The 72,089-nt window shown below is 35.7% G+C and overlaps 3 protein-coding genes and 1 long non-coding RNA gene across 7 annotated transcripts; 2 read left to right on the plus strand and 2 right to left on the minus strand.

The window, feature by feature from the left end:
- Positions 1-16,080: 16,080 nt before the first annotated feature.
- Positions 16,081-17,149, plus strand: LOC121751112 (auxin-responsive protein IAA33-like). Its single transcript, XM_042145827.1, has 2 exons — positions 16,081-16,640; positions 16,884-17,149. Exons 1-2 carry the CDS (start codon positions 16,255-16,257, stop codon positions 16,945-16,947), a joined length of 450 nt encoding a protein of 149 aa, XP_042001761.1. The 5' UTR covers positions 16,081-16,254; the 3' UTR covers positions 16,948-17,149.
- A 13,356-nt stretch (positions 17,150-30,505) lies between these two features.
- LOC121750343 ((DL)-glycerol-3-phosphatase 1, mitochondrial-like) lies at positions 30,506-33,644 on the minus strand. Of its 2 annotated transcripts, XM_042144865.1 has the most exons (7): positions 33,407-33,644; positions 32,528-32,752; positions 32,295-32,355; positions 32,053-32,200; positions 31,537-31,616; positions 31,378-31,410; positions 30,686-30,906 (listed from the first exon to the last, which is right to left on the minus strand). In XM_042144865.1, exons 1-6 carry the CDS (start codon positions 33,465-33,467, stop codon positions 31,398-31,400), a joined length of 588 nt encoding a protein of 195 aa, XP_042000799.1. In that variant the 5' UTR covers positions 33,468-33,644; the 3' UTR covers positions 30,686-30,906; positions 31,378-31,397. The 2 variants fall into 2 exon arrangements, with proteins under 2 accessions (XP_042000798.1, XP_042000799.1); XM_042144864.1 differs by lacking the exon at positions 31,378-31,410 and having other exon boundaries at positions 30,506-30,906; positions 33,407-33,636.
- Positions 33,645-34,454: 810 nt separating this feature from the next.
- LOC121753063 lies at positions 34,455-36,068 on the minus strand. Its single transcript, XR_006040339.1, has 3 exons — positions 35,083-36,068; positions 34,831-34,984; positions 34,455-34,759 (listed from the first exon to the last, which is right to left on the minus strand). It is a non-coding gene; the product is annotated as an uncharacterized LOC121753063 (long non-coding RNA).
- Positions 36,069-36,605: 537 nt separating this feature from the next.
- Positions 36,606-39,722, plus strand: LOC121751313 (serine/threonine-protein phosphatase 7 long form homolog). Of its 3 annotated transcripts, XM_042146034.1 has the most exons (5): positions 38,083-38,335; positions 38,408-38,495; positions 38,568-39,002; positions 39,083-39,194; positions 39,425-39,722. In XM_042146034.1, exons 1-5 carry the CDS (start codon positions 38,268-38,270, stop codon positions 39,514-39,516), a joined length of 795 nt encoding a protein of 264 aa, XP_042001968.1. In that variant the 5' UTR covers positions 38,083-38,267; the 3' UTR covers positions 39,517-39,722. The 3 variants fall into 3 exon arrangements, with proteins under 3 accessions (XP_042001967.1, XP_042001968.1, XP_042001966.1); XM_042146033.1 differs by lacking the exon at positions 38,083-38,335 and adding an exon at positions 36,606-36,720 and having other exon boundaries at positions 39,083-39,722; XM_042146032.1 differs by having other exon boundaries at positions 39,083-39,722.
- Positions 39,723-72,089: the final 32,367 nt, after the last annotated feature.

Below are 72,089 nucleotides of genomic sequence, written 5' to 3' on the forward strand. Positions count from 1 at the left end.
TCTTACAAGTGGAACTTCTTGAGGTTGGAGACGTGCCATGTTCGGGGTACTTGTTCTCCTGACATGTGAGTCAATTTATAAGACCCTTTGCCGAGGACTTCTGACACCCGATACGGACCCTCCCATGTGGGCTCGAGTTTGCCCAGCTTTTCTGCTCGGCTTACTTCGTTGTTTCTCAAGACGAGATCTCCCACTTGAAATTGAAGCTTTTTCACCCTTTGGTTATAATACCGGGCTACTTGCTCCTTATACTTGGCTGCTTTTATGCACGCCAATTCTCTTCTTTCTTCGGCGAGATCTAGTTCTGCTCTCAGTCCGTCGTCATTCATTTCTGAGGAGAAATTTAGAGTTCGGGGACTGGGTACACCGATCTCCCCCGGAATTACGGCTTCAGTGCCGTACACCAGACTATACGGAGTTTCACCGTTGGAGGTTTTGGGTGTAGTTCGATAGGACCATAGGACTTGAGGGAGATTTTCTACCCATTGTCCTTTGGCTTGTTCTAACCGAGCTTTTAACCCTTTCACCAGAATCCGGTTCGTTACTTCCGTTTGTCCGTTTGCTTGGGGATGGGAGACCGAAGTGAACCGCTGTTGAATGTTCAGCTCTTGGCACCAATTCTTGAACGTCTTGTCGGTGAACTGAGTCCCATTATCCGAGATGAGGATGTGGGGTATGCCAAATCGGCACACTATGTTCTTCCAGACGAAGTCCAATGCCTTTGAGCTCGTTATCGTAGCTAATGGTTCAGCCTCCACCCACTTCGTGAAGTAGTCCACGGCAACGATAAGGAATTTCATTTGCCGAGGAGCTTGAGGAAGTGGTCCCACTATGTCTATGCCCCATTGCATGAAAGGCCAAGGGCTTTGCATAGTGTATAGATCGGTCTGCGGCATCCTTGGGACATTTGCATGAATTTGGCACTTCGTACACTTCTTGACGAGCTGCACTGCCTCTTGTACCATGGTTGGCCAATAATATCCCCATCTCAGAACTTTTTTAGCTAAAGCTCTGGCTCCGATGTGGCTACCGCACGATCCTTCATGAACTTCTCTGAGGATGTAGTCCGTCTCTTCTGGTCCTACGCACCGCAATAACGGCTGGAGGTAAGACTTTCTAAAGAGGACTCCTTCATGAAGTTCGTACCGAAGTGCTCGGCACGTGATCTTCCGAGCTTCTCTCTTATCCTCGGGCAATTGTCCTTGATCCAGATACTGCAAGATCGGCGTCATCCAGTTCGGCGAGCTGGATACTGAATGTACCTCGGCTTCATCAATGCTTCGATGCATTAATTCTTCCGCCTTTGAGCTCGGATCTGAGGCCAACTTACTTAAGGTATCTGCTCGGCTATTTTCCGCTCTGGGAATACGGATTATCCGAAAATAGGAGAAACTTCGGCTGATGCTTTGCGCTTTGTCCAAATACTTCTTCATTCTCTCGTCACGGGCTTCACTTGTACCCAACATGTGATTTACTATGACTTGTGAATCACAATGGACTTTGAGAGATTTGACGAGCAGACTTTGCGCTAACTGGAGTCCGGCCAGGAGGGCTTCGTACTCGGCTTCATTATTAGTAGTGGGGAATAGGAACCGAAGTGAGTAGGTTACCTCGTGCCCGTCGGGAGCGACAAGTAGAATACCAGCTCCACTTCCCATCTTGTTTGAAGCTCCATCTACGAATCCGCTCCAGCAGTCCGGCGGCTCTACTTCGGATTCCAAGGGCTGTGCTAGTTCGGCATTGGCAGAATTCTTCTGTTCGGCAATAACAGGAATTGCTTGATCGAACTTTGCTTCCGCAAGAAAATCTGCCAAGGCTTGTCCCTTGATGGCTTTCCGAGGTAGATATTCAATTGTGTGCTCTCCCAACTCTATAGCCCACTTGGCGATTCTGCCTGATGCTTCTGGTTTGGTCAACACTTGCCGAAGTGGCAGATCAGTTAAGACGCATACCTTGTGAGCATAGAAGTATGGCCGCAGTCTCCTTGCTGCATTTACTAATGCCAGAGCAATCTTTTCCAGAGGTTGATACCTGGTTTCTGGACCCCTTAATGCTCGGCTTGTAAAATAGATGGGAAGCTGCTTTAGGCCTTCTTCTCGTACAAGCACCGCGCTGATGGTTTGATCCGATGCCGCTAAGTATAAGAATATTACTTCGGCTTCGGTTGGAGCAGAGAGAATAGGAAGCTCGGCTAGATAACTTTTGAGTTCGTCAAAGGCCTTTTCCTGCTCGGCTCCCCACTCGAACTTTGGTGCCTTTTTCAACACCTTGAAGAACGGCAGTTGCTTTTCGGCTGCTTGGGAAAGGAATCGATTCAGTGCGGCTAGACATCCGGTTAGCCTTTGCACGTCATGTATGGACTTCGGCATTGCCATGTTCTGAACGACTTGAACTTTTGAGGGGTTTGCCTTGAGTCCGTCCTTTGAAACCCAACAACCCAGAAACTTTCCCGAATCTACCAAAAAGGTACACTTTTGGGGATTAAGTTTGAGGTTGGCTTTCTTGAGCACGTCGAGAGTGGACTTGAGGTTGTGCTCGTACTCCGAAGTGCTTTTGCTTTTGACGACTATATCGTCAACATACACTTCGACCTCCTTTCCAATCAGGTGCCGAAAAAGCTTGTCTACCATCCTTTGATAAGTGGCTCCGGCATTCTTTAAACCGAATGGCATCTTTTTATAAGCGAAAATGCCGAAATCAGTAATGAAGGCCGTTTTTGAAGCGTCAATCTCATCCATTAAAACTTGATGGTATCCTTTGTACAGATCAAGAAAACAAAAAATTTCAAAGCCTATCAAAGCTTCTACTTTTTTATCTATGTTCGGAAGGGGATAGCAATCTTTGGGACAGTGCTTATTTAGATCGGTGAAATCTATGCACATCCGCCATCCTCCTTCCTTTTTCTTGATCATGACAGGATTGGCCACCCACGAAGGATACTTCACTTCGAATAACACATCCGCCTTCAATAATTGACGGACTTCGTCATGGATGACTTGACTTCGTTCTGCCGCAAAGAGTCTTTGCTTCTGTTTTATCGGCCGGACTGAAGGATCAATATTTAACCGATGAGTGATTACCTCGGGGGGCACTCCGGTCATGTCCAACGGAGACCATGCAAAGACGTCTTTATACTCCTTGAGGAGCTGGATGGTTTTTTCCCGAAGTAGGGGCGTTCCCGCGAAGCCGATCTTAACCGTTCTGGATGGATCGTCTTCGTACAGCTGAACTGTCATCGAGTTCGGCTCCGGTATGACTTCGGTCATCGCCTCTGACTCCGGCTGCTGTGATTGCTATGCTTGGTGGTGCCGATCTGACTGCTCGGCACTTCTAAGCGCAATTTGCAGACATTCCTTTGCTCTCTTTTGGTCACCTCGGATGACCGCTATCCCTCCTTTAGTAGGGATCTTGATGGTGAGGTGATAGGTGGAGCAAACGGCCCGAACTGTGTTGAGCCAGTCTCTTCCCAGGATGACGTTGTACGGGGACCGAGCTTTCACCACGAAAAACTCAATCATCGTACTGGAGCTAGTAGGCGCTTTCCCCACCGTGATCGGAAGGCTGATAATACCTTCAGGGCGGGTGTCCTCCTGGGTGAAGCTCTTCAGGGGAAGCGGAGCCGGACTGAGCCGAGCTGGGTCCACTTCTAGTTTGTCGAAGCACTCTTTAAAAAGAATGCTAACCGACGCTCCTGTATCCACAAACACCCTGTGGATCAGTTTGTTTGCCACTCCGGCTTGGATGACAATGGCGTCTTGGTGAGGAGAGATGGCCGGGACGGGATCAGCAGCCGAGAACGTAATCACTTCGTCCTGCTTCAGCCTTTTATGCGTTGGCTCCTCTCGATTGGAGCCTCTGCGTTCTGACTTTAGGGACGACTTGGTCTTCCCGGCAGGGAGCGCGTCAATAGTCTGGATTACTCCATCATATTGCGGCTCGTCATCGTCTTCGGGATCCGGCTGCCTTTTCGGATCCTGAGGAGCGCAGTTCGCACCACTCTGCTTTTTATTCTTCTTTGGCTGCTTGCTTCGGTATTTTTTCAATGTCCCTGCCTTCACAAGAACATCGATACCTGCAGCCAAGTTTCTGCACTCCTCAGTATCGTGGCCGTGGTCTTGATGGTAGGAGCAGTAGCTATCCTGTGGTCGGCGCGCGGCTGATTTCGTCATCCGCTTTGGCTTTTCGAACAGGTCAGAGTGCAGTTCGAAAATTTCCGCTCTCGGCTTGTTCAGCGGTACGAACTGAGCGGGCGGCTTCTCGGGATTGAGACGAGGTCGCAATCTGTCTTGCACCGGAGCCCTTTGAATTCTTTCAAATGGAGTCCGGCGAGGATGCCCCTGATCGCTATGATCGGGCTTCCTTCTGTCTCCTCGGGTCGATGAGCTGTCTAACGACCGTTTGCGACGGTCTGCCTCATCGGCCCGGGAGTACTGGTCCGCAATGTCCCACATTTCCTGAGCTGTCTGCGGACCGCACTCAACGAGCTTCCTGTAGAGAGCTCCGGGCAGGATTCCATTTTGGAATGCCGAGATGACAAGCAGATCGTTGAGATCGTCTACTTGCAGGCATTCCTTGTGGAATCTTGTCATAAAGTCGCTGATTTTTTCGTCGCGACCTTGACGAATGGAAAGCAGCTGAGCCGAAGTGATTCGGGCTTCCGCTTTCTGAAAGAACCTCCTGTGGAAGGCATCCATTAGATCTCGGTAAGATCTGATGCTGCCCTGGGGGAGGCTATCGAACCACCTTCTCGCGTTCCCGATGAGCAGCTCGGGAAACAGCTTGCACATGTGGACCTCGTTGAGACCCTGGTTCGCCATGTTATATTGATAGCGCCCCAAGAAATCGTGAGGGTCCACGAGCCCGTCGTAAGTCATCGACGGAGTTCGGTAGTTCTGTGGTAGGGGAGTTCGGGTGATGTCGTCCGAGAACGGAGTCTTCAGTGCTCCGTACACGGCGAATCCGATATCTCGTCGGTATGGAGGAGATTGAGTTCTCCTGTGATTCCGGTACCGAGGAGGAACTGGAATATGTGGGGGACGGGGATTCTTTCTCCTGGGAGATGCGACACTACTGCGGTAGTGACTTTCTTGTGCGGAGGGAGAAGGAGAATCCGCCGTTTTCGTCTCCGGCTGCTTTTGGCTTTTTCGCAGGAAGGTTAAGAATTCCTCCTGCTTCGCCTCCAAAAACTGCTTGACAGCCTCATTCAAATCGGGCTGCTGGGAAGACTCAGTGGGACGATTTTTGGAGCGGCTTGTTCCTTCGCCATGAGAACTGGTGGTGGATTTATCCCTAGGCTGTTTTCCAGACCTGTGGGATGGATTGGCTTCCTCCTGGTTCTCACGGGCAGGAATACGGGTACTCTGCGATCTGGTATGCATTTTTTGGGTGGAAAAAATGGATCAAAAATTCGCTTTATCACAAATTTTGTTCTCTGTTTCCCACAGACGGCGCCAGTGATGGATCCGCGAATTTCTGATGTTAGTAAGTGCTGGTAGAGAATGAAAACCACAACACACAGAATTTACGTGGTTCGATTTACTGAAGTAAATCTACGTCCACGGGAAGAAGGGAGGGCAAGATTGTATTGCTTGATCTGGGATTACAGCTTACAACACAGACTTGCTATATCATTTTATCTCTAGAGAGCTTAACCCTTTTCTATCTGATCTAAGTTCTATTTATACATTGAACTAAGGTCGTGGTTTGCAGCCCCACTAACAAGATCGTGGGTGAGCAATAACTGCTCAATAACTGCTTCGTACCACTAAATAGATCGTGGGTATAGCGGAGGTCGTGGAGGCCTTTCATGAGTCCACTAACTCCTAGTTCGGTCGAATGCTGAGACCGAACTGCTGGACTTTACCGATCAGCTCTTGCCGATCTGAGAGGAGAGCTTGACTGGTCGGCTTTTACCGAGCTGTAGGCTGAGTCCGAACTCTTTGGTCGTGCCGAACTCTTTGGTGCCGAACAGATACTCTTTCTTGGGCTCTGGGCTGATGGGCCGTCACTGTTATTGGGCTTGCCATTAGGGTTTAGTTCGTACCCCATCACTATGGCATAATATGGCACCAATAAAACAATTTTATCATAACAAGACGAACGGTTTAATCAATAAAATTGTGATAAACTTAGGAGTTCAAAAATCATGCCACGTAGAAAATTAACTCGTCTTTACATTCCTAATGGATAGTGATATAATGAAAACCATATATCCAATACAAACTCAAAACTTTAATCCTAGCCATTAAATATTACTAATCAACGATTATAATGTTTTCATTTGAAAATATCAATAACTTCTATAAATCTGTCAATAGAGGGTATAATAGACATTTTCATGATATGGTGAATTATTTAATTATCGAATAATTATGTAATTCTCATTTCATCGTTCTCTCTCCTTCCACTATTCACGTTTTTAGAATCGGCATAGAATCAATACGATTTCAACACAAAATTCAACAGCAGCAGAACAAAAGAGTCAACACAATTTCATCGCAAAAAAACAACAGCTGAACAAAAGAATCAACAATTCAGCGCGAAATTCAACATCAACAAATCTTCAACGCCATTTCAACATAAAATTTGACATCAACAAAGTGTCAAGGATATTCAGCACGAAATTCAACATCAACAAAGATTTAACGCCATTTCAACACAAAATTCAACATCAACAAGGAATCAACGACGAGTGTCAACGCAAAATTCAAGAAATTTTTTCGACGAATCAGCACATGATTGGAATTAGCTAGGTTTTTTTTACTGGAAAAATTTAATTGTTGAGAATAGGAGACGTCAATTACAATGGTGAAGATCCTCGCGGAAGATGTGAATATTTGCAGTTTGGAAATGGGAGATCAGCAGCGATGTGAATATTTGTAGTTTGGAAAGTGGGAGATTAATTAGGAACGCATAAACTGATGATTAAATTAAGTTACAAAATTACCCTCTGTTGACAAAATATATACTCTTGTTGACATAGGAATCGAACGCCATATTAACCACAAATCTGATATAATTAGTGGCTATGATTAAAGTTTTGAGTTTGTCATTTAATCACGTCCCCCCTAATAATAAGTCTATTTTTTTATTTTCAGAACTTACGATTTAAAATAAGTCTATTTCTGCATTAAAGAAATGAAAGAGGAGGGAATAATTTAATCAGTCGATGCCGGTAAAAGAAATTAGGATGGGCTTATTAACGGGACAGACTTTAATATTTAATGCAATGTAGCCCAATAATCTGGATATTAAAACTCACGAGGCCTGTTTGTGATGAGAATATGTGAATTATTAGATGCAAATTCATAACTACACATTTATTTATTTATTTATTTATTATTATTATTATTATTATTATTATTATTATCCATTTGTGATGTATTGTGTTCGTATACTCTATGATACTGAATAACACGATTCTGATTATAAGAAAAATCTGAATATATTGCTCGATTAATTGTGAAAGAAATAGAATAAAATTTTATCAAGTGAAATAATATAATATCCAGTTACATCCGTAATTAACACAAACAATAAACAGTCCACATGAGACTGGACAACTTTTGGCAGCCACACGTGTTACAACGCACCTCTCAATCTAATTTATGATTTTGTTTCTACTAATTCAATGAACTATGTACTCCCTCCATTATATACAAATAAGAAAATTAGGAATAATACAGATTTTAGTACTCAATTGAGAAAATAGAAGATAGATATAAACAAAAAATTATTGGAATATTATTATTGGTGAATATAATCCACCACATAAAATAGAAAATTTTATCAAAAATAAAAGTGAATTATTACTATAAGAAATACCAAATAGAAAAAAGACATTTTTTATAGAATGGAGGAAGTATTTTAAAAATAAACATGTGCTCAATTCCATGTTTCATCAAAAGACACGTATAAAATTAACGAATTCATAGTAAGAGGAATGAGGTGCTACATACCTTATGTGAGCAGCACTCTCGTTTGACACATGTTTAGTGTTGTTCATCTCAATTTATATATTTAGTTTAATTCTAATACAATAAAAAGTGTTACTGAAATTTTTACTATCACAAAATTCATAAAAAAACAAAGCTCGATTTCCTCGTTTTCGCTATAATTTCAAATAAATTAATAAAATAAAAAATCAAACTTTGATTTTTATGAACTTTTTGAAATTAAAATTTTAATACTATTTTTAATGTATTAGAATCAAATTAAATATATAAATCAAAACGAACCACATTAAACGTGCGTCAAACGAGAGTAGTGGTAACATAATGGGGTAAGAAAATAACATATCATTTCCCTTGATAGTCTCACTCCAACTTTTTGGTGGTTGGGTTTAGTTAATATTATTGTCGATCTAAATTTTAAAGCGTATGAATAGAATATAAAAAAAAAACAACTTTCAAAAGAAACAAATAATTTTATGGGAAAGATCATAAATTAATTAAACCTTGATTAAAATGGATAAATAATGATAGTCGATGAAATTATAAACCAAGCATTGAGTAAAGTGCTGGTGTAAAGTATTGGGCCGACCGCATTGGAGTCAAAGTAGCGAACCCAACGCCTAATGCAGCGCGGTCACATTCCAATTTACAAGAACCCTTCTATTTCTTTATTTATTTATATCTGCTGTTTTTCATGTTTTCTGCAATTATTCCTTTTCCTTTACGCTTAATTTTTAATAATCCCAATGAAATAGCTCGTGGTGTGGTGCGTACGCACCTATTAATATAGGACACAATTAATAGCATAGTTAAATAAAATAAAAAGGGTTAATTTTATACTAACGTGATGAAATGCAAACTCATATATTGTACAAACTTCAAACTATGATCTGGATCGTTAGAAAATATAACAAATGACAAAATATTAGCAACAGAAAATATCAACACAATGTCAACGGTTGATGTTGTGTTGATATTGTGTTGACATTTTCTATTGCTACTATTTTGTCATCTGTTGATATTTTATAACAGTCCAGATCATGGTTTGAAATTGAAATTTATACAATATATGAGTTTGCATTTTATCACTTCCCTTATTTTATACATATAAAAAAATTTAGGGTGGGAAAGGGCCAAGCCGCAATTTATGTTTAACATCCTATTCTTTTATTTTAATTATCGCTCGTACGACTATAGTTTGCTAACCCTGTATCTTGCTAATCACTATACCACATCAAACATTAACTAGCTACTTTGCTTTATAACATTATTGCTAGTATTTGGACCTCAAGCGTGGCATCTCGGTTTTCGTATCAATGGCATTTAATATTTACAAAAACTTGTGGGGGAATACATATTATAATCAACCGATACTCCTACTAGTATTTATTTGTGTAGTTCACATATTTTTTATGGTTGCATTATCATGATAATTAAGTGTAATATAGAGCGAGTGATCAATGCATAACTAGAAAATAGGTCTCAATCACTAGATAAAAAATGGATGAACGAGCTTGAATCGATTTTGAAAATATGGAGTTCACTATAAGAATGTTTTGGCTCACTCCGTATTTTGAAATCCGTGTTATAAATAAATGGCTTTATAGTGAACTTAAATATTCTTATAGTGGAGTATAATGCCTTTATAGTGAAATGAACCTAAAACATTCAATATAATGGCATTTTGGTTCATTGCCCCATAAAAATAGGAATTTTGGGGACGACACGCGTTTTAATGCAAAATTTGAAAAGTAAGAGAGATGTATAAAGAAAAAAAGATTAAAGTATCGTTAGTGGAAAATGAGTGCAACCTCATAAGAGAGTAAAGACTTGACAAAAATAGAAATGGACTATTTTTGTGGGACGAACCAAAATGGAAAAAGAAAACTATTTTTATGGGACAGAGGGATAACAAATTTTTATGCATTACCTAATACTTTGTTCGTTCTTTAAAAATAATTTCATTTTTCTATTTTGATACATCCAAAAAAGTACTCCCACCGTTTTATATTACTCGCACTTTTTGTTTTTAAATTGTCTCAAATTATTTGTACTAACTCTTTTTCAAAAAAAATTAATTTACTCTCTTAGTCCCATTAAATATGAAATATTTGGTTTTTGGGATGGCATTTTATATAGTGTTGTTCTATGAATTAATGAAGAGAGAGAAAAGTAAGAGAGAGGAAAAAATAGAGAGAGTGTTATTTCCATTTTTAGAAATATTTTATTTTTAATGGGACAACCCAAAAAGAACAGACGGAGTATTTAGTAAAAATATTAAAGTTAACTAAGTTTTCTCTTATTACAAAAGAAAAGTGCAAGTAGATAGAAAGTATTTTTTTTCTATTTATAGCTATTAACACAAAACATATCATTTTTAAATAGTATTAACTAATTTACCATTTCTACCACATCATCTATTACATTATCCACCTAATATACTTTTTAATTTTTACTTGCATTATCTCTAACATAATACTACATATTTTTTCCAATCACCATTCGATAATTAACTTTATTAAAATTTACGTCACGTTCTATTAAATCTTTTTTTCCAATCACCATTCGATAATTAACTTTATTAAAATTTACGTCACGTTCTATTAAATCTATTTTTATAATGGAGTATCATTTTATGATAAAAGTTTAATGTCACGTCCAATTAGATAGGGGTCTAAAATCGTGTAGGTTAAATTGTTATTGGAAAAAGAGAATACTCGGATATCTCAAATAATCAACTATGTAAGCAATTCAATTGAAATACTAATTACTAAAGACTTGATGGCTATCATAATAGTAACTGAGTAGATACAACAATGAACGAGAGAGTGCTATGGGATATGTGTTCTATATCGGAGACATTGTTTTCACATGGATTTCCAAGAAGTAGCTCACTATCACATTATCAACTTACGAAGCTAAATAAGTGGCTGCAACCTTCAGTATTTGCCATACAGTTTGGCTTAGAAGCTTATTAACAAAGTTCGAGTGGCCACAAAATGAGCCAACTACTATCTTTATGGATAACAAGGCAGCGATCGTGCTATCTAATAATTTGGTATTTCATAACCAAATCAAGCATATCAACACCCGCTTCCACTATATCAGAGAATGCGTTGCAAATCAGAAGGTTCAATTCAAATATGTGAAATCGCAAGATCAAGTTGTCAATATTTTCACAAAGTGGTGCACTTTTTATTTGCACTAAAACCAACTGCAAGTAAACAATGTAGAGACAATATAACTAAAGATTAGTACTCCCTTCGTTGCTAGTTAATTGAGACACATTCTTTTCGGCATGAAGATTAAGAATAGTATGTGATAGGACTCGTTACAAGCACGGTTTTATAGGGGTTTATTACACTAACATGGGTGATAATGTGTGAAAAGTGGTGAATTTGAGTATGCAGGGGATAAAAAGTGTTGAAACAGCAGAGTGCATGAACAACTTGATCAACTTGGAAAACAAGCGAGAAATGGCAAGAACCGAAGACAAGTTGATAGTTCCAGACAAGCAATGGAGCCTGCCCAACCAGCAAGTTGATCAAGTGGAGTTCACCACATGAGATGATGAGTCATAGGAGAGAGAAAAGAAGATGCTATCTCAAGGGCATTAATGTCAAGACAGGATGAGGTTACCCTAGGGATTTGGGCCCAATGCCATCCTATAAATAGGGGAGAGAACACACGCAGAAGGAGTCTCCTTTCCTTTTTGGAGTTCGGTATCATCAATTCCAGTCACTTCACATTCCACACTTTCATTCGTAACATGGAGCAAGGAAGCTAGGAGCCACCAGAGTCACCATCGACCTAAATCTTCCTCCTTTCTTCCTCATCAAGGAAGAAGGGACTCAGATCCGCCAAGAATCCTTCGTAGTTTGTGTTTTCCTTAAACCCCGAGGGGTCAAAATAATTGTTATTCCATTTTTAGTTCATGTTTTTCCGAAGTCTAGTTGTTCTTATATTTTTCTCTTGGTTGCTACTTTAGTTACTTCCGTTGTTGATCGATTTTCAAATCTGAGTTAGGAATTCTGTTTGGTTTTACTCATTGAAGATCGTTATTGAAATGGAGTTTTTAATGCTAGTTGCTTTAGATCTGATGTTTAGATGGAGTGTGCGATGCATGTTGGTTTGGATTCGTTGATCTCTATGTTAGATTTTGTTCAGCTAATCGCTAGTCGCTCTGTTTTCGATTTCTCATAGTTAGATCTAAGTTCTAGTTCGTCAACTTGCATGAAATTAGGATAGATACTTTAGATCTGTTTCTTTTCTTCCCGAATTACATGAATCTGTGTTTCAATTTGTATGTTTCCTACTTTCATGTCATTTGCTCTGTTTTCATCTGCCGAAGGAGTTTAATTTAGTTACTTAACGAAGAAGAAGGTCGTAGTTTGTTAGAGTAGCAGTCTCTGTCACCTTTTGTTGTTTACAGCTTTTGGTAGTGCACAATTTCTTTTCAATGGTCCCACCTACTTACGTTGTCGTAACTGTTTCTTACTTGAGTTGATCCATTTGAGATATGTTGTTTTCATTATGCTTAGCCTAGTTGATCAAGTTAATTTTGTGATCTGAGTAGTCCAGTTCCTAGTCGTAGTTTAACCCACCTTAGTTAAGCGTAACAGCAACCAACACCCAACATGTCCCGAACACAACTTGGCACGCCTCTGTCCCTGTGGGATTCGACCCTTACTTCCCTTTACTAGTCTATAGTATTGTGGGTTAAGGTCTTGAAAGCCCCAAGTCTCTTCATTTGCATAACCAACGACCAGATAGTAGCCTGCTTGATCCATTCATCGTCTGACTTGATCAGTTGCACGGACTCTGCATGTTTTTAATCTGAATTGCGAACTAGAGTCCTTAGTGTCTTGATAAGCTTTCAGTGTGTTAAGTGAATGAAAAACAAAGTAAGATTAATGGCATTAAGATTACTAGGGTGAATTAGGGAAAAATGCACTTGTCGTCCAAACTCAGTGGTCTGACTGCTGTAATGGACTCGTGGTTGGTTGGCTGGCTTTCTCTTGGACTCTTGGCATCGCCCTCAACGGACCGTTGACTGTCTCTACAAACCGTTGGGCGAAAGGTCGGCTCATGAGAGTGTTCGCAACGGAACAAAACTCCATCAACCTCTAGTGTGCTCTGCAGCCACTGACTTTGAGTCCGCGTGTTGGTGTTATGGTGAACCATGCACAAAGGAAGACTTGCATAAATAAATAATCAGACAAGCGGATCTATTCGACCGATTATGAGTTTAATTGATTCACATTGTAAACAGTCAATTGCATACTAGAACGCACATAATTCACAAACAATGAACAAAACCCTAATTAATGAATTCCTACAGTTTAGAATTACTGATTTGATTTTCCAAAGAATCGAAGATTGCTTGCTACATCTCCACGTAAAGTTCTTCGTACTCAACCATGAATCTTCTAATCTCTTTCTTGAACTCAAGTTATGATCTTTGGGTGGGAAAAACTTGTCCGAACCAAAAAGACTCGACTAAAAAAGAAGACAAAACTTCAGCTACCAAAAGAAATGAAAAAATTACCTAAAAAATATGCCTTTCTTTTGACCAACTTTTGTTGTTGCAACTAACTCTATAATCACTTCCATGATGATCTTCCTTCCTCATTTGAAGAATGACCCATTTGCATCTGAATCCAACAAACTAGCAATTTTTTCATTAAATCCATTATAAAGGATTCCTATCTGATGAATGATCTCAAAATCATGGTTTAGGCATTTGCGGAACCGTGCTTTGAAGCTTGAATGGGCTTCGTATAGAGGCTTGTCTTGTCTTTGATAGAATCGAAATATCTCGCTCTTCAGTTTCAGTATGATGCCAGAGGGTAGTACTTATCTAGTGACAAGCCAACTATATCGACTCACATTTAGACCATTTTTTAGTAGCATTAATAAGAGAAACGGGAAATAGTCTTACCCTTACTGCATCGTCGTCTAGTAAGTGTGATTGCATATGTGACCTCCAAAATCTTGGTCAAATGGCAGTTTGCATCTTTAGTGGCTCTTCCTTAAAAAACAATCTCTTCCACTCTACTGTACTCCCCCCGTCCCAATTAAGTTAAATCAACAATTTTTGGCTTGAACATTAAGCAACTATATTGAATAGATTAAATGAAAATAAACTTAAATAGAAGAAATATTAGAAAATAAAGTAAATAATGGAATAAACTAAAAGTGATTAGATATTTTATTTTAATGTTACTTTGAAGACTAAACATTTATATATACAAAATTATTATATACACGTAGGTATGTATATGTAATTAATGCCTCTCGCATTCTTTATTTAAATTTATGAACAAAATTTACAGAGGAATTGAGTTGAGTTGGGTGATGACATATTAGTCATTAGATAGTGAAAATTTTGATAGCCAATTAATATTACTCTCTCAGTTTTACGACATATTAGTCATTAGATAGTGAAAATTTTGATAGCCAATTAATATTACTCTCTCAGTTTTACGAAAGTACGAAAGTAGAGACATTTCTTTTCAGCACGTGAATTAAGAAAAATTATATTAGATAAATAAGAATAAAGTAAAAAATAAAAAAAGTTGAAAGATGAAGAGAGAATAATGTAAGATAGAGTAAAGTAAATAAGAAGGAAAATATGTTACCTTTTACTAAAGAGATGAATGACTCCACTATTAGTAAAAGAGATAAATGACTCCACTATTATGCAACATAACCAAATCTATACTAATCTAAAGTGCAAGTTTGATGAAAAATCCTTAATGCCCTTTTTGGAGGGAAAATGGAAAGATGAGGTGTCTTCTACTCAAAAATAATTTTTTAAGGAAAAAATAATTGGACAAATAATAGCCCAATAAAATGCTAACTTATTGAAGAAGTGTTAAAACACATTTAAATAGTGCACTACCATTATTTTTTTTTATAATTAAGTTATTAAATTTATATATTAATTAGTCTTATATTTGAGTTAAATTGGAATTGTGCTAGAGAGTTTAGTTTGCCTTCCATTTATTTAGGTTAAAATTGAGATTTATTCATTTATTGCAATACTTTTTCTCCTAATTGATTCACAAGTTAAACGACAACACATATATGTAATGCTTACAATTTCCATCCTATATTTACTCAATTAAAGTTTTTAGTTCTTATATTTTAATTCGCCTCTAATTAAACAATACTACTAAGTTTATAGATTAAACTAAGGAATAAGATGACATTATATATATTTAAAATTAAATCTAACTTAGTATAACTTCTTAATATAAAGAGTAGTGTAAATTCTCACATTATTCAAAACAAACAAGATGCATAAAATATTATCGTTATTTTAAGTGATAGTAGTAATTTACTTTTTATACGTATATGTGGCGGGAAGTAAGAAATTTATTCTTTGGAAATGTATATCAAGTTATGCTATGGTCTGAAATTAAAAGAAAGAAATAAACAGTCAACTAAAATGTGATTATTGGATAATACAAATTTTCTAACTTGACTTCTCAAAGAAGTTTTAAATTTATATGATTTAAATTATTCATATATTTAATATGGATATGCTTAATATTCCATATATTTTTTCAAATTAATTTTTTTATAAATTAAGCTATTAAATTTATATATTAATTTACCTTTTATTTGGATTAATGACTTGCATAGCACTTTCAATACACATCTTTACTCACACATATTTTCTTTATTTGTATATCTTATTCTAATTAATTCATACTCTTTGATCATTAGTCACACATCTTATTTTTGTCATTAATTTTATTGTTTTTACTTCACTTAGATTATAAATTAAAATTGCACAAATGTTTCATTCACTAGGGAGTAGTAAATTCTTCATTTTGAGTGAGACAAGATAAATACATTTCTGCTTTTTTAAATCTCTATATTGCTTTCAATTCTTATTTTCTATATATTTATTATATTTTATATTCATTATTTAAAACTTTTATGTCCCATTCATAGCTCGGGTGTTAATACTAGTGACAAAATAACTCCAAGATTATAGAATAGTGGGAGTATGTTTGAAGTTTGAAAAGTTGTAGCTTTGAGAGTAGGGTGGTTTCAGACACCATCCTGACCGTAGCCCGACATTTGTGCTCTCTTCTACATATATATATATACTTATATACATACACACCCTCTCTCATCAACCACACCTACACTAAAATCATTCCACTATTTCACGTTCTCCTCTCATCACAGCATAAAATCACAATTTTGATTAAGGCCAATATTATATCCTCCTCTTAATTCCCCAATTACAAAATCAACAATCGGAGAGAGGAGAGAGAGAGAGAAAATGAATAGGTATGATGAATCTATGTGGCAAGAGAGGAGGGCAACATCCATGGAGGAAAGCCTGAAGCATTACAAAGTAACTAACATGGCTCCATCAAACCCTAGAACGATGCGGCCCGCCTTCTCCGATGACGACCTCGTAGCCGCCGTAGTCCCGCCGGTGACGGTGGTTCTGGAGGGGAGATCCATCTGCCAGCGCATCTGCCTCCACAAACACAGCAGCTACCACAGCCTCGCCCGAGCCCTCCGCCACATGTTCGTCGATTCCTCGAATAATGAAACCAATCTCGATCTCGATCTCGATCTCTCAAACGCCATTCCCGGCTACCTCATTGCCTATGAAGACATCGAAAACGATCTCCTTTTAGTTGGTGACCTTAATTGGAAGTAAGCCCTTCATTACTAGTTGAGTACTTATCTGCTTCTATAGCTCAGTCATCTCCTTTTCTGGTAAAAAAAAATATTTTACTCTCTTTTTATCTTTCTACCTTTTTCTTTTTCCACTTTATTCTCCTTTTATTTAACTAATTTAAAACATATATTAAATCTAGTGCCGAGAATAAATTCAAGGGAGTATTATTTTTTCATGAAATAATAAATAATTTTGTTATTGTATAAATATATGTGCAGGGATTTTGTCAGAGTGGCAAAGAGAATCAGGATTCTTCCGGTAAAGGCCAAGTCCAGAAATTAAGCACAATAAGGAGTGATTAATTGGTTCAGTTAATTAAGGAATTTAATGGCTGCAGCCTCAGTGATATTTGAGGTCTGCTGTTATGTTATTTTCAGATCTTTTTAATTACTATAATTTTGTATTTTGTTCTATCTCTTATTTCATTTTATATTATATTATGTTAGTCTAAATTTCATCTAATTAGTTAAATGTGAGTCCATTACCAAAACTAGTAAAATAAGTGTGATAAGTACTCGCGAACGGACCGAAAAGAAAACTAGTGACAAGTAATGCCGGAGCCGGAGCCGGAGCCGGAGCCGGGCAGAGGAAGTATTAAATATTAGTGATGAGGATGAATGTAGTATACTCCGTATAAGTTATCATGCCATAATAATTTTGTGGTTATATTATAAACAAAGATCGATGTTTCATGCTTTCAAGTAATACTACCATTCTCATTAAATTAAAGAGTAGCAATAACAATAATTGGCCATCTCTTTAAATTGAAAAAATAACATTAATAACCACCTTTGAATAATAACAGCGATATAATACATTATTTGGTAAAATTCAATATATTATTTGGTAAAATTCTCAATCTCTTCTGTTGATCGATTTATATGTAACAGTTCTATTGCACGAGGCTGCTGCATTCTGTGTCTGTGATATGAAAATATTGATACTTCCTCCCTCGCGCACATACATATACTGATATACATTTTTGTTCTTAATTTATAATTTACTCTATTTCTTTTGTTAGGTGAGTAGTGAGTACAACATATTTTCTTCCTGCAAAATACCTTGCTTAATGATATTTAAAATTAATTTCATGTTAAATATGTACTCCATAATGGAGATTATAATAGCATACATTTGTATTTAATTTGCTTTCGCAAATGTGAATATACGTAGTTAAAGTAGGTTTTTGTTTTTGGGGCTTGAGATATGCCAAGATAAGAATATAACTATATTAATAAAAAATGAAAGCAGGACTGTTCTGATTTCATTTCCCGCATATGTATGTTGGTTGCCCAGTTAAATATGATGATGGATGGAAGAATATGGATGTGAATATGTGAAAATGGATATTAAATTCTGGAACTCTTAAATAATGTACCTCCTCCGTACCATTAAATATGCAATATTTGTTTTTCGGCACAAGATTTTAAGTAGTGTTGTTTTGTGAGTGAATGAAGAGAGAGTAAAGTAAAAGAGAAGAAAAAGTAGAGATAGTGTTGTTTCCATTTTTAGAAACGTTTCATTTCTAATGGGAAAACCAAAAAGGAAAATGTTTCATTTCTAATGGGACAGAGGGAGTATTATGTAAGTATTTATAAACTTGGAGGCTCATTCTCTAACTTACTAACAATTTTAGCAGTAAAAGGTAAGGATTCACTTCATTAGGGTTCAACACATTCGCCACACGAACTCAACAAGTCGCTGACTACTCTAGACAGTTATATCAGACCGTTGAAAATATCTCAGAGGACCACTGAGCGAGAGGCTTAGCTCCAGTACTTTCCGCAATGGGCCGTTGGCTCCTCGGCGGCCGCTGGCTTTGGGTCAGCTGACCGCTGAGATGCTCAAATCGGTCCAAACCCTTAGGTACTTGATGCACTTTTAATTAGCACTAAAAATATCTGCAGATATAGAGTAGATCTTATATAGCTAAAGGTGAGAACCGGATATCGAACACGGGGAATAACTTCACAGACTGACTATTGAGTACTTGGTTTCAAATATTATTTGAAAACACGGGGTTTGGCCTGGAAACACAAATGAAACAAGAAAAACAATTAAATAAACAAAGCAGTTTAAACCATAGATTGATTTTATTTGAGAGAACAATGGGCACAAGGGAATTCTAGGGATATGATTTCACTACTTTAGATTATTCAAAACACAATCATAATATCCAAACAACGACTTCAGGTTTACTAGGATGAGTCGTCTAATTACTGCATTTGACCGAACAACATGGATTAGTAGCATTATGGTTCTCAATCTTTGCTAATAACTCCTAAAAGCACAATTCAACCCTTATAATCCCCTCACTCTTAGGTTTACCTTGTTGGGATATTAACTATCTTGTCATCAATCAAAATCTAACATATAAATCATCTCTCGATTCCCCCACATGCCAATAAATTGACAAGATGTGTCATGCAACTTGAAGCATTATTAAACAAAACCGAATCGAAGTATTTATAAGTCTTTGATATCAAAAATAAGAATCAAATAAATATGCAGAGCTACTTTCCAATCCCAAGAATTCTTTAAATTAACTGCTCATGATGGAAGTAACAAAAACCATAATAGAATTAGAAATCATAAAACAATCTATGATAAAAATCCGAAGGTAGAATCTTGAAGGTAGTCTTCTCTTTTAATCTCTTATTCGAATCTACAAGTGCAGAATGTTTTCTTTGAAGGAATTCTAGGCAAAGCAATCTCTCGTGAAATATGTATTCTTTAATCTTTCGCACTCCAAAAAAATGCTTCAACACCAAGAGAGAGTATTTTTTAAATTAATTTTCTATAGATGTGCAAAATATATTAAAACTTTCGTTTTTACCACTCTTTTTTTTTCAAAAAAATAATCCACGTGATTTTTTTTTTTTAAATATAGTAGTACATTTGTTCCAAATTTATTTTTCAATATTAATTTTACGGAGCCCAACGTGAAATTTGAGTATACTGTTGGAAAGCTCTCGACGATACCTTTGTACTCCCTACGTCCCTAGTTAAAATAGGCATTTCTTCTTTTTAGCACAGAATTTAAAAAAAAAGTAATTTTTGTGAGTTAAATGGAGAAACAATAAAGTAAGAGATAGAATGTCGAAAAAGGAAATGATGTCTAAAAAGGGCATGACTCACTTATACTCCCCCATCTCATAAAAATACTTTCATTTTTGGTATGTTTTATCTCTTATAAGGAGGGCTTATTGTCAACTAACAATCCTTCTATCACTTTTTTCTATCTCCTTTCTATTTTATCAATTTAGGATTAAACTAGTATCATTCCCAAAGTTCCTATTTTTATGAAACGGTGAAGTATTTCGTGTTTAAATCAAAATTATGATTAAAAAATAAGTAAATATAGAGTTTTGTGAGAAAAACTTTCAAGTCGTTTTACACTATTTCCGTTGACCAAAATCTACATTATAGGTACTACTCCCTCCGTCCATGATCAAATGTCCCATATCTGATCGGCACATGTTTTAAGAAGTTGTTTGACTTTATAGAGTAAAGTGGGTAGAAAAAGTTAGTGGAATGTGAGACCTACTTTTATATATTGGTTTTATAATAAAATGTGAGTAAAATAAATTAGTGAAATGTAGGGTCCACTTACCAAATATAGTATAAGTGAAATGAGACATTTATTGGCGGACGAACAAAAAGGAAAAAATGGGACATTTAATGGCGGACGGAGAGAGTATTAAATACTCTCTTCGTTTCATCGAAGATGATCCACTTTCCTTAGTTTGTCCCATCTAAGATAATCCATTACTAAAAATAGAACCCTTATAATCACTATTTTATTATCTATTTCTTACTTTATTCTCTCCACCTAGCACAAAAATAAAACCGCATAAAATTCTGTGCCGTCCAAAGAAGGGAGGGGTTATCTTCCTTGGGATGGAGGGAGTATTACTTTATTTTTTTGCAGGATACAAATTTGCAAAATTCTATAATATAGCTAATATAATAACAATTTGTAAAAATTTGACAATTTAAATAAAATTACTAAAATTACTAACTAATTCCTAAAAAAATTCAAAATTAACGAGAGTCCATGCAACCAGGACCTAGTATGGCTCAGTCAATGATATATGACAACATACAAATATGTGCATATATAGGGCCAAGGTGAATCATCGTTCTAGTGTAGAACCAAGAACCAATATAAATAATTGGATCACATCATTAATAGCCTAGATCTTATCTTGTGCATAATAATAAGGTACTACGAGAATATAAAAAAAGGGTAAATTTTAAAATGAATATTGATTTAAAACTAACTTGTCTTTTAAGAAAAAATCTCACAAATTTAATTTAATACTCCCTCGTCCCATAATAGATGTCACACTTTTTTTTAGTTTATCCTACAAAAGATGTCACATTTTCTTCTTTTAGAAAAAAAGTCTCTCACAGTAATATAAATATATTATTTTCTCTCTCAACGTAAATCACAAAAACAACGCCTCCTAAGATCTCGTGTCATTCTCAAGTATGTCATCTATTACGGGACGGAGGGAGTATGACTCAGTTAGATTTAACTTAATTTTCACAAAACATATAGATTTAAATATAATTTTATTAGAATTCAAACAACATTCTATTTCTGTATATTTTTATTGAAAAAATAATTGATAATATTTTCTTACATATTTATATGAAAATCATGTACTATCTCCGTCCCCCATTGATTATCCAATTTTTCCATTTTCATTCATCCCCCATTAATTGTCCATTTTCATTTTTTTACCATAAATAGTGAGTAGGCTCCACATTCCATTAACTTATTCCACTCATATTTTATTATAAAACTAATAATCCCTCCATTTCATAATATATGACACTCTTGGGTAATAACACGAAATTTTAGAAGATGTTATTTGTGTGTTAAGTGGAAAGAGAAAATAGTAATCCCTCCATCCCCAGGAAGATGACTAATTCTAGGGCGGCACGAGATTTTTTATGCAGTTTTATTTTGTGTTACGTGGAGAAAATAAGTAAGAGAGATGGAACAAAGACGAGATAAATGTGTTTTTATTTTTAGTTATTAGTCATCTTGGGTGAGACAAACTAAAAAGGAAAGTAAGTCATCTTCAATGAGACATGGGGGGATATATTTATATTAAGAGAGAACATCATTTTTGTTTCACGAACTTTGCCAAAGTATCATTTTAGGTCCGTGAACTTTGAAAATATCATTTTAGGTCCGTGAACTTTGAGTTAGTATCATTTGAGGTACTTTTTACTATTTCCAAGTTTTTTTTGGATGAAAATACCCTCGATACCTTAAAGTGTATATATTTTTAATAAATTTATCATATACTCATAATTTTTTATAAATATCTTTACAATATATTTTTGACAAATTTTCTAAATATAATTTGACCTTAAATATTACTATCACTTAATTTTATGACATGCAAGTAAAATTGCTTCTTCAATTTTTTATATTAATTATTTTTAAATTGAATAAAGAACTTTTCTTTAATAATAAAAAATTGAATAAAGATCTTTTCTTGCATGTCACAAAATTAAATGATAATATTGAAGGTCAAATTATATTTAGAAAATTTGTCAAAAATATATTGTAAAGATATTTATAAAAAGATCTTTATTCGATTTTTTATTATTAAAGAAAGTGATACATTATGGTGTCATATAAAAGGTAAGGATTCACTTCATTAGGGTTCAACACATTCGCCGCACGAACTCAACAAGTCGCTGACTACTCTCGACAGTTATATCAGACCGTTGAAATTATCTCAGAGGACCACTGAGCGAGAGGCTTAGCTCCAGTACTTTTCGCAACGGGCCGTTGGCTCCTCGACGGCCGCTGGCTTTGGGTCAGCTGACTGCTGAGATGCTCAAATCGGTCCGAACCTCTGAGGTACTTGATGCACTTTTAATTAGCACTAAAAATATCTGCAGATATAGAGTAGATCTTATATAGCTAAAGGTGAGAACCAGATATCGAACACATGGAATAACTTCACAGACTGACTATCGAGTACTTGGTTTCAAATATTATTTGAAAACACGGGGTTTGGTTTGGAAACACAAACGAAACAAGAAAAACAATTAAATAAACAAAGCAGTTTAAACCATAGATTGATTTTATTTGAGAGAGCAATGGACACAAGGAAATTACAGGGATATGATTTCACTACTTTAGATTATTCAAAACATAATCATAATATCCAAACAACGACTTCAGGTTTACTAGGATGAGTCGCCTAACTACTGCATTTGACCGAACAACATGGATTACAAGCATTATGGTTCTCAATCTTAGCTAATAACTCCTAAAAGTACAATTCGACCCTTATAATGCCCTCACTCTTAGGTTTACCTTGTTGGGATATTAACTATCTTGTCATCAATCAAAATCTAACATATAAATCCTCTCTCGATTCCCCCACGTGCCAATAAATTGACAAGATGTGTCACACAACTTGAAGCATTATTAAACAAAACCGAACGAAGTATTTATAAGTCTTTGATATCAAAAATAAGAATCAAATAAACATGCAAAGCTACTTTCCAATCCCAAGAATTCTTTAAATTAACTACTCATGATGGAAGTAACAAAAACCATAATAGAATTAGAAATCAGAAAACAATCTATGATAAAATCCGAAGGTAGAATATTGAAGGTAGTCTTCTCTTTTAATCTCTTATTCGAATCTACAAGTGCAGAATGTTTTCTTTGAAGGAATTCTAGGCAAAGCAATCTCTCGTGAAATATGTATTCTTTAATCTTACGCACTTCAAAAAAATGCTTCAACACCAAGAGAGAGTATTTTTTTAAATTAATTTTCTATAGATGTGCAAAATATATTAAAACTTTAGTTTTGACCACTTTTTTTTTCAAAAAATTACTCCACATGATTATTTTTTAAAATATAGTAGTACATTAGTTCCAAATTTATTTTTCAATATTAATTTTACGGAGCCCAGCGTGAAATTTGAGTATACTGTTGGAAAGCTCTCGACGATACCTTTGTACTCCCTACGTCCCTAGTTAAAATAGGCATTTCTTCTTTTTAGCACAGAATTTAAAAAAATGAATTTAGTGAGTTAAATGGAGATACAATAAAGTAAGAGATAGAATGTCGAAAAAGGAAATGATATGTCTACTTTTAAGAAGTTGTATGACTTTATAGAGTAAAGTGGGTAGAAAAAGTTAATGGAACATGAGGCCTACTTTTATATATTGGTTTTATAATAAAATATGAGTGGAATGAATTAGTGAAATGTAGGGTCCACTTACCAAATATAGTATAAGTGAAATGAGACATTTATTGGCGGACGAACAAAAAGGAAAAAAATTGGACATTTAATGGCGGACGGAGGGAGTATTAAATACTCTCTTCGTTTCATCGAAGATGGTCCACTTTCCTTATTAGTTTGTCCCATCCAAGATAATCTATTACTAAAAATAGAACCCTTATAATCACTATTTTATTCTATCTCTCTCTTACTTTATTCTCTCCACATAGCACAAAATAAAACTACATAAAATTTTGTGCCGTCCAAAGAAGGGATGAGTTATCTTCCTTGGGACGGAGGGAGTATTACTTTATTTTTTTGCAGGATACAAATTTGCAAAATTCTATAATATATCTAATATAATAACAATTTGTAAAAATTAGACAATTAAAATAAAATTACTAACTAATTCTAAAAAATTCAAAATTAACGAGAGTCCATGCAACCAGGACCTAGTATGGCTCAGTCAACGATATATGACAACATACAAATATGTGCATATATAGGGCAAAGGTGAATCATCGTTCTAGTGTAGAACCAAGAACCAATATAAATCATTGGATCACATCATTAATAGCCTAGATCTTATCTTGTGCATAATAATAAGGTACTACGAGAATATAAAAAAAAGGGTAAATTTTAAAATGAATATTGATTTAAAAATCTCACAAATTAAATTTAATACTCCCTCGTCCCATAATAGACGTCACACTTTGTTTTAGTTTATCCTACAAAAGATGTCACATTTCCATCTTTTAGAAAAAAGTCTCTCACATTAATATAAATATATTATTTTCTCTCTCAACGTAAATCACTAAAACAATACCTCCTAAGATATCGTGTCATTCTCAAGTATGTCATCTATTATGGGACGAAGGAAGTATGACTCAGTTAGATTCAACTTAATTTTCACAAAACATATAGATTTAAATACAATTTTATTAGAATTCAAACAACATTCTATTTCTGTATATTTTTATTGAAAAAATAATTGATAATATTTTCTTACATATTTATATGAAAATCATGTACTATCTCCGTCCCCATTGATTATCAAATTTTTCTATTTTCGTTCATCCCCCATTAATTGTCCATTTTCATTTTTTTTACCATAAATAGTCAGTAGGCTCCATATTCCATTAACTTATTCCACTCATATTTTATTATAAAACTAATACTCCCTCCATTTCATAATATATGACACTCTTGAGTAATAACACGAAATTTTAGAAGATGTTATTTGTGTGTTAAGTGGATAGAGAAAATAGTAATCCCTCTATCCCAAGGAAGATGACTAATTCTAGGGCGGCACAGGATTTTATGCAGTTTTATTTTGTGTTACGTGGAGAAAATAAGTAAGAGAGATGGAACACAGACGAGATAAATGTGTTTTTATTTTTAGTTATGAGTCATCTTGGGTGAGACAAACTAAAAAGGAAAGTGAGTCATCTTCAATGAGACAGGAGGTATATTTATATCAATGAGAGAGAATTTATTTTTCCAAAAAATGAAATATATCATCTTTTGTGGGACAAACTAAAAAGGAATGTGTGACGTCTATTATAAGATGAAAGAGTATATAAAAGTGGGACTCGTATTTCACTGACTCACTTACTTTTACATTTCTTAAAATCTGCGCTAGAACTAAAGCGGACAATTACGGGGGTACGAGTGTATTTCAATTCCTTGTGTTTCTAAATTATTTTTATGTTCATTTTAATACATTCGTTTTAAAATTAATTATCAAATAAGAAAGGAGTCAATCACCATATTAGTTGTAAATCACAAGTGAGTCTCGGAAAATTAATCCTCTATGGTTGATATTCCATGGATACACACATTCATTAAAATAAAATAATCTTTAATGGCGTTTCATTTACACAAAGATCCATGAAGAATTTAAGATAAATATCAGTGGAGAAAAAAAATCGATTAATGGTATCTGGCCATACCACGTTTAATGGATTATGTCATGTGTGTGGTCCTTTACAATTTACACTTAAATAAACTTTAATGATATTTAAGAAAAGTGGTCCTTTGAAAGTTTGGTGTTTGGGTTAATAATAATGGCCCTAATTTTCTTTCACAGAAAAAATAAAATAAAATAATGGCCATTGAATTTGTGATGCAATTGATGAGTGACAGTCCAATTAATAAACCTTGTCGGAATCGTCTAACAATGTCATATCGCACGTTAGACGTTTGAGTTATGATCATACCATCAAAGTTATTAGACCACCTTATTGGCTCAATGTATTATTTTTATTTTTTTTATTTACTATTAATTATTGATTAATCACTACTTTATTTATGTACATGTTTTAGAATTGTATACTATGAATATGAAATGTAAATATTTTAGATAATCACGTTTTGAATATTTTGAACATTGTGAATTTATGATATTTTTATTACTTTTAATTATTAATTTAATTTATTTAATTATTATTATATTTGTCTTTATATCGAGAAGCTCATATTGCTCTTCGAGAAGATTTGATTGAGCACATGGATTAAATTTGGCATAAACAATTAAATATATACTAATGTTTATCTTGTTTAAGCTAGCTTTTTTTCACTCTTCATTTGCATTTTGGTTTGTTTATTTTTATTACCGTATTGTATTTTTTAATGTGTGTAATTTATTATTATATTATGCTTTAATTATTTGAATATCTAATATTTTTTGTTTTAAATTTGAATCATATAATTTTTTATTATAATTTTTAGACATTATTTAATATATTTAAATTAATTATAAATCAAAATATTAATATAAAATATATGAAAAAGAAAATATTTAATTGGGTTGGGTTGGGGTCACTGATGGAAGTAAAAAAGCTGATGAGGGTTGAATTGAGCGAGGGTTGTATATGTGGGGGATAGATAAATGAATATTTTATAAAAAGTTGATAGGGGTTGGGTTGGGTTGGGTGAGGGCCACAGGATGGAGATAGTCTCGAAGTCACATTTAGTTTGAGCACAGATTTTAAAAAATATAAAAAATAGTAGGTTAAAAAATTAGTGGAATATGAGATCCACTTTTTTATATTGATTTTATAATAGAATATGAATGAAGTGAGTTAGTGGAATGTGAGATATGCTTACTATTTATAGTAAAGTAAAATATGACTCTTATTATGGAACGGAGTGAAATGACAAAATGTGACTCTTATTATGGGACGTAGGTAGTATTTGATTTTATTTGTAATTCAATTATACTCTCTTAGTTCACAAAAAAATAGAACAGTACAAGTTTTAATATACAATTGATAAAATATAAAAAGACCAAAAGAAGTACACCCTTAGTCCATTATTAGGAGTCTATTTGAGTTCGGCACGGATTTTAAGAAAAATGTAAAGGAAAGTAGGTGAAAAAAGATAGTGGAATGTGAGACCCATTTTTATATATTAGTTTTACAATAAAATGTAAATAAAAATGAGTTAGTGGAAAGTGAAGTCTACTACCATTTATAGTAAAAATGAACAATTACTCTTTATGGCAGAGGGAGTAAGAGAGAAATGGAAAATGTAGTAGAAGTAGTTTTAGTGGATTGTAGGATTCATATTACAAGTAGTGTGTAATTTAGATTTTGTCTAATTTAGGGAGCGGGCGAAAATTGTAAAAATTAGTCCTTTTTAAGGACAAAGGGAGTATATAGTGTAATTTTACTTTGTAAATATTTTTAAATGCCATTATATATACAGTAAAACTCCCGTCATCCCCTAATAAAGAAATGTAAAAGGATAGTACATTTTGGTTCTAACACGGGTTTTAAGAAATGTAAAAGAAATTAGGTTGTAAAACTTACTGGAATATGAGTTTCACTTTTGTATATTAGTTTTATAATAAAATGTGAGTGGAAGTAGTTAGTCGAATGTGATGCTTACTTGCCTTTTATGGTAAAAAGTGAAAATGAACAATTAATGGAGGATGGACGAAAATGACAAAGTGGATAATTAATTGGCGACGGAGGGAGTAGATTGGTAAATTAATTGAAGAAGCTACTATTTGAAGGTACACACTCGTATTCAATCTTTTTGGAGACAACCCACAAAATATAGTTCCTCGTTTCCTATAAATAGAAATTCTTTCCTTTTTGATCCGTTGCCTGAAAATAGAAACTTTCAATTTTAGAAAATGCTCCCACAATCTACTTACACTAATTCCAGAACCTTTTCTCCTCATCTTTCTTACTTTACTTATTTTGTATTAAAACTCGGGTTGTTTCGAAAAATTTATTTTTAGGAAATGGAGAGAGTATAAACGAAATATTGTTTGATTCAATCTTGAAAATTCACCCACAACTAAATTAGTTCATTTGACAAGCGTTGAGAATTTCAATTAAACTTCTCTGATAATATTAGACTCAGAGACTAATTACTATATCCGCCCCATATTAAGTGTCAGTGTGTCACATTTAATGTGGACACAAATTTTAAGAAATGTAAAGAAAAGTGGGCTGAATAAGTTAATGAACTATGAGTCTCACTTATATATATTAGTTTTATAATAAAATATTAGTAGAATTGGTTGGTGTAATGTGGAGCTTACTTACGATTTATGGTAAAAGTGAAATGTGACTCTTATTGTGGGACAGACCGAAATGGAAAAATATGACACTTAATGTGGGACGGAGGTAATATAATATACTTCATCCGAAGATTAAGAATAGTGTGTTAAGTGGATGGTGAATAAAGTAAGATAAATGAAGAGAGAATAAAGTAAAAAAGAGTATTATTTTTTACTAAAAATAGTATCTTGAAACTTCTAAAAAAAAAATACTATAACTTAATTAATATGGAACGGAGGAGAGGGAGTACTAATGATTTTCAAGGTTGATTGTACAAATGTGCAACAAAGTAATTGGTCTGGGCTGTGGAGTCGAAATGTTAGAAGTGATAAAAAATTGAAATGTAGTAGTATTTTCTGATATGCATCATCCTTTTTTCAATGAGCATTGCATAGTTTATCTATCCTACAGCATATGTCATCAACTCACCCCACATGTTTTGTCGCACCACAGGATGTGGCTGGAATTCCCAGTTCATGGCTTTCTACCTGTCGGTTGGACTTTATTATTACTCTCTCCATTCATAAAAAATAATTTCATTTTGCCAGTTTCGGATATAGTCTCATTTCTAAAATTGAAAAAGTTCTCTTATACTTTACTTATTTAGTTATTTCTTTCACCTCTCTCCTATACTTTATCTACTTTTTCGCACTATCTCTTTTACTTTACCTATGTTTTCTCCCTTTATCTTACTTTATCAATTTCTTATTAAAATCAGTGCCATCCACTAATTGGACTATTTTTATTGGACGGAGGTTAGTAAATTTTCAAGGAAATTCTGAATAGTCCAGTCCACCCCTCTCTGGGTGTGACCACATATATTTATTGCCAGAAGCAGTATTGCGTTACAGGCATCGGTTCACTTACAAATTGGTCCATCTATAACTACGATTACTGTGACAACTAACACTGCCATTACATTACTCATTCCTCATTAATGCCATTCTCATTTTCACCCTTTCTCTGTCTCTTAACACAACCACAAACACAAACAAGGACAAAGTATTAACATAACAAACGGTTGTTTACTCATAAAAAGAGACATTCCTCAAAGATAGTAATATTGAAGATTTTATAGCATCACACCACTGAAGCTGCAGCTCTTACACGCTTAATTTTAAGTTTAAACCTTCTTACACTAATTGGTTTTGAAAACCTTCTTCTATCATCATGCAAGCAATTGGTAGAAAAACACAGGCTCTTTTCTAGTGACACCCTCAACAGGCAGATATAAACACAGAATGGATTAGAGGAAAACCGATTTCAGAAACAGTAAAGAGAGTGCGCTGCGAGTCTGTGACCAAATGTGTTTTCACGCGTGTGTGCATGCCACGGTAGATAGAACTTATCCATCTTCATGATTTGGAAAAGCTATGCCTTCTATATGACAACCAGGCCTCAGTCTGAGAGCGACGTAAGGTTTCAAAATATTCGCAGATTCAAGCCTAAAAAGTCATATTCATTTTACTACATAAATGCATCATCCGTTCCTTTTTCCGGTGTATCAACTAGCAGATAAGATAAGCGCGTGTACACACACACATATATATCTTTGTGTGTGTTTTCCAGCCTACCCAATATGAAAATCAGACTAACAGAGATACCTGGTGAACTGTGGTGATAACAAAAACTATATTACTATATTGTGTCTGATAACTACCAGGAGAGGCACTGGTGCCCCTCAAGATCTGTACAAAATTCCGTCCGCCATTAGAAGTCCCGGTTTACCATTTTAGTCCGTTCGCCATTAGGAGTCCCAGTTCACTTTCACTACAAATGGTAGGTACACCTCACGTTCCACTAACTCATCCCACTCACATTCTATTATAAAACTAATATATAAAAATGGATCTCACATTCCACTATCTTTTCTCGCCCACTTTCCTTAATATTTATTAAAACCCGTGCCAAACTCAAATGGAACTCCTAATGGCAGACGGAGGGAGTAGTATTAACCTGTCATGTAGAGGTTCAATGCAGTAAGCAGGAAGTTAATGTAATCAAGTAATTCCAACCTCTCAATAGGAGAAGCAATATGTCTATGTTTGGAGTCTTTTGGCTACACGATGCAATGTTCATGAGTTATGAAATTTAATCAAGGAAAGAGGTCATGTCACAGCTTAACCTCTTGTTCGTGACAGATATCCTGTCCATGTAGTTTTATATGGATAAATTTGTGACTGAAACTGAAATGTGGCTCTCGTTGCAAAAGTTTGAGCAAAGCATATATGGATAAATTTGATCTGCTGATATCTTTTCAATAGATTAACTTGCTGCCTTTTCAAATGGAGGCAGACTCCACTCACTTGGATTAAAGTCTAATAGGGAGCTTAGAACCTGATCTGCCATTTTTTGATATGAGCTATCTAACCTTGGATCTGGAACCATGACTACTGACCTGCATGGCAAATTTTTCAGAAGAAGAATTAGTAGAAGAAAGAGCATAGTAAAATATCATATAATAGGGTTAACCTAAGATACTACTATCTAAATTTCCTGCATGAGCCATAACATAAAACCTATGTGTTTAAATTCAAAAGTAGCAGGAAGAGGAGAACAGTCACAGTTATGACTGTATACTCAATCAAAGGAAATTTTGAAAAAGGTAAACATAGAAACTGGGATGCTCAAAGCAACTATGCAATTAGAAAATACGTAGACAGAGATTAAAAAAAATATCATAAACTTTGTTGTTGTTTATGCTTTTAATTGAATGTCTTATAAACATGGCACCAAGAATTGAAGTCTCATTGCCTTCCCGGAGGAGCACTCAATTGCACACGAAGTAAGGCCAAAACTGAGGAAAGACGGTGTGAATTCATCATAGTGCGAGTTTAGGACTACACAGAAGTTAAGATGAAGTGCCCACCTGCCTGTGATTGGCAGGCTTCAGGTAGGGACACTGTATCATTGCAAGAAATTTTCAAAGTGAATAAAGTGAAGTAGAAAAGTAATTTTTAAATAATGTGCTGGAAATTTTCTAAGTTAAGGAGGTATATGAATGAAGAGATTATAAACAAGGACTTACATGCCAGCATTTTTAGCTGCTTGGACGCCAGATGGTGCATCTTCAAAAACAAGTATCTTCGATGGATCAACTGGTCCACCCTGAAAACAGGTGGATGTCGTGATTACATATAGATAGGTAATAGAAGAGCAACCCAAACAATTTGTCACATTGATCTAAAATCAGTTAAACGCCACTCATATTAGAGTTTCAATTATGTCGACCAAATAAAATAAACTAACAGAATTGCTCCTTTTAAAATACAAATAACATAAGCTGATCAAACAATAAGTCGATTTAACATTTTTTGCCTGATGTTCGAATCTAAGTTCAGCTGATTTTGACTGTATCTGTATTAATTCTAATGCACTTTTGGAGTTCATGGGCCAAAAGGGAAGGGCATGATGACATGATCAAATACTGTTGCCATCACATATAATCAGAATTTGGCAATCTGAACTGTAACATTGACAAGATAAAGATATCAACACTTCCATAACAAGAACATATAGTATAACTGCTGAATGAGACTAATACCTCAAATCTCTTGGCTGCTGCAAGGAACACATCTGGTGAAGGTTTCCCTTGTTTAACTTCTGGATCATCACCAAGAACAATATGGTGCATCAGTGAAAAAAGTTCACCATGTCTTTGTGTTTTCAGTTCAAAATGCCTTCTGTGTGAACTGTAAGACATATTTCATGAGTTTCTTTGCAGCACTTCCAGGTAAAATTAGCAACACTACCATCACTTCATAAATAAAAGAAGAGTATACATACCCCGTTGCAACACATATAGGTACTCCAGTCGCATGGAGGTGCTTAATTAAACGACTTGCCCCTGCAATACAAAAACGTAATAAAAGGTAAGACAATGGCTAATGGTATCATTTATCGCCACTTATGTAGCTAAGCGAGATGCAAAATTCTTTTTTCTGATCAAAGGAATTGGAGAAATGAAAAAAAATTAAAAACTTGTATACAGTCTGCCATCAGTCAACAGTTTATTCAACCTGGCATGACTTCACATGTTGGGAACATAGCTCTCAGCATCTCCTCTCTTTCCACAAGAAAACCTTCAGCTGAGAGTGAGTCACTGATTCCAGTCTCTTCAACAAAAACTCGAGCAGCTTCTATTGCCTTCATGCCCATCATTTTCGCTTTGAGAGACCAATCAAAAGTTTTGTTGTATCTAGCAAGGATTTTCTCCTGGACTTCAGTGTAGAACTTCTCCGTGTCTGAGGAATTGAGGGAAAAAAAACTATAAATTTTAAAAAACTCGAAACCACTAGAAAGATACAAACTATGATATATAATTAGGAAGAATCAAAGAGCACACTCAACCTAATTTCAGTTTCATTTTATATGAATAAGAAACACTTAGATAAATTTGCTTCATAATGGTAGAACTAGGAGAGCATGTCCAATAAGCACAAATGTCAGAATGACCATGCCAATTTTGCAATTCGCCAGTAATTCAAAACTAATAGCAAATCAAGGAACAAGATGCAATCTCACCAAGGTCCACTTAGAAGAATAATGTCAAAAAAAGAAAAATATTACCTATATTTGAAAATTGCATAAACAATGGCGAAGAAGAAGGTGCTAGTTCTAAAAACAGGATGCAAATTAATAGTTTCTCTTTACATTTAGATTGATTCATTGCAAACATGATAACAATTTTAACTACTCAAAATACATCTCGACCAAATAAAGCATATGACAGAATCAGCCGAAAACAAAAACAACAAAATAAGACAGCAAAACCCTACCAAAAATGCCAAGAAAACAAGATATAACAGAGGTTCAGTAACGCCATGGATAAACAAAATCAAATTGTTAAAAGAAAAAAAATGGTAATTAAATGAGTGTAGGTTGGGAAATGTAGAGACCGATGAGAAGGCCGTCCATGTCGAAGATGACGTGAGTGATGGATGGTTTTACAGTTGCCATTTGAGTGAGAGATCTGAGAGACGAACTATGGCGATCTGCTTTCGCTGGGGGAAGAATCGCGGCCAAATTCCACGAAAGTACCTCCAGGTAGTATCCGTCGTTTGTTCCCGCAAAAAAAAAATTTCCAGAGAGGGGAAAGACGCATGACGCTCTCGCGTGTATCAGTTAAACACGCGATTTGCTAATGCGTGTTTGAATTTATACACGCGATTTGCTCATGTGTGTTTGAATTTATACACGCGATTTGCTCATGCGTGTTTGAATTTATACACGCGATAAGCTGATGCGTGTTTTAATGAATGAAATTACGAGGCTTCTGCCCTCTTCCTCACTCCCAGTTTCTGCCCTCTTCCTCACTCCCAGCGCTCCCCCCTCTGCACGGTGATAAGCTGCGAAATCGTCATCTAGCCGACGAAAATCGAAGTGAATCCGACATATAGCTGCTCTCATTCCTCTTTTAAGTGTTGTTAGGTAAGATTTTACCCTTAGTTTCGATTTTAGTTGGTTATTTTAGATTTAGGGTTCATGATTTGAAATTTTTGGTTGAATTATTGAATTTGTCAATTATTGAAACTGATGTCGAATTTTTGTTGAATTATTGAAATTGGTGGTGAATTTTTGTTAAAATATTGAAATTGGTGTCGAATTTTTGTTGAAATATTGAAATTGGTTTCGAATGTTTGGTGTTGTGATGAATTTGTGATGAATTTGGTGTTGAATTGTGATGACAGGCATGTTGGGATGAATTTGGTGTTGAAATTGGGTTGAATTTGGTGTTGAATTGTGATGAAGGACATGTTGGGATGAATTTAGTGTTGAAATTGGGATGAATTTGGTGTTGAAATTTGTGATGAATTTGTTGTTGAAATAGGGATGAATTTGTGATGAATTTGGTTATGAATTTGTGATGAATTTAGTGTCGAATGTTGTTAATTGTTGATTATATTAGGATGTCGCTGTAATAGCCGGTACTTAGATTCTCGAGAGTTAAGAAATAAAATGCTAGAATTTTATTAAAGAACGAAGGGGTATTGTTTAAATCTTGAATAAGAGTATTAATACAAATTTCAGAAATTCTAAAGCTAATGAATTTCAAATGTTTAAAATTAAATACACACCAACTACATGAGCTACTACATTCTTGTTGAGACAAACAAAAGAGAGCTCACATCGAGCTACAACAACCGAGAGGCCATAGTGAACTTCCTCGGCCTTTAACGCGAGCCGTCTCAGCCCCAAAAGTGCAGACGAGCCCGAGAGGACGAGACCACGAGGAAGGGCAGCCTCGGCTTCTGCCAAAATGCATGAAAAAAGAGTTTAATTGCATGAAATGAAGTATTGGAAAGGGAAAGAGGAACATTACCTTCTCGAAAGTGAGCGAGAGCTGGGCCGAGAGAAGCAAGTCAGCCAACAGAATTTTATCTCAGTGGCTGCACTCTGCAAGGCTGCATCCTTACAGCTCGTACTTCACTCATATCTGCCATTGTGATATGGAGAATCAGTCTGTTGTAGTGCACCTGCCATAAACCAACAAAAGCAATGAATAAACCCACGAGTACACCCCCTATATGCCACCAAAATCAGTTAGAAAGAGGCCAAGGGAGAAGGGACGAACTCTGCAGAGCTGCAGACAGAGCAGCCAGCTGCTCAGCCTGAGATTTCCCTTTTCAGCCAAGTACACCAGCCTTCCTCAGGCTTTCAGTTAGGCAAACCATTATAAATAGCCCCTCAGCCCTTCCTCCTTCATTACCACAATCAATAGCACACTACAAGCTAAGGAGAAGGGAGGAGCCGAGCTAGAGACAGCAGCCATAACAACTCACACAGGTAATCCTCCAATAGTTCAGTTTTACAGCATATAGTTCACAAAGTCATAGATGAACCTAGCATGCTCATAACACCATCATCTCATAGCTAAGCATGAGCATAACACCGATAGAGCACTAGTAAGCTTTAGGCAGCCTAACTAGGTCGGAACTTAGAGGCATGATGATAAAAGCCCCACAACAACAGCAAGCCTCTGTAATTAAAAGAACAACATTTTAGGCCAACTATCAAGCTCTTTTCAGTAGATGAACGATTAAGTTTACAGACACAAATCAACGAAATAAAGAAAGTGATAGAACTTAGCTTGGAGAAGCGTTGTTCGGCTCTGACCGAACGACGACGGGGCATCGAGGGCAGCCCCACGAACACTGCAGAGCAACAGCGGACGTCGACAGGCGATTTCGGACCGACGCCTTCGTCGAGAGAGAGAGAGATAGACGAATGGAACAGCAACGGCATTTGCGAACACGGACGGAGGGAGCTGAAGCGGGTCATCGGCGTCGGAGTGACTCCCTCGCGAAGAGCACACCAGCGAGGCTCCGACGGCAACACCGAAGCCGCCGTGAAAGGGCAGACGGAGACACCAAGTGCGCCGTCATTGTGAAACGTGAGATTCGGCGACCCATTCGAAACGGCGTCCTCGCCGGGAACGAAGAGAGGTCGGAGTCACTCCAGGCATTAAGTCGCCGGAGAAGGTGAGAGATGGAAAGAAGGCGCCGTTTCAATTAGGGATTTGAGATGCATGTTTGGGGGAAATCAAGATGGGAGAAAGGAAAGTGACGGTGAAGGGAGTATATTTAGGCCTTACCAATTGGGCCAGAAAATTTAATCATGGAATTTGAACCCTTCACTTATTTTTGGGCCATAGTTATTTTTAAGTTGGGCCTCATTAGTAAATAAAAGAAAAAAAAAAGAGAAGGAAGGCTGGGCCGAAAATGCTTAAGAATAAATATTCTGGGTCGGAATAATTAATTCCTAACTGGGCCTGAGAATTTATTAACTTGGACCATTTATTTGGTTGAAGCCATTATCTTGGATGAATTCAAAAGTATAATGGAATTAGCCACAGAACAAAAGAAATTAGCAAGCCGTGTGGAAGCAGTGCCCAGTATACAAATAGATGAGAACTCCTTTTGTCACAGAAGGTATTTTAAAATACTTAAGATAATCCGGGAATTTAGTATACCCGCACGATTCGGCCAGTTTCCGAATAAATTAAATCGTCGATTTAATTACAGAATTAAGATTTCTAATTTTTGAAAGAAGGAAATAAAATAAAGAGCACACGCTTAGGCATGCATACATGCAAGATAAGTAATTACTTAAAGCCTAATTTAAGTATATTATTTTGTAATAAAGGAACATCGTCGCACGGCGAGTAATCCCAAGTCAGGAAGCGCCCGTTTGAAAGAGTTAAGCAGATGAGGTGGGCTTTCTCTTCTTTCTTTTAAAGCGTGTTTTATGTGAAAACATGATTATTTGAATGAGTTGTCATGCCATGTTTTGTTTTATGATTGCCTATCTATTGGCTATGCCAACCAATTAAATCGAATTCGGGTCCTAGTAGGTCAGTAAATCCTACTCGGACTAGTGTACACATAGGGACCGTGAGCTAGTGCCAGGTTGGCCGGTCCAGGGGTCGTGAGCTAGCGCCAGGTTGGCCGGCCCAGTGATCGTGGAATGTGGCCACATTCCCGATTCACGCATTGAGATATGGTATATCATCAGAAGTTTAAAAGACTGCAGTCTATTTTCAGAAAGAAATAACATTTTTTAGTGACCGAGACTTATATTCAGAAAAACCCCGTGTTCACTCAGCTTGGCTGACAACTAAAAGAGAAAATGTTTTCGGCATGAGCCCACTGAGTGCATCAAGTACTCAGCCCTGCATTTTGTTTTCCTTAATGTGTAGGTTGATCGATGTCAAAGCCGAGGAGGTGTTGAGACGGAAGACTAAATAAGTAGGAAGATAGCTGGTGTAGTATGTCTTCATACATATTACATCTGTCTTAGTACTCTTCCGTTGCGCAAATTTAGAACTTTCTTGTAGCAAAGACAATTGTTCCATAACTACTCTGATTCAGTATGATTTGTACCCTCAACACATTTCAGACAATGTTTCCTTTGATTTAAGCATCTTATGATGAGTTGAGACAGTTTCAGTAAGTTTTAGTCGCGATATAGCTACACTTTCTTTGACTAGGGAGATGTGGTCGTGACAGTCGCGATATGGACCAGAAGATCCTTCTGTATTACATTATTCATATATCTCGCAAGGCGTGGGCAGGCGAGGAAACAACTCCTTTCAATATTCGGCACTTTGAGGGCCATTTTTGGGAAATAGATAATCATCACAGACGCGTGATTGATTATGTCTGCAGATTTGGTTTCGGTGGGGTTTTTTACTGTGGGAAGGCTCTAGATGTAGATCATGCTTTGATCACAGCTTTGGTTGAACGTTGGAGGCCAGAGACACATACATTCCATCTTCCCGTAGGAGAAGCTACTATTACATTACAGGACGTTCAAGTATTATGGGCTCTACGTGTAGATGGAGTACCCTTTACAGGAAATGGGTATTGTGAATCTGGGTGGAAGAGTTTATGTGATGAACTATTGGGCTTCTATCCCCTTCAAAGCGAGATGAAGGAAAACGGTATCTTGGCATCGGCTCTAATACATAGGATGTCGATTGAACCGTTAGAAGATGGTCTGGAAGACGAGGCCTACATTCAACGGGCACGTATGATTGTGCTTGTGCTATTGGGAGGGTTGATATTACCCGACGGCTCAGGGTGTAAGATACCTCTGATGTGGTTGACCCAACTTCGAGATGTAGAGGCTGACTCTATGATTAGTTGGGCGAGTGCTGCACTTGCTACATTATATCATAATCTTTGTGAGGCGTCCATGGGCAAAAGGATAGACATTGGAGATCCGACCGTACTCCTACAGCTGTGGGTGTAGGAGAGGATGCCCACTTTGAGACCTGATTTTGTGATGGCACGTGTACATACAAACAACACTCTATGTGCATTAATGTAAGTTTGTTGTTTCCTCTCTTTTGTGTATTAAATGACAACATATTAAATTGGAAACTTATCTCATTGTAGGTGGACTGGCTCATATATGATAAACAAGGCCCCCAAACATTTTGTTCGACATTATCGTGAACAGTTATCATTACTCCAAAATAGCCAGGTATAATGAATAATGTTTTGATATATATTTGTGTAATAGTTTAATGTAAACTTGTTATTGTATTTTATTTAGATGACATATGTGGACCGTCAATTGCCAGACTCCTGCCTCGAGATAAACAACAGTTGGAGATCTATGACGTACATGGTTTGTTGGGCTATTGTCGAAGCACATGAGCCTGAGCGCGTTGTGAGACAATTTGGAGGCACTCCGTTCATTCCGGAATTGCGTGATTGGGGTTTCAATGAAACTCATTTCAAAACAAATCGTCGTGGAAAAGCTAAGACGAACTGGGCTATGCAGAATAAGGCTTACATTCAACATTGGGAGAGAAGGTCGGAGTTCGTGTCTAATCATTACATGGAGCCTCTTGAAGACCACGTGCAGGTGACTAGAACTCGATTATACATGGAGTGGTATTTTAAAATAACTATCACATATATCACACTGCCGGGTAGGCTTCCAGAAGTAGGGATGAACACTGTTGCATCATCATCAACACTCCAAGTAAGTATTGTATTTTTATAGTTGTTGTTTCATTATTAAAGTATTTATGTTATTAACTATTCATGTTTTATTTGTTACAGTCTGAGACATTGGCCAGTGTATTTCAAATGTCGCGCGGTTTTGATCCAAAAGACGCCGTAGGATTGTTGCATGAGATTAACAATCTTGTTCTTAACTGCCTTAGCGATTGCGGTGAGAGTGGACGCACGGTCATACCTTCCAGCGCACTGATGTGGATATGTCCCGGGGATTATGCACACTTCCTGCTCATGCTTTATAATATGCATTTTGACAAGATTCAAAAACCAATTCCATCTCTCATTTGTTTCTTCATCAACAATAGCAAAAGCAATAGGCAAACAGTTCTTATTTGCATCATAACCTACTGCAGCAAGTAGTTTACCTTTCAGTCTTCCACGCAGGTGAGTCCCATCAACTGATAAGACCGGCTTTGCTAGTTGGAACGCCTCTATTGCTGGCCCAAATGCCCAAAATACGTAGCGGAACACATTAGTATTACCTTGACTCAATATAGGGTCATGCAACCACTCAACGATTGTCCCAAGATTTTGACTTTGCAACTCAGTCAGGTAGCTGGGGAGTTGTCTGAATGATCTCTCCCACCCACCATATACAAGCTCAATAGCTTTTCTGCGAGCATACCATGCTTTCTTGTAGCTGATTTTCACTTGAAATTTATCTTTGATATATGTACGTACAGCAGAAGGCTTGAATTCAACATCGTTTTCAATTTGACTTCGAATACAGAGAGCAATCATGGATGATGTAAGATTAACATGTTCACTTGGATTGTGATCTCCCATACAACAATGACGATCAACCCATGAGTTGATAGACCAGCTACCATCACGTTTCTTAAACGTTGCTTTAACCTCCCAATTACATGGGTATCGTTGCCTAAGGTCCTTGCCTTTTCTTTTCGGACCAAATGGGTCCCTACAAACTGCATGCCATCTTCTTGATTTACTATCCATAACCTCATACATCCGACCTGTTCTCACATGCCATAATGCCACAGCAGTTTTCAACTGCAATTTGCTATCAAATTTCATTCCCACATCTATATGTCTCGGATTATCCTCTTCCCAATACCACATATCTTCTTCACCCACACCATGGTCTTCTGAAACGTAACCTCAGCTGCCTTCACATGGTAATGATCGAAAAAATGGTAACCCTTCAGGCATATAGTCGGGAACAGGTTGCTCCCCACGAACAGATGGTTGTACATAATTCTCAACCATGATTTCAAGTGTCTCGTCGTCTGTAAAATCTTCACATGATTCTGCACTATAATCAAGATCACTTGGTTGAGAACCATCGGAACCATCACAATCAGAACCATCTAAACCAGCACAATTATCAGAACCATTTAAACCAACACAATTATCAGAACCATCTGAACCATCACAATTATCAGAAGCATCTGAACCATCATAACCATCACATGTCACATTTGGTACATCTAGTTGTTCATCAACCTCCCTCCCAAATGTGTTGAATTCAAAGCTATGATATTCATCATCCCTCCTAGATGTCCCGACATCAAAACTATGATAATCATCTCTCCTAGACGTTCCAACATCATGCTGAGTGATAGGTGGTTCAAATTGCAACGCAGTAGTCACAGGAGTATATTCAATAAAAAGTTCAATTTGACGTGGATTTTCAGCAAACATATACTCCAACAAATTATCATCCACTGGTGTAGCTATATAATTCACCACTCCACTAAAAACCACAGTATGCCTCCATGTTAAATCAATCGTATGTGCATCCAAATCAATTCCAATTTTTTCACATATCATTGAAACTAGCTGATTATAAGATATCTTTTCATTCAATATAATAAATGATTTTGCACGAGGGGGATCATAAGCAACACCCAAACCTGGGAGCTGAATAATTTTCCCATCCCAATATAAACTCACAAACACCATCAAACCTGCAAAATAAGTACGACAAAACATCATATACTCTAAATTTAACCAAATTCAACAAAAAAATTTAAAACCATGAACCCTAAATCTTATACCCAACTAAAATATACCAATAATAATCGAAACTAAGGGTAGAAAGTTACCTAACAACACTTCAAATTGGAATGGGAGCAGCTAAATGTCGGATTAGGGTTCAATTTTTACTGGTTGGGATGAATGGGGCGACGAAGCAGAAGCAGTTTTCGCGTTCTGTGAGAGGCAGAGAAGCAGCCTGGACTGATTTTGTATCCAAGGGAGACACGCATCAGCCTGATGCGTGTATGTTTAGAGACGCGATAGCAGAATGCGTGTTTCTTTTTAGAGACGCGAGAGGAAGACGCGTCTATAAGTAAACACGCGAGAAGCTCACGCGTCTTTCCCCTCTCTGAAAACTTTTTTTTTGCGGGAACAAACGACGGATACTACCTCCCAGGAGGTAGTTTCTTGGAATTTGCCCGAAGAATCGCAACATCATTTTTTTCAATTTTAGTTTATATAGTTTTATAGGCTAATTTAATATTTAGGCCCAGTTTAAGATGAGATAATAATAATAATTTATGAAGTGATATTTTATTTAATGCTAAAATTATCATTTACTATGTATTTATTTCTTTTCAATTTTTTTTATCTTTAATAATGAGTTGGGTCTCATTTTTCATTAACACACTTTTTTTTATCTATTAATTATTTTACCAATTTTACATTTAACCTATGGCATTTCCACAATTTCATATTCTGAAACAAGATGGAGGAGTATGATAAATGCATTTTGACAAATAAAAGTTATGACAAAATAAGTTTGATATTAATTTATTATGTGACATGTAAAAGTTATGACAACATAAGCTTAGTATAGTATCAATAATGTGATACGAAAAAGAAAAAAAAAACTAATAAGTTTTATAATTTTAAAAATAAGTATATTGAGGTGCACAAATGATAGTGCGATGTTTGTGTGTGACGAATGATTAAAAATAAACATAATATATTTAGAAGAAATACCTTATATAATTATGATATAAATATTTATCTATACTATGATATGACGAAATACCTTATTAAAAATATTAAATCATGATTTTTTTTTCAATGTTACTACTCCCTAAACTTCATCTTTGCACTTATTTATTATAATATTTGAAATTCATCGGATAGAGTAGTATTCTAGGTACGCTTTTTAAAATAATTATGTGTATCGTTATTTAGATTTATAAATTTCTAATCAAAGTGGCTAGATTGATTTAATTTCAACTTATTTTATTTTCTACTTTAGATATGTAGTAATATTCTTATTATCCTTAGTACAACAACTTTAATTTGGAAAAAAAATCAGATAATGACAATTTTTCTCGTTTTAGTTGATTAATTAAATGATAAACTTAATTAAAATAAGAAGAAACCGAAGTCATTTTCGCAAGGAGGGGGAGGCGTCGACTCCCACCTCCGTCGACGCGTTGTGGCTTTTGCTTCGGCGGCCATCCGCCGCCACGGCGTCGCCAACGACAGCAGTTGTCCAGTTTTTTCTCACATTGTCTGTTCACTGCCCGTTTTATATCTTGCTAGCAGATGTGTTTAAAGGATATGAAATAGAGTGCAACTGACAAGCAGCTTTAGCTTGGTCCTTTATTTGGTTTCGACACGCTGCCAAGGAGTTCTCATTGGGCACCCTTCTGGCCGCTAAGTCCTCGGACTCCTCTTATCTAGTTAATTTAATTATTGTAGGAACCAGATTGACGGGATTCACTGATCACCGAAACCTCTTTTGTTACAGCGCAATAGTGAGATGGTTAATCTCACAATTGAACCGGCCAAGGACAAAAGATAGAAACAACATACAAGATGCAGATACAAGAAAAAGCCCTAGCTTTAGTCAAAGACCATAACCAGTTCTGACCTTCACCACCTGAGATCTCTGCACACTTAAGCATACACGTTAGTAAATGCAAGAACCAGTAACAAAACTAGCAAGTAAAAGAGAAGTTCAGAAGATTGGAATACGACTAGGTTGCACGTGCAACTGAACAGGGCCAAGGATCTCCTCAATCTTCACCAACCGGTCAAAAGGGAGCTAATGCACTATTTTTTAGCACTACAACTAAGGTCGTCAATCTTATATTAGCAACTCCAAAAAGCTCAACTAGACTCTCAAGTTGTTCTCACTCTCAATTAAAAGTGCCGTTTTAAAGGGAATTAATTATAGTGTTAGCTAAGTGCTTCTAACGTGCAAATCCTCTCTCGATTACTTTGCAAGCCAAGAATTCATCATAAAATGTGCCACTCAAACATGAAACATTTTCCACTACTTAGAATAAAGCTAGCAATGAACAAAACGAATATTAAATAAATAGGAACTATATAAACCAAAGTCATTACCAACACATCCCTAGAATTAAAAAAAATTAGCAACACATAGATAAATAAACTAAACCAATAGTTTGTAGGGAAAACATAGAAAACATAAAAACTATGCAGATAAAACACAAAGGATGAATCTCGTAGTCTTGATCTTTTCTCGAATCCAATCTTCTAACTCAAAATGTATGAGGCAAAGTATATGAACACTCAAATCATACATCATGCAAAAGTTTACTACAGACTTGCTCAAAGTTTCATCCCTCCTCTAAAAAGTGATGAATATTTGGCTAAAAAGTGACAAAAAATAAAATTCCAAGTAGAGTAAAATAGACCTCACTTTTTTCCTTCGAACCCAAGACACTTTTGACATTTATTCTAGACATTTTGTCTAACTTCAACTCACTTTCTCAATCCTTTGATTTTCTACACAACATTCCTTTCCTTTACTATTTTTTTTGTCTTTTCTATAAGCATCATTTCTAGATCAAACACACTTCGAATTTCTTCTATTTCACAACATGTACTTCGACCTAAATTCCAACTCAAAAGACAAATGACATGACTTTCCAAAAACTAATTGATATAGAGATATACCTATTGGAGATTTGTATGCAGTGCGATATGTCCAGAACTATCATCCAAACGTAGTGCCCAATCCTTCCGATTTGTGCTCACAGTTTTCTGTAAGAATGTAATTTCTCTGAGTTGAGCTTTGATGCTTTTTGGGCACAAATTGGAAGGATTGGGCACTACCTTTGGACGATGCTTTGTGGGCATACCGCACTACATGCAAAAAAAATCTCCAATAGGTATATCTCCATATCAATTAGTTTTTGAAAAATCATGTCATTTGCCTTTTCAGTTGGAATTTAGTTCGAAGTGCATGGCACACATTACACACATTGATTGATATACACAATGCACACTCACACAAACAAAAACATAAATTGCACATAATACCTACACACAAAATATACAATACATACTATACACAAAATACACAACACACAGTACATAAATTGCACATAATAGACAAACTATACGCAAAATATGAACACACTATACACAAAATACACAATACATTATACACACACTATACACAAAATACACACGTTAGACACACTGAATAAAACACACACTGTACATAAAATACATACACACACATAAACACTATACAAAATATACACACTTTAAACACACACTGCACACTATACAAATACAACTACTGCAAACACACTAAACATAATTTGCACGCTATACATACTATATTCACACACTGCACAACAAATACACATTAGACATGGCACACATTACACACATTGATTGACACAATATAAACATGAAATACACGCATTGACAAACACTACACACAATATAAAAATGCGCTAATACACACTATACACAAAATACATGCACTATAAACACATACATAAAATACACACAATGAACACACATACAAAAAATACAACCACATACACTATGCTACATATACACTATGCACAAAATACACACAATACCCATATTGCTCACACTAAACAAAACACACCCTATACACAGAATAAACACACACATACAAAATATACATACTCCACACCTTACATACTCACACTAGACACATAGATCAAAAAAACAAACTCTCTACTCACTATACAGAAAACAAATGTATTTCAAATACATACAGAAAAACACGCAAGCACACTATAAACACACTATAAACAAAATACACGTACAACGAACAAACTAAACATAAAATACACGCTATGCATACTATACAATACACGCATTGCGTGTACACTCAACACATAATACATATATTGCACATAATACTCGGACTATACACAGAGTATTAACACACACTTTACACAAAATACACTCATTGGACACACTACACAAAACACACACTATACATAAAATACACACATTGTGCATATATATAAATACTATACAAAATACACGCACTATACATTAATTGCACATCATACACAAATTATACACAAAACACAGATACACAGTAATGCACACACACTACACAAAATACAAATGCTGAACACACTACACACTATACATAGAATAAACGCACCGTACACGCATAAATATTATACAAAATACATATAATGCACACACACACACTGTAACACTACATAAATTGCACATAATACACAAAATACACAATACACAATACACACTACACATTATACATAAAATCATACACAATACACAATACACACTACACATTATACATAAAATCAACATCAGTACAAAAAATAAAAAATCAACATCAACCCAAATAGTAAACACACTTTAAACAAACACTATACATGCACAACACACACTACACATAAAGTCTACACATACCCCACATACTATGCACAAAGTATACACTATACATATTTCACATGCTAAACACTGTATAGAAACAAAATACATACACTTCAAACACAATTACACATCACGCTATATACAATACATTTGCACACAATACTCAAAATACGGACAATGCACTACACACACTATACAAAACAAACATACACATGAAGAAAACATATTGCATACCTTATAAACACGGACAAAATACATACTACACGCCATATAAATTGCACACACATGTACATAAAATACAAACCGTGTGTTAGTCACACACAATACACACTATATACAAAACAAAAACAAACACACAATCCACAAAACAAACATAGTAACACAAACTACCCACTCTGCACACTACACAAAATGCACGCAATTTAAACATACATTATACACAATATACATACACACTATAACCACACTATGCACAAGATACATGCAAACATATTAAACATAATATACACGCTCTGCAATACACACTATAGGAAACTACATAAAATCCATATAATACACATACTATAAAAAAGATACACATACACTACACAATACAAAATACAAAATACACAATGCACAACATACATAAAATAAACACCTATACAAAAAATAATGACATTTTACACACCCAATACAAATTCACACAACACTAAACAAAAAATATAAACACAAACTATATACAAAAAATATAAACACACTGCATACACTAAACAAAACACACACTATACACAAAATACATGAACTACAAACACACATACATAAAATACACACTGCACACACATACAAAAAATATAACCACATACACCACGCTAAATACATACTATGCACAAAAAATACACACAATACCCACACTGCACACACTAAACAAAACATACACTATACACAAAATAAATGTATTTCAAACACATACACACACTTCATACGCTACACACTGCATAAAATACACACTTCACACACTGTATGTAACATTGCACATGATACCCACTATATACACAAAGTTCAAACAGTGTGCTAGCACACTTTACACATACTATGCACAAAAATACCCATCCTGCATACACCATACGTAAAAAACACACGTCGGACACATTGCACATAAAACACACAAATACACCCACTATACCCAATATACATGCACTGTACACACACATAAACACTACTATACAAAATACACAATCACTATAGAACTCTACATAAAATCCACATAATACACACTATAAAAACGATACACTTACACTACACAAAATACAAAATACACAATACATACCATACAAAACATAAAGACCAATACAAAAAATAAACGTATTTTACACACACTTTACACACACACACTACAAATTCACATATTGCACATTATACACACACTACACTATACATAAAATATACACACATTTTAAACACACACTGGACGCATTACACATAAAACACACAAATACACTGATTATACATATTATACACTCACTTTACACACACATAAACACTGCTATACAAAATACACAACGCGCACACACACACTATAAAACACTACATAAAATCCACATAATACACATACTATAAAAAAGATACACTACACAATGCACAATACACGATGTATAACGCACCCCATACATAAAATAAACACCAATACAAAAAATAAACACCATTTTACACACACTCTTTATACACACACTATAAATTCACATATTGCACATTATACACACACTACACCACACATAAAATACATTACACATAAAACACACAAATACGCCAACTATACACGATATACATGCACTGTACACACACATAAACACTACTATATAAAATACACAATGCACACGCACTATAGAACACTAAATAAAATCTCTATAAAAAATGATACACTTACACTACACAAAATACAAAATTTAAAATATAAAATACATAATACACAATACATAATACACAATGCACAATACACACCATAGATAAAATAAACACTAATAAGAAAATAAACACATTTTTCACACATACACACACTTTATACACACACAACAAATTCACACATTTCACATTATACGCACACTACACTATGCATAAAATATACACACATTTTAAACACACGCCGAAAATATTACACATAAAACACACAACTACACCCACTATGTACTACACACACTATAAACATAATAAAAAAGACACACTAGACATAAAATATATATACAGAACATACATACTCCACACCTTATAAGCGCGCACACACACACGCACACAAAATATATACTGCACACCTTATAAACATACAATACACACAAACAAAATACACACGCTGCAATGACATACACAAAATACAAACACTGTATTAGCCACACTATACACAAAATACACATAATACATACACTGCACACACTATACACAAGACAAACAAACTCCACACACTGTACACAATATACATGAGCTATACACATGAAATACACACACTAAATACTCATACACAAAATATACACTGCGCACACACAAAAATTAAGAACTTGTTCAAATGGCACGGATCCCGCTCGTACTTTCACATTGTAAGCACTAGATCTTGCTCTTTACAGCCTGTCAAGCAAGCTACATTTGTAACATAGAATTAATTTAGATTGTTAAATAAAAAAGGTAAGCATAAACATAATCTTAATGTTGTAGAATATCTTTTATATCTAGGTGCTGCCCTAGCTTTCTACTCCCAGGAATCTGTCTTACTTTGGTTATGCAATTTATTCGCTTCTCCTAATTTGAATTTGCTATGTCATTGTCGCACCACCACTGCCTTAATATGCTATCTAACCTAATCTGATATGTTGCAGCTGTCGCAGCTGCACTGCCTTATTCTGCTACGCGACTTTATATAAAAGAAAAATTAGAAATGCTAGCAAATCCTCTAGTACAATTACAACTTCCCATGGTAGACCCCCAATGCTAAAATTTCCCCTCAATGTAACTAATTATCTCTCATATAATACACAACAAAAACTGAAGTTCTGAAAAGATGACTAATTACAAAGGATTGGGAAAAAGAATTGCATTACCTTCATCAGGAAAAACCTCGATGTGCTTTTGTTTCCCAGCCACAAAACTGTAGCAAGCATTTTGAGGCGTTCCTGGTCATCTTTATAGAATCTAAGCCTACTTAAGGGGTGGAAACATATGCTATAACTAATAAATATGCTAAAAAAGATTAGAAAGTTATGTAAAAAGATCAGTTTCTTCACTAAAGATTCAATCCTCTCGAGACACAAAAGTGGTTGGGTGCTTGAATAATGACTGAGTGCGACAAAAACAAATGGGTGTAGCTAACCATACAATGCATATTCAAGACCTGTCATTGACCATAAGATTATGAAGCTTTTGTTCATTATCAATGTTTGGGATCTGAAAACATTCACTCGGATTGAGATAGTTGCGTTCAGAAGCACTTCTTAACCTCAGCCTACCTGAAAAATATAATCATGGGCTTCCGGTCATAATATTTTCCAGAAAAGCTACACATGTGTTTTAGGCAATAAATGATTTTTTTATTAAGAGAAAAGCGCAATGACTTATGCAACATCAACAATATATGTTACATTCATGCTTTGGTATGTTTTAAAGAAAATAGGTTCTTAACAATGAAACATCAACTATTAAGTAAAAATGATACAAGCTGATAAAAAAGATTTTTGTATGCCACATATATAATAATAGAAAAAGGTATATCAGAGTAATCACCACGTCCAAAAGTATTTGAACTATTCCCATAATCTTCATTTATGTAGGAGAAAAAGGTACATATGCATGTCGAAAACTAAATAATTGGGGAAAAACTGAGTACAAAACTTGGAGACCAGAAGGGACACAAAGCAGAGCTTATAGAAAATGTGATATGACCACTCTTCTTGGAACAACCTGAACAATTCTTTACAGGTCAAATATGAAATAATGTCAATTCCAGTCAATCATAAATATGCAGACTAGGGAACAAACTCACTGATTTTGATAAGCATACTGACCTTTTCAAGGACTGCTCATTATTGATGAATTTGACATTGGATGTGTGCAAAATGGCAAAGCCATGTCAAAAAAATATAACTAAAAATAGACAAAAATAATATCTTTTCAAGGTTCAATTTGACCATTAAAAGAATGCTTACATGTCTATATTTTAGCACCACACATATTCAGCAGCAATGAAGTTGCTAGAAAATGGAGACCAGTCAACTTAATCTAAGAGCATAGAAATTGTTTTTAACAACTTCGAAAAGAACTATGTAATAAACATCATATGAAGGGGTAAATACATTCACAGGAACTTAGCAAATTCTAAACTAATGTGGTTAAAACAGAGAGCAATACAAGTAGATCATAGGTAGGCTAAAAAAATATACAGTAACATGGAGATTCAATAGAGCTTCTCAACAAACTTTCAGAAATTCTAAACTAACAAATTGGAGCAATCACAAACAGAATCTTAGCAACAAGCAACGATAGAATTCAACCATTCTTCTATTAGCACTCCCATTTTTTCCCTTTTAGCTCATTTTTGCAGCATTTTTCTGTTAATTAGGGAACTCCATTTTCATGTGAATTCATTTTCCTCCATTTGCTACACAAATTTCAGAGAATTATGTTGGCATTGTACAATTAAAGCTCAATATAACCCAAGATAAAAGTGTCACAAATATGGCTCACCAAACCTCCTCACACTGGAAGTATGCTTTCCCTCAAACAAAAGAGAACAAACTAAGGTACATGCAAGTAATTGTAAACATCTATGCTGACGATTGTGAAGAACTGAAGGCTCGTTCAAATAACTTAGCTTGTGCATGATCATCAACTTCGTCAAGTATCTTCTGAATAGCTGGTAGAAGGTCTTCTGTGGGAACTGTCACAACCAATAGTGATAATGCAGTAAGTGCAAAATTCTTGTAGATTACAACAAAACCAGTGAAGTGATGAAAAAAATAAATGAACTAACACTTCTGTCCAAGAACAGAACCAAACCTTTCTCCCCCTGAGTTTGATTTTATTTGCTCAGATTCCTAGAGCGCCCACTCTAAAACCATATGTCAACACTAACAATGAGTTGCTGACAGCAAAATTCTATTTGTAAACTGAAAAATGCCAAACCTACTAGAGGTTCCCTTGCTTTAGCTAAATTATTGGCTGTGTATAAATATTCCACAAAAGTACAATGACAAGTACACTAACCATCCCGACATGTTGTCTAATGCTGAATGTTCCACCTGTTTCTCCTTTAAATCAACGGTTAGTACTGAAGTGATGCTGAAGTTTAGCAGCATATGTTAAATATGTAGCTTTGGCAGTATAGATATGAATCGAATAGGTGTCTGATCAAGCACACCTTTGTAAACATAAGAATAAGGAGACACAATTTGTTCAATACTAAAATATATCTATTCAACAAATCAAGGTAAAAATTCAGATATAATGGGTTATTGATTAACAGAAAATAACTTTAGTGGCCCGTCTCCCCATACCACCCACCGACATAAATAGAACTATGCCAGGCAAAATGCTGCTCGGAAAAGGACAACCCTACTATACCACAATAAGAACGCGGAGTACCTTGTCAAAAAGATCCACACAATCTTGGTTGTCTTCAAAATCTACCCTTTTCCAGATAATTCTATATAACCTATACTCTTGTGATTGTAATGTTTCACCAGCAAGGAAAGAAGTAAGCATTATTAATCATTCAGATAATTAAGGCAGAAGAATTTACTTATGAATTCACAAATTGTAATCCTTGCAGGCTCTATTTTGAGAAGGAAAGACAGAAGGAAATAAATTGTAAAGACTTTAATGTGTGATGCTTACTTCTCGCTCAAGTTTTGACGAGATGTTGATTGAAATGGTTCTGGAGCCGCTCGTCAGCATAATAGATGTAAAAATGCTGTTCTTCTGGTGCTAAAAAACAATCAAAGACTCCAAGTAAGATTGTTTAAAGTGGGACAAATTGCACCATAGTATATATTGAGGAAAATACCAATCATTGACACCTTAAGTGACTCAAATCCATACATATCAAGGATGCTTGCTAACGCCCCATGTTATCTTTCCCCATGGAAATGACATGTTGATCTGCACCACAAGCCAGTCGGACAAGCTCACATAAATAAATGATGGTAGAGCATATCTTATGTCAATTGCCTAAATATGAGGGAAAATCAACATACCATAAGTGTGATGGTTTTGCAATCAAAACATCCTGAAAATAAGCATTATGCAAGTAATATTGATCTTTGAAATTATGAACCTGTTCAAGTGTCAGAGATTTGGTGACCTCATCATTTCCCGCTCGTACCTTCTGCGCTGACATTGTAAGCATCAGGTCTTGCTCACTACAAGGCTGTCAAGCAAGTAGCATTTGTAACACCAGTAGATAGGGAAATTAACTTAGATTGTTAAATAAAAAGGTAAGCATAAACATAATCTTGATGTAGTATAATATCTTTTGTATCTAGGTGCAACCCTAGCTTTCTATTCCCAACACGTACGGGAATCGCTCTTACTTTGGATATGCAATTTATTCGCTTATAGAAAATGTGATAGGACCACTCTCCTTGGATACAGGTCGAAAACTAAATAATTGGGAAAAAGCTGAGTACAAACCTTGGAGACCAGAAGGGACACCAGAGCAGAGCTTATAGAAATTGTGATAGGACCACTCTCCCTGGAACAACTGAACAATTCTTTACCGGTCAAATATGGAATAATTTCAATTCAAATCAATCATAAATATGCAGACTAGGGAACAAACTTACTGATTTTGATAAGCGTACTGACCTTTTCAAGGACTGCTCATAATTGATGAATTTGACATTGGATGTGTGCAAAATGGCAAAGCCATGTCAAAAAAATATAACTAAGAATAGACAAAAATAATATCTTTTCAAGGTTCAATTTGACCATTTAAAGAATGCTTACAGGTCTATATTTTAGCACCACACATATTGCCAACAGCCGTGAAGTTGCTAGAAAATGGAGACTAGTCAACTTAATCTAAGAGCATACAAACTTTTTAACAACTTCCAAAAGAAGTTTGTAATAAACATAATATAAAGGGCTAAAAACATGCACATGAAACTTAGCAAAATTCTAATCTAATATGCTTAAAGCAGAGAGCAATGCAAGTAGATCACTGAACTGGAATCATGTAGTTAGAAACCGAACTTATCAGACAAAAGTAAGAATATTTATCTTGGAATGTAGGGAATTAGGAAGGTAGGTAAGTATACTAGGGCATGCTCGATTTGCTACTAAAACGAACACATAAAAACACAAACAAAAGCAAGACACATGAGCAACCTCTTCCCACACAAGACCGTACATCCAAGTTGGGTCTTAGTGTGGAAGACGACTCAAAACACGGACCGACCAACAGATAGAAAGAAGAATAAGTGAAAAGGAAGGGGGTCACCAGGTGTGCTGGGAAACTTTTGCACGTCACAGGATCTCCGGCATGTCCTGGATCGGGCAGATTTCTCTTCTTCCCTTAAATCTTCAAAACTGTGTCAGCCTCATTCCTCTCCTATTTCATCTCCTTTTCTCCCTTGTATTTGTTCTTGGTGGCTGATTTTATCTCCTACAACAGCTCTTTATCTTCTTTGTTTGCTTGCATCTCTTTCTTTCTTATCAGCCAACTTCCTCATTTCATCCCTTCATCCACTCTCTTTTCCTTTTCACATTTAACTGAAACCAAGCACCAAACCAAAAAGTGGCAAATAAAGTTATTCACACAAAAACTACTAGAAACAAAGCTACAGCATGGAGTAAAGGAAGCAGATCATTACAAAAACTGCAGCTGCTTCATTTACAAATATAAAAAATTGGCAAAACGGAAAGAGAAAATTAGCAACCTGCTGAACAAATAAGTTAACAAGGCAAGCATTTCTCCAAGTATTTAGGTTATTATATAGCACCTGCTAGCCTAGCATTGTATGCTGCATCAGCAATGGCATAAACATGACGAGTGTCCAATAGCTTCTTTTTATATGTAGTAACTATATCATCCCCATATAGCTGGATAATATTAAATGGATTGACTTACAGTAATACAGGGCCTCCCTTACTCTATGCAAAGCAAAGACAAGAAAATTGTTTTAGATTAGAGGAAATCTTTATAAGCAAATGAAAAGGATCTCATACAGAGAATTGCATATATCAAATCTTTTGAATATCTATGCTCAAGATTGTGAAGAACTGAAGGCTCGTTCAAATGACTTAGCTTGTGCAGGATCACCAACTTCGTCAAGTATCTGCAGAATGGCTGGTAGAAGGTCTTGTTAGGGAACTGTCACAACCTATAGTGATAATACAGTAAGTATGAAATTCTTGTAAAATGCAACAAAAGCAGTGAAGTGACACTTCCATCCAAGAGCAGAACCAAAGCATTCTCCCCTGAGTTTGATTTTATTTTCACAGATTCCCAGAGCGCCCACTCTATAACCATATGTCAACACTAACAATAAGTTGCTGATAGAAAAATTCTATTTGCAAACAGAAAAATGCCAAACCTACTAGAGATTCCCTTGCTCTAGCTAAATTATTGGTTGTGTAAAAATAGTCCAAAAAAGTACTCCCTCCATTACTTGTTAATAGAGGCATTTCTTTTCGGCACGGAATTTAATAATAGTGTGTTAAATGAATGGTGAAAAAAGTAAGAGAGAACAAAGTAAGAGAGATGAAGAGAGAATAAAGTAAGGGAGAATTACTTTTTGCCAAAAATAGAAATGACTCAATTAACTTGGAACTTCCCAAAATAGAAAAATGACTCTATTAACATGGAACGGAGGGAGTACAATGACAAGTACACTAACCTACCCGGCATGATGTCGAATGCTGAATGTTCCACCTGTTTCTCCTTTAAACCAACATTAGTACTGAAGTGATGCTCAAGTTTAGCAGTATATGTTAAATATGTAGCTTTGGCAGTATAGATATGAATCCAATAGGTGTCTGATCAAGAACACCATTGTAAACATAAGAGTAAGGAGACACAATTTGTTTAATACTAAAATATATCTATTCAACAAATCAAGGTAAAAGTCAGATATAATGGGTTATTGATTAACAGAAAATAACATTAGTGCCCCATCTCCCCATCCCACCCATAGACATAAATAGAACTATGCCAGTCAAAATGCTGCTTGGAAAAGGACAATCCTACTATACCACAATAAGAACACAGATCCCACACAATCTTGGTTGTCTTCAAAATCTACCCTTTTCCAGTCTATTCTATATAACTTATACTCTTGTGATTGTAAATATGTTTCACCAGCACCAATAGCAAAATTCCAATATTAGAATGTTTATGCTAAAATATTTGATGCACAATTTGCAAGGAAAGAAGTAAGCATTAAGTTTATTAATCATTTAGATAATAAAGGCAGAAGAATTTACTTATGAATTCACAAATTGTAATCCTTGCAGGCGCTATTTTGAGAAGGAAGACAGAGGGAAATAAATTGTAAAGACTTTTATGTGTGATGCTTGGTTCTTGCTCAAGTTTTGATGAGATGTTGATTGAAATGGTTCTGGAGCCGCTCGTCAGCATAACAGATGTAAAAAATGCTGTTCTTCTGGTGCAAAAAAGCCATCAAAGACTACAAGTAAGATTGATTAAAGTGGTTGGTAAAAAAAGACTATTTACAATGGGATAAATCACACCATACTATATATTGAGGAAAATATCAATCATTGTATACCTTAACTCCATGTTATCTTTCCCCGTGGAAATGACATGTTGATCTGCACCACAAGCCAGGCGGACAAGCTCACATAAATAAACAATGGTACAGCATATCTTATGTCAATTACCTAAATATGAGGGAAAATCAACATACCATAAGTGTGATGGTTTTGCAATCAAAACATCCTGAAAATAAGCATTATGCAAGTAATATTGATCTTTGAAATTATGAACCTGTTCAAGTGTCAGAGATTTGGTGACCTCATCATTTCCCGCTCGTACCTTCTGCGCTGACATTGTAAGCATCAGGTCTTGCTCACTACAAGGCTGTCAAGCAAGTAGCATTTGTAACACCAGTAGATAGGGAAATTAACTTAGATTGTTAAATAAAAAGGTAAGCATAAACATAATCTTGATGTAGTATAATATCTTTTGTATCTAGGTGCAACCCTAGCTTTCTATTCCCAACACGTACGGGAATCACTCTTACTTTGGATATGCAATTTATTCGCTTATAGAAAATGTGATAGAACCACTCTCCTTGGATACAGGTCGAAAACTAAATAAATGGGGAAAAGCTGAGTACAAACCTTGGAGACCAGAAGGGACACCAGAGCAGAGCTTATAGAAATTGTGATAGGACCACTCTCCCTGGAACAACTGAACAATTCTTTACCGGTCAAATATGGAATAATTTCAATTCAAATCAATCATAAATATGCAGACTAGGGAACAAACTCACTGATTTTGATAAGCATACTGACCTTTTCAAGGACTGCTCATAATTGATGAATTTGACATTGGATGTGTGCAAAATGGCAAAGCCATGTCAAAAAAATATAACTAAGAATCGACAAAAATAATATCTTTTCAAGGTTCAATTTGACCATTTAAAGAATGCTTACAGGTCTATATTTTAGCACCATACATATTCCCAGCAGCAATGAAGTTGCTTACACGAGGTTTGGTGTAAGCCACCACGTCCTTAAGGATTAAAGTGGACCTAAACACTAATGTGGGAAATTAGAATTTTAAATATGAGAACTAGGAATAAGAGCTTAAACTGAATCTAACTAAGTGTGGGAAATCGAGACTTCCATCCTACTTTTGAAAAGCTTGAAAGAGAACACTGAAGTTCTGAATATAACCTAAATTAAATAAACTTGGATTCAAAAAAGAGTGGTAATCATGTTTTAGGAAACTGTGGACATAAAACAAAACTTGAAGCATGAAAGACAATGGGCTGGAAACTTCACAAACATGGCTAGAAAATGGAGATCAGTCAACTTAATCTAAGAGCATACAAACTCTTTAAAAACTTCCAAAAGAACTCATGTAGTAAACATTATATAAAGGGGTAAAAAAATGCAGTGGAAACTTAGCAAAATTATAAACTAATGTGCTTAAAATAGAGAGTAATGCAATTATATCATAGGTAGGCTGATAAAAATATACAGAAACATGGAAATTCAATAGATCTTCTCAACAAACTTACATAAATTCTAAACTAACAAATTGGAGCAATCACAACAGAATCTTAGCAACAAGGCGACAAAAGAATTCAACCATTCTTTGGTAGAGAAAAGAAAAGCTAACATCGACAAAGCTTTGTTCTGTTGTCTACTAGCTAGCAAGCATTTAAAAGTGGAAAATGAATTCAATATAACTAATTGTGACTGTCACAGATTCAAAGGGAAAAGGAGGACTTTTGTTTTCCTTACCGGTTGCTCGTCCCCTTCAATTAGGGCAGAGCATTGCTTTTATACTTGGGGATTGAAAACTTCCTCTCCAAGGAATTGAGGTAGGGCTGATTCTGTAGATGGTCCCTCCTCTACAGATGTGGGCCAAATTGACATTGTACAATTAAAGCTCAAAAATAACCCAAGATAAAGTGTTCCATAAACCAACGGTTAGTACTGAAGTGATATTTAAGTTTACAAGCAAATGTTAAGTATGAATCCAATACATGTCTGATCAAGCACACCATAAGTTAAGAGACATAATTTGTTCGATACTAAAAACATATCTATTCAACAAATGCAAGTAAAAGTCAGACAAAAATAAAATAACAATTAGTAGATAATGTGTTACTGATTAACAGAATTTAGTGGCCTTTCTCCCCATCCCACCCATAGACATAAATAGAACTATGTCAATCAAAATGCTGCGTGATAAAGGAAAACCCTACTATACAAAAATAAGAACCCTGATTACCTTCTCAAAAGGACCCACAAAATCTTGGTTGTCTTCAAAATCCTTTTCCAGTCAATTTCATCCAACTCATACTCTTTTGACTGTAAATATGTTTCACCAGAACCAATAACAAAATTCATATATCATAAGGGTTATGCTAAAATATTTAATGCACAATTTGAAATCAAAACAATCAACATTAAGTTGATTAATGTATTAATCATTCAGATAATTAAGGCAGAAAGATTTACTTATGAATTCACAAATTGTAATCCTTGCAGGCTCTATTTTGTGAAGGAAAGACAGAAGGAAATAAATTGTAATAACTTTTGTGATACTTACTTCTTGCTCGTGTTTGACGAGATGTTGATCGAAATGATGCTAGAGCCGCTCGTCAGCATAATTGATGCAAAACAGTTCAAACTAAAAAGCCATTCTTCTGGTGCAAAAAAGCAACCATCCAACTAAGATTATTTAAAGTGGGAAAAAACACACCATAGTCTACATTGTGGAAAATATCAATCATTGTATACCTTAAGTTACTCAAATCCATATCAAGGATCCTTGCCAAATACCCCATATTACCTTTCCCCTAGGAAAGTGACAAGTTTATCTGCTCCACAAGCCAGTCGAACATGCTCACATAAATAAACATTGCCAATGCATCGCATCTCTTGTGTCGATTGCCTAAATATGAGGAGGGAAAATCAACCTTTTATAAGTGTGATGGTTTAGCAATCAAACCAAGTTGTAAAATATGCATTATGTAAGTAATTATTGATCTTTGAAATCATGAACCTGTTCATGTGTCAGACATTCGGTGACCTCCGGGCCGATCTTGTCAGAATCAGGTCTTGCTCACTAGAGCCCCATCAAGCCAGCAGCATTTGTAATATCTGTAGATAGGGAAATTAATTTATATTGTTAAATCAATTGATATGCATAAAACTAATCTTGATGTTGTAGAATATCTTTTGTATCTAGGTGCAACCCTAGCTTTCTACTACCTACACATATGGAAATATCTCTTACATTGGATATACAACTTATTCTCTTCTCCTATATGTCTCTATACTATAAAGCTTGTCTGACCTAATTTGATATGTTGCTGCTGTCACAACCGCTCTGCCCTATTCTGTTCTGCCACTTTACTTTAAGAGGAAATAAAAATGCAAGCAAATCCTCTAGTACAATTATGAGTTTCCCATTGTAGATCCCCAATGGGAACTTCCTTTCAGTATAACTACTTATTTCCTAAAAAAAAATACTTCCTCCGCCCCTAAAGAGTTATGCACTATTTCCTTTTTCATCGGTCCCCAAAGAGTATGAACTTTCAATTTTGGAAACTTTCATCCCTCTAATGAGGTGGGACCCATTTTCCACTAACAATACTTAAAAAAATTTCTCTATCTATCTCTCTCTTACTTTACCAATAATGCATTAAAACCCGTGCTGAACCCAAAGTTCATACTCTTTGGGGACGGAGGGAGTATAACAAAACCCGAAGTTTTGAAAAGACGATGACTAATAAAAGAGGATTGGGAAAATGAATTAGAACATGCAAATACCTTCATCAGAAACAACCTTGATGTGCTTTTGATTATCAGTTACAAGAAATGATATGTTTCCCAGTCACAAAACAAAACGGCAGCAAGCTTCTCGAAGGCATGTTTCTAGTCTTCTTTACAATTTCTGATAGAATCTATGGTTCCCTAAGGAGACAAAAATATGCAGGAATTAATAAATTGTGCACATATAAGAAATAAACTAAAAAAATTAGAATGTTCTATAGAAACTATGCTTGATTTGGTCTTCTATTTAGCCCACCGGTCTAGAAAGACATTGTATTACTCCCTCCGTCCCACTCTGAGTGGAGCATTTTGTATTTGGCATGAAATTTCATGTAGTGTTGTTTTGTGAGTAAAGTGGAAAGAGAGGGAAAATGTAGAGAGTGATGTTTCTATTTTTAAAATTGTGTTAGTTAGAGTGGGAACATCCCACAAAAGAAAAGTGCCACTTAGAGTGGGATGGAGGGAGTATATCTTTTCATACACAAGCCTGCATCTCCCTATTATTTTAGTATTCACCTACTATGATAACAAATAACATACCCATTTACTCATTTTAGCATGTGAGGCAGCAAGGTCAATAACTTAGGGTCACATACATCTTAGTCGTCTTACAACAAATTCTGAACACCTTTCCACACCCCGTGGTTATTTTAAAAGGGCAATAAGCATTTAGCATTTGAGCTCAAAATTCGAAATAAATAATGAAATGAAAGCAATCATACCAAACAAATTAAGGGCAACCTAAGCCTACTTCTGTTCTTCATCAAAGCACTCATCCAAGGATTTAGAGAATCCAAAAATATCTGCCAGGGGTGTTGTTAACTCTGTTGAAAGTCCCATCTTCATCGCCTTTTTTAGAGACAAAAAATCAAGCTGCATTCTCTATCACAAGCCCTCATAAGAAGATGAGAGATCATGTGATGTCAGCTAGTGGTACTCCACAATGCAGGCACTGGTTTTCCCATGTCAAGTATGTATTCTCATTTTCCTGTCTTGATTTCTCTTCTTCCCTTGCATCTCCAAAACTGTGTCAGCCTCATTCCTCTCCTATTTCAACCCTTTTATCCTCTGTAACGGTTTTTTAGGTTACTGATTTCATCTTCTCCAACAGCTCTTTTTCTTCTTTCTTTGCTTGCATCTCTTTCTTTTCTATCAGCCAACTTCCTCATTTTGTTCCCTCCATCTACTCTCTTTCCATTTCACCTTTAACTTAAACAGAGTACCAAACCAAGTGGTAGCAAATAAATCTAATCACAGAAACACTATTTATTAGAAACAAAACTACAACATAGAGAAAGGAAGAATATAATTACAAAAACTGCAACTAACCTGATAATTATAGCTTGGCTTACTTCATCTGCAACTATTAAAAGTTAGCAAAATGGAATGAGAAAATTAGCAAGTTGTCGAACCAATATGTTAACAAGACAAACATTTCTCCAAGTATTTAAGGTATTATATAGTACCTGCTATCATTGCATTGCATGATGCATCAGCAAGCTACTTGCTATATCATCCCCATATAGTTGGATATTTTAAATGGATTGACTGACAATAATATAGGGCCTGCCATTCTCTATGCAAAGCAAAGACAAGAAAATTGTTTAAGATTAGAGGCAATCAGTATAAACAAACAAAATGAAAAGGTTCTCGAATAGAGAATTACATATAAATTATCTTGTAAATATCTATACTGGAGATTTTAAAGAACTGAAGGCTCGTTCAGTTGTGCAAGATCATCAACTTAGTCAAGTATCCGAGGATTGATTGGTAGAAGGTCTTGTGTGGGAACTGTCACTGCCTGTAGTGATAATGCAGTAAGTGCGAAGTTCTTGTAGAATGCAACAAAAGCAGTGAAGAGGTCCGATAGCAGAACCAAAGCTTTCTCCCCTAAGTTTGATTTTATTTGCCCAGAGCTCATCATGTTGACGACACCAACCACAAAGATTCTAAAAATCACGTCATCACTAACAGTGAGTAGCTGAGAGCAAATTTCAATTTGTAAACTAAAATTGCTGAACATTAAGTCAAGATAAAAATGCAACATTCTGATCGTTCATGAGCCCAACTCTTTATTTTCATGTGCCCCACTATACTACTTGATGCGGTGCATAGAAAATACAGAGCTTTAACTAACCCAGCCAAATGCTTTAGTGCCGAGCAGAACAATTGCAATGAAATCAGACACAAGGAAAGTTGCATTCCATGATAATATAGATAAGCTCATAGGTAAGAAAAATAGGTTAGAGCTCTAACTTGTTTTAGATAACTACCTAATCACATGTAATGCAACCAGCACCAAGTCTATAAATCATAAAGAATCCAAATGGACAGTATGATAACCCTCTCAGCAAAAGCTTTGAATCCTCCTTCAATCTCCTAGCATGATCGACTGCTTCACAACTATATAAATCGGAAACAAGTACAATTCAGCTCTAGTTTAAATAGGTACGAAATCAATAAAATTAGAAGTACTATTTGGCCTGCAAAAAACACACCTTTTTTGGCTTCTGGTTCTTTAGAATCTCGTCATGCGGCAACGAGTTCTCTAGAAGCACTGAACATAGGAGGAGGAAATTCAATGGCCCTGATGAAACTCGGAACTTAATTATTAGCGTTCAATCACCATATTTTAAATTAAATGAAGAGCGTTATAGATTTTAAAGAGAACAATAGGAGTACCTTGTGAGGGAAGTCGGTATTTCTTCCCTTCTGATAATATCCCGAAGCAGAGCATCGGATTTATCCGGGGGGGATTCTGACAGTAGCCGATCAGGGAGTATGTTCGGCACTCTGAATTCGTATGTGTGACAAGTTGAAATGTAGTCATCATTTCATCGTTTTTGCTCTAGATGGTCATATAGTGATATCAAGTGATTATAACCACATCATTTCATCTTTTTTCGGCTACGCCATTCTTCTAAATTTCTGAGAGAATCTCGGGAATATTCTCGAGTTGACCTTCTTTCTGGTACATGAACATGATGTTATAAGTAATAGCCGATGAGCAATATCCCTTGTCTTTTATTCTTTGCAGATGGAGAAGGGCTTTCGTTAAAACGCCTTATCTGACATAACAGTTCAACATCGCACCATAAGTCTTTCATATTTATGTGCAGAATGACATTGTATTATATTCGAATGCACAAGCATGCATCATCCTATTATTTTAGTATTCACCTAGCATGATGAGAAATAACATAACCATTTACTAATTTTAGCATGTGAGGCAGCATGGTCACTGACATCTTAGTCATATTACAACAAATTCTCAACACCACTTGTCCACAATAAGCATTTCGCATTTGAGCTCAAAATTTCAAATAAATAATGAAAGCAAAGCAATAATCAGAATAAAACGGAATTGTACATCTAAGGATGAAATTCAATACACAGGAGAAAATTCACATATATCGAACTGAATCCCTAAACATAAAAACTGTCCAAATTAGGGATTATTGTGTTACACGAGCCATTGCTTTTCACACTAAGAAAACTGTGATTCCTAAACGATGGAGTTGTAGTGCTACCTCAAGAGCAGAGATTGTTAGAGAGCTGAGAAAAAAGACTGGACGAATAGGTCTGTAATTATACTCTAGAACAACAAAAGAATTACCCTGGATAACATGTGTTGGGTGGATATTGAATGGAAACCAGGCTCAAAGATGGTTATCCTAGTTTCCCTCTATCCCTATTGCTTATTGACCATATCATATGAAGAATACATGCAAAATAAAGTGGAGAGTGTTTTACATAATAAAGGCACAACTCTCACATAATGTGGCTTTCATCCAACTCAAACTCAAACTCAATGTTCCATAATTCTTAAATCACTTATCTGGAGTCATATAGTTAAAAACTGAACTCATCAAACAAAAGCACGAATTAATCATCTTTGAAGGTAGGGAATCATGTAGGTACACTAGGTCATGTTTTACTTGCTACTAAACAAAATACATAAAAATCAAAACAAAAGCAAGACACAAATGAGCAACCCCTCCTCCCACTAAGGCCGTACTTGCAAGTTGGGGTTTAGTGTGGAAGAAGACTCAAAACACTGACAAACAGACAAAAAGAAGAATAAAAGAAAAGAAATGGAGTCACCTTGTGTTGGTCAGCTTCTGCACGTCATGGGACCTGGGGCATGTCCTAGATTGGGCAGTTTTCTCTTCTTTCCCTTGCATGTTCTAAACTACGTCAGCCTCATTCCTCTCCTATTTCAAATCCTTTTCTCCCTTGTAACAATTCTTGAGGTTGCTGAATTCGTCTCCTCCAACAGCTCTTTATCTTCTTTCTTGGCTTGCATCTCCTTCTTTCTTTCTTTTTTGCATATCCTTCTTTCTTATCAGGCAACTTCCTCATTTTGTTCCCCCTCCAATGTCAGCCTCATTCCTCTCCTATTTCAACTCCTTTTCTCCCTTGTACCAAATCATGAGGTTGCTCATTTCATCTCCTCTAACAACGCTTTATCTTCTTTTCTTTTTTTTTCTTGCACCTCCTTTTTTATTTCTTTTTTTCTTTTCTTTTTTTTCTTTTCTCTCTCACCAAGTCCATAAACCATAAAGAATCCAAATGGACAACATGATAGCCCTCTCAGCAAAAGCATTGAATCCTCCTTCAATCTCTTAGCATCATGCTTAACTGCTTCACAACTCTACAAATCGGAAACAAGAACAATTCAGCTCCAGTTTACAGATAAATAGGTAAGGAAGCAATAATGTTAGAAGTACTATTGGGACTGCAAAAAACACACCTTTTTTGGCTTCTGGTACTCAAGAATCGTGTCATGCAGCTATAAGAGTGCTACATAAGCACTTATCGAAAGGACTGGACATCAGAAGAGAAGAAGAAAGCGTGGAAATTAGATAGCCCTGATGAAAATCGAAAATTAATTATCTGTGTTCAATCACTATACTTTAACTTAAAAGAACAATGGTGTAGATTTTAAAGAGAACAATAGGAGTACCTTGGGAAGGATGGTCGGTATTTCTTCAGTTTTTATAATATCCCGAAGCAGAGCATCGGATTTATAGGGTAGACCATTCTGACAAGAGCCAATCAGGAGCATGTTCCGCACTCTGAAGTCGTATGTGGGGCAAGTAGAAGTCTACTCAATCTCATCTAGCTCAGCCTTGGCTTCTTCGAGCTTTCCAAGCTTAACCAGAGAGCCAATATGGTGATGTAGTCTTTGTTACTTTGCTTTTTAGATACAAATTTCTGTAAAGCCCACAACCTTATCATTTCATCTTTTTTTTCCCTAGATAGGCATATAGTGAGATCAAGTGATTATAAACTCATCATTTCAACTTTTGTCGTCTACACCATTATTCTGCGTTTCTGAGAGATCTCAGGAATTTTCTCGAGTAGACCTGCTTTCTTGTACAGAACCATGATGTTGTTATAAGTAATTGCCAATGAGCCCTATCCCATGGCTTTTATTCTCTGCACATGGAGAAGGGCTTTCATTAAGACGTCTTATCTGACATAACAGTTCAACATCACACCATAAGTCTTTCATATTTATGCACAGAAAGACATTGTATTATACTAGCATGCACAAACGTGCATCATCCTATTATTTTAGTATTCGCATAGCATGATAAGAAATAACATAACCATTTACTAATTTTAGCATGCTCAACTCCATTTGTCCACACCCCATGGTTATTTTGCAAAAACAATAAGCATTTAGCAATTGAGCTCAATATTTCGAATAAATAATGAAAGGAAAGCGATAATCAGAATAAATCAGAATTGTATATATTAGGATGAAATTGAATATGCAAAAGAAAATTCACATAGTTCGAACTGAATCCCTAAACATAAAAATCATTCAAATAAGGGAATATCGTGTTAAACAAGCCATTGCTTTTCACACTAAGAATATTGTGATTCCAAAACGATGGAGTTGTAGTGCTACCTCAAGAGCAGAGATTGTTAGCGAGCTGAGAAAAGAGACTAGGAAAAAATAGGTCTGAAGCTTCAAAATGGCTCTATAGGATAACATGTGTTGGGTGGATATTGAATGGAAACAAGGCTCAAAGATGGTTATCCTAGTTGCCCTCTATCACTATTGGACCATACCATATGAAGAATACATGCAAAATAAAGTCACTCAGAATATAGTGGATAATGTTTTACATTAAGGCTCGACTCTCCCATAATGTGGCTTTCATCCAACTCAAACTCAATATTCCATCATTCTTAAATCACTTAACTGAAGTCGTGTAGTTAAAAACTGAACTCATCAAACAAATGCACGAATTAATCATCTTTGAAGGTAGGGAATCATGTAGGTACACTAGGTCATGTTAGACTTGCTACTAAAACAAAACACATAAAAAAAAAAAAGCAAGACACAAATGAGCAACCCCTCCTCCCACTAAGGACGTACTTGCAAGTTGGGGCTTAGTATGGAAGAAGACTCAAAACACTGACAACAGACAAAAAGAAGAATAAAAGAAAAGAAAGGGAGTCACCTTGTCTTGGTCAGCTTCAGCACGTCATGGGACTTGGGGCATGTCCTAGATTGGGCAGTTTTCTCTTCTTCCCTTGCATGTTCTGAACTATGTCAGCCTCATTCCTCTCCTATTTCAAATCCTTTTCTCCCTTGTAACAATTCATGAGGTTGCTGAATTCATCTCCTCCATCAGCTCTTTATCTTCTTTCTTGGCTTGCATCTCCTTCTTTCTTTCTTTTTTTTTTGTTTGCATCTCCTTTTTTTTATCAGGCAACTTTCTCATTTTGTTCCCACTCCTATCTCAGCCTCATTCCTCTCCGATTTCAAATCCTTTTCTCCCTTGTAACAGTTCTTCAAGTTGCTGATTTCATCTCCTCCAACAGCTTTTTATCTTCTTTTTTTGCTTGCATCTCCTTCTTTATTTATTTTCTTTTTTTTTGACACCTCCTTCTTTCTTTTTTATTACTTTTTTTTCTTTTTCTTTCCTTCTTTTTTTTAGCACCTTCTTCATTCTTATCAGCCAACTTCCTCATTTTGATCCCCTTCCGTCCACTCTCTTTTCCTTTTCACCTTTAACTTAAAACCAAGTACCAAACAAATAGTGGTAAATAAAGTTAATCACACAAACACTATTTATTCTAAAGAAAACTACAGCATGCTGTAAGGAAGAATATCATAACAAAAACTGCAGCTAACCTGATAATTATAGCCTGGCTTACTTCATCTGCAAATATCAAAAATAGCAAAACGAAAAGCGAAAATTAGCAACTTGCTAAACCAATATGGATTTAAGAAGAATAAAAGAAAAGTAAGGGGGTCACCTTGTGTTGGTCAGCTTCTGCACGTCATGGGATCTGGAGCATGTCCTAGACTGAGCAGTTTTCTCTTCTTCCCTTGCATGTTCAGAACTGTGTCAGCCTATTCCTCTCCTACTTCAATTCCTTTTCTCCCTTGTAATAGTTCATGAGGTTGTTGATTTCATCTCCTCCAACAAATCTTTATCTTCTTTTTTGGCGTGCATCTCCTGTTTTTTTTTTGTATCTCCTTCTTATCAGGCAACTTCCTCATCTTGTTCCCCCCTATGTCAGCCTCATTCCTATCCTATATCAACTTCTTTTCTCCCTTGTAACAGTTCTTGATTCCATCTCCACCAACAACACTTTATCTTCTTTTTTTGCATTCATCTCCATCTTACTTTTTTTTTCTTTTTCTTTTTCGCTCCTCCTTTCTTTTTATTCATTTTTTCCTTTTTTTTTTCTTTTTTTTTTGGCACCTTCCTCCTTTCTTATCAGTCAATTTCCACATTTTGTGCCCCTTCCGTCCACTCTATTATCCTTTTCAGCTTAAACTTCAAACCAGCTACCAACCAAATAGTGGTAAATAAAGTTAATCACACAAACACTATTTTTTACAAAGTAAACTACAGCATGCTGTAAGGAAGAATATCATAACAAAAACTGCAGCTAACCTGATAATTATAGCCAGGCTTACTTCATCTGCAAATAACAATAATAGCAAAACGAAAAGCGAAAATTAGCAACTTGCTAAACCAATATACTAACAAGGCAAGCATTTCTCCGGGTAATTAAGGTATTATATAGCACCTGCTATCATTGCATTGTATGCCGCATCAGCTACACATTTTTAAATGGATTGAGGAGTGCCAAAAGCTTCTTACTTTATCATCCCCATACAGCTAGACATTTTTAAATGGATTGACGGACAAAAATACAGAGCCTGCCATTCTCTATCCAAAGCAAATACAAGAAAATGATTTAAGATTAGAGGCAATCAGTAAAAACAAACAAAATGAAAAGGTTCTAAAAAATAGAGAATTACATTTAAATTATCTTGTAAATATCTATACTCAAGATTGTGAAGAACTAAAGGCTCGCTCAAATAACTTAGTTGTGGAAGATCATCAACTTAGTCAAGTATCCGAGGATTGGTTGGTAGAAGATCTTCTGTGGGAACTGTCACTACCTGTAATGATAATGCAGTAAGTGCAAAGTTCTTGTAGAATGCAACAAAAGATGTGAAGAGGTGGAAAATCAAATGAACTAACACTTCTATCCGAAAGCAGAACCAAAGCTTTCTCCCTTGAGTTTGATTTTATTTGCCCTAAACATAAAAATGATTCAAATTAGGGATTATCGTGTTCAACGAGCCATTGCTTTGCACACTAAGAAAACTGTGATTACAAAACGATGGAGTTGTAGTGCTACCCCAAGAGCAGAGAGTGTAAGAGCACTGAGAAAACAGACTTGGCAAGAATTTGGTTAGCTGGGATAACATGTGTTGGATGTATATTGAATGGAAACAAGGCTCAAACATGGTTATCCTGGTTGCCCTCTATCCCTATTGCATATTGACCATACCTCATGAGGAATACATGCAAAATAAAGTCACTCAGAATAAAGTAGAGAGTGTTTTACATCAAGGCTCAAATTTCACGTAATGTAGCTTTCATCCAACTCAAACTCAATGTTCCATCCTTCTTAAATCACTCAACTGGAGTCATGTAGTTAAAAACTGAACTCATCAAACAAAAGCACGAATTAATCATCTTTGAAGGTAGGGAATCTTGTAGGAACACTATGTTCGACTTGCTACTAAAACAAATACACAAATACAAACATAAGCAAGACAATAATGAACAACACCTCCTCCCACTAAGGATGTAATTACAAATTGGGCTTAGTGTGGAAGAAGACTAAAAACACTGACCAACCAATAAAAAGAAGAATAAAAGAAAAGAAAGGGGGTCACCTAGTGTTGGTCAGCTTCTGCACGTCATGGGATCTGGAGCATGTCCTAGACTGAGCAGTTTTCTCTTCTTCCCTAGCATGTTCAGAACTGTGTCAGCCTATTCCTCTCCTACTTCAATTCCTTTTCTCCCTTGTAATAGTTCATGAGGTTGTTGATTACATCTCCTCCAACAGATCTTTATCTTCTTTTTTTGCGTGCATCTCCTTTTTTTTTTTTTTGCATCTCCTCCTTTCTTATCAGGCAACTTCCTCATCTTGTTCCCCCCTATGTCAGCCTCATTCCTCTCCTATATCAACTTCTTTTCTCCCTTTAACAGATCTTGATTCCATCTCCACCAACAACGCTTTATCTTCTTTTTTTTGCATGTATCGCCATCTTACTTTTTTTTTCTTTTTCTTTTTTGCACCTCCTTTCATTTTTTTCATTTTTTCCGTTTTTTTTCTTTTTTTTTTGGCACCTTCCTCCTTTCTTATCAGTCAATTTCCACATTTTGTGCCCCTTCCGTCCACTCTCTTATCCTTTTCAGCTTAAACTTCAAACCAGCTACCAAACAAATAGTGGTAAATAAAGTTAATCACACAAACACTATTTTTTACAAAGTAAACTACAGCATGCTGTAAGGAAGAATATCATAACAAAAACTGCAGCTAACCTGATAATTATAGCCAGGGTTACTTCATCTGCAAATATCAAAAATAGCAAAACGAAAAGCGAAAATTAGCAACTTGCTAAACCAATATACTAACAAGGCAAGCATTTCTCCGGGAAATTAAGGTATTATATAGCACCTGCTATCATTGCATTGTATGCCGCATCAGCTACAGCATAAGCATGAGGAGTGCCAAAAGCTTCTTTCTTTATCATCCCCATATAGCTACACATTTTTAAATGGATTGACGGACAAAAATACAGAGCCTGCCATTTTCTATCCAAAGCAAATACAAGAAAATGATTTAAGATTAGAGGCAATCAGTAAAAACAAACAAAATGAAAAGGTTCTAAAAAATAGAGAATTACATTTAAATTATCTTGTAAATATCTATACTCAAGATTGTGAAGAACTAAAGGCTTGCTCAAATAACTTAGTTGTGGAAGATCATCAACTTAGTCAAGAATCCGAGGATTGGTTGGTAGAAGGTCTTCTGTGGGAACTGTCACTACCTGTAATGATAATGCAGTAAGTGCAAAGTTCTTGTAGAATGCAACAAAAGATGTGAAGAGGTGGAAAATCAAATGAACTAACACTTCTATCCGAAAGCAGAACCAAAGCTTTCTCCCCTGAGTTTGATTTTATTTGCCCTAAACATAAAAATGATTCAAATTAGGGATTATCGTGTTCAACGAGCCATTGCTTTGCACATTAAGAAAACTGTGATTACAAAACGATGGAGTTGTAGTGCTACCTCAACAGCAGAGATTTTAAGAGATTTTAAGAGGTCTGAGAAAAGAGACTTGGCAAGAATTTGGCTAGCTGGGATAACATGTGTTGGATGTATATTGAATGGAAACAAGGCTCAAACATGGTTATCCTAGTTGCCCTCTATCCCAATTGCATATGGACCATACCACATGAGGAATACATGCAAAATAAAGTCACTCAGAATAAAGTAGAGAGTGTTTAACATTAAGGCTCAAAATTAACGTAATGTAGCTTTCATCCAACTCAAACTCAATATTCCATCAATCTTAAATCACTCAACTGGAGTCATGAAGTTAAAAACTGAACTCATCAAACAAAAGCACGAATTAATTATCTTTGAAGGTAGGGAATCATGTAGGAACACTATGTCCGACTTGCTACTAAAACAAATACACAAATACAAACATAAGCAACACAATAATGAACAACACCTCCTCCCACTAAGAATGTAATTAGAAATTGGGCTTAGTGTGGAAGAAGACTAAAAACACTAACCAACCAATAAAAAGAAGAATAAAAGAAAAGAAAGGGGGTCACCTTGTGTTGCTCAGCTTCTGCACGTCATGTGATCTGGAGCATGTCCTACACTGAGCAGTTTTCTCTTCTTCCCTTGCATGTTCAGAACTGTGTCAGCCTATTCCTCTCCTACTTCAATTCCTTTTCTCCCTTGTAATAGTTCATGAGGTTGTTGATTTCATCTCCTCCAACAAATCTTTATCTTCTTTTTTGGCGTGCATCTCCTGTTTTTTTTTTGTATCTCCTTCTTATCAGGCAACTTCCTCATCTTGTTCCCCCCTATGTCAGCCTCATTCCTATCCTATATCAACTTCTTTTCTCCCTTGTAACAGTTCTTGATTCCATCTCCACCAACAACACTTTATCTTCTTTTTTTGCATTCATCTCCATCTTACTTTTTTTTTCTTTTTCTTTTTCGCTCCTCCTTTCTTTTTATTCATTTTTTCCTTTTTTTTTTCTTTTTTTCTTTTTTTTGGCACCTTCCTCCTTTCTTATCAGTCAATTTCCACATTTTGTGCCCCTTCCGTCCACTCTATTATCCTTTTCAGCTTAAACTTCAAACCAGCTACCAACCAAATAGTGGTAAATAAAGTTAATCACACAAACACTATTTTTTACAAAGTAAACTACAGCATGCTGTAAGGAAGAATATCATAACAAAAACTGCAGCTAACCTGATAATTATAGCCAGGCTTACTTCATCTGCAAATAACAATAATAGCAAAACGAAAAGCGAAAATTAGCAACTTGCTAAACCAATATACTAACAAGGCAAGCATTTCTCCGGGTAATTAAGGTATTATATAGCACCTGCTATCATTGCATTGTATGCCGCATCAGCTACACATTTTTAAATGGATTGAGGAGTGCCAAAAGCTTCTTACTTTATCATCCCCATACAGCTAGACATTTTTAAATGGATTGACGGACAAAAATACAGAGCCTGCCATTCTCTATCCAAAGCAAATACAAGAAAATGATTTAAGATTAGAGGCAATCAGTAAAAACAAACAAAATGAAAAGGTTCTAAAAAATAGAGAATTACATTTAAATTATCTTGTAAATATCTATACTCAAGATTGTGAAGAACTAAAGGCTCGCTCAAATAACTTAGTTGTGGAAGATCATCAACTTAGTCAAGTATCCGAGGATTGGTTGGTAGAAGATCTTCTGTGGGAACTGTCACTACCTGTAATGATAATGCAGTAAGTGCAAAGTTCTTGTAGAATGCAACAAAAGATGTGAAGAGGTGGAAAATCAAATGAACTAACACTTCTATCCGAAAGCAGAACCAAAGCTTTCTCCCTTGAGTTTGATTTTATTTGCCCTAAACATAAAAATGATTCAAATTAGGGATTATCGTGTTCAACGAGCCATTGCTTTGCACACTAAGAAAACTGTGATTACAAAACGATGGAGTTGTAGTGCTACCCCAAGAGCAGAGAGTGTAAGAGCACTGAGAAAACAGACTTGGCAAGAATTTGGTTAGCTGGGATAACATGTGTTGGATGTATATTGAATGGAAACAAGGCTCAAACATGGTTATCCTGGTTGCCCTCTATCCCTATTGCATATTGACCATACCTCATGAGGAATACATGCAAAATAAAGTCACTCAGAATAAAGTAGAGAGTGTTTTACATCAAGGCTCAAATTTCACGTAATGTAGCTTTCATCCAACTCAAACTCAATGTTCCATCCTTCTTAAATCACTCAACTGGAGTCATGTAGTTAAAAACTGAACTCATCAAACAAAA

This window comes from Salvia splendens, chromosome 10, assembly GCF_004379255.2.
Source record: "Salvia splendens isolate huo1 chromosome 10, SspV2, whole genome shotgun sequence".
In the NCBI taxonomy this organism is placed as follows: Eukaryota; Viridiplantae; Streptophyta; class Magnoliopsida; order Lamiales; family Lamiaceae; genus Salvia; species Salvia splendens.

Coding starts and splice junctions, on each gene's coding strand:
- LOC121751313 (XM_042146032.1), top strand. CDS start 38,268: ATGCCCACTTTGAGACCTGATTTTGTGATGGCACGTGTACATACAAAC. Junction 38,336..38,407: donor AACACTCTATGTGCATTAAT/GTAAGTTTGTTG, acceptor ATCTCATTGTAG/GTGGACTGGCTCATATATGA. Junction 39,003..39,082: donor CATCATCATCAACACTCCAA/GTAAGTATTGTA, acceptor TATTTGTTACAG/TCTGAGACATTGGCCAGTGT.
- LOC121750343 (XM_042144864.1), bottom strand. CDS start 33,467: ATGGCAACTGTAAAACCATCCATCACTCACGTCATCTTCGACATGGAC. Junction 32,753..33,406: donor CATGGACGGCCTTCTCATCG/GTCTCTACATTT, acceptor TCAATTCCTCAG/ACACGGAGAAGTTCTACACT. Junction 31,617..32,052: donor CAGCAGCCAAGAGATTTGAG/GTATTAGTCTCA, acceptor ACCTGTTTTCAG/GGTGGACCAGTTGATCCATC.
- LOC121751112 (XM_042145827.1), top strand. CDS start 16,255: ATGAATAGGTATGATGAATCTATGTGGCAAGAGAGGAGGGCAACATCC. Junction 16,641..16,883: donor GTTGGTGACCTTAATTGGAA/GTAAGCCCTTCA, acceptor ATATATGTGCAG/GGATTTTGTCAGAGTGGCAA.